The following is a 72,089-nucleotide window of genomic DNA, read 5'->3' on the forward strand; positions in this document are numbered from 1 at the left end:
AATGCCAGATCTTTCTAAGCTTCATTGCACTAGAGCTGCACAGGGACCAACTACAAAAGAATGCATTAAATCTAAGGGTGCTTTTTTCTAGTACTAAGTAACACGAGGCAGCTATTTTTAATTTCTGTGCAGCAGCAAGTGTTGAACAAGCTACATGTGACCTACCTTGCATTTTAAAGAGGAAGGATAAGAAACAAAGTGTGTAGAAGCTGCACCTTGCTAGTTAGCCAGTCCACGAAGCTGGAAATGGAGGTCCCATGGGCTGACTTTGTTCACAGTCTCTCCCATTGTCATCCATAGAAGTTTGTCATCTTTTTAAGGAGGAGTTTCTGTTCCTATCTAGGGGGATATGCACAATGGCAAAGCATAATAGTCCAGGTTTTCCTTCTTTTCCCCTTCTTTTCCCCCAGCTAACTAGAAATTTAAAGGAGGAGGAGAAAAACATAGACGCTCTTCTGGGATGCAAACCAAGGTGTCCACTGGTGTCCTGAAATACCTTCAGGGAAAGTTATCATTTCAGAGTTCACATAGAGATACTCGAGAGACCAGCCGCTCCAAGCTTACTTTTGTTCTTTTTACTGTGCTTTGAAAATGCCACCGAGGAAAACTCTGTGCTGCATAAAACAGCACTGTAGTGAGTCAAGACAGAAAACCACTTATCTTTTGTGTTCACTGATCTATTTTAGAGTTATGTTGACCTTTACAAGAACCTTTATATAATAACACCTCAATTAGAGATACTGGGTCAGAGATAGCACTTTCTAGCAAGAATTGCAGGTGGACAAGGCCTTCAGAAAAGTCATCAGCCATTCAACTGAAATGTCACCATTAGGCCATAGGAAAGAGCTGAATTATGCATTATTATTGGTAACAAAGGCTTTATAGAAAAAAGATGAAGGAAGCAGATCTAAACGTTTCTTCACTTTTAAAAGTGAGATGCTTTTCATGAGAACATTCATTCCCATTAGTCAGCTGGTGGTTGCTTTGATTTCCATCTCCATTTCCAAGCGAACAGTGACAACAACCAACCAACAAACAAATGAACAAAATCCCCAAATAGTTTTATTTTATAAGTTTCAGTCAAGTTAGCTGTATCTACATATGAGGTTAGATCTTTACATAGTGAACAGGCATAGCTGCTTTCTTCTTTCATGGGTTACGTCATCTTTCCTTTCCATGCTTCGTACTCAGCAAACTAATCTTTTCTGTAAGGAGAGATTTAACTAGGTGGCACAGAGCAGGCTATGTTAAAATTCCTGGGTTTGGATCTCTGTGTATGCCCATTACTAAATTTCTAGAAGCCAGCACAATCTGGTCTACTGTCATACTTCACAGCTCAGAAGTCAAAAACTGCCGACCTTTCTTTTTATTTGACTAGCTCAGTTTCTGAAAGGTAACTAAATATTCTTACCTTGATATGTGGAATGGATCTAATTTCATGAATAAGCAGAAAGTAGGAAATATGCCTAGGAGAGAACTTTTAATCAAGTCCATATCCAGCTTCCTATCTCCAGCCAACCTTCTAGATAATGTTAATTTTAACTTGCTCAATTTCTAAATCAGGTACATGGGGGTAGAAGGCCTCAAAAACTGAGGTTGAGAACCTCAAAACTTCAGGTGTCGGTCCTAAATATATCAATAAAGATATATTCTCCAATTATGGAGAATGTTGTTCTATCAATAAAGATGCAATGGGGACAAATTCTTCTTCCTTTTATTGGCCTTCCTTTCTGTGAGTTTGGACATCAATAAGCTTTTTCCTCTACAGATGATTACGTAGTCTTGATTCACACTTTAATTGGGTCCATCCTGCGCAGCAGAGGCAGGCTACCGTCTTCCGAAAAAATTAAGAACCTCCATGTATTTGTATGAGGTGAGATCAGAGTTGGAATACATATACATTGGAATCTTTATTCTGGCAGCTGCCAATTATATATCACTTGACATGGTGACCTTAACTTCCTTTTACTGGAACACATTATGTGTATTTACTAGCAGTACAACACTAAAAGGTTTCTAGGGCAAATGGAAGGGAAGGGTTTGGATGCCTTGACTTTTTACTATTTCCTGCAAAGTGTTTGACAAAACTTGGGAGTGCTACAGCACAAAGATCAGAGGTTGTTTTGAAGCCTTTGCTCTGTCTAAAGAAGAAAAGCAAACCGGACAAAAATCCTTTTGAAACTTCAGCACTGTGCTTCTGCAGACAACAAGACATCCAGTAGATTCAGCAGTCACTGTAGCAGTGCTGGGTGGTGCGCAGAGGAGAAAGGGTCTGACAGCAATATCTTTCATTTTTGGTCAAACTAGCTTTCTGCAGCTGAAGTAGGAGAGAAGACTATGATCACTGAGCTTCAAGCAGCATTAAGTACTAGTAGTGATGTTATCTTTGCAGTGTACTTCAGCTCCTCTGAAGCTGGGAGCCTTCTAGATTCATTGCCTGAGCAGAATAAGGACTTAGGGAGTACACAGAGAGGAAGAGGATCCTGAACTCTGGCTCCTGTGCAACAGTCAACAGAGCCAATGAGACTCTCCAAGATATCTTAATTAATCCTGACATATGCAGTATAAATACATGTATGTACATATATACATATATACACACACACCTATGTGCATATGTGCTGTATGTGCATATATAGGTATGCAGCACCAAATGATTGTCTCAGTTTGTACTGGAATTAAATTCTTCACTTCTGTAAGACACCACTGAGAATTTTTGGGGGGAGGATTTGATTTTTTCTTTGCTTTGCTTGTTTAATCTAAAAGGGACAGAAAAGATAATGAGAATGGAGTTTGTCCTTAAACTTAATTTCTCCAAAGTCACTGAAGTAAAGGAAGGAGTACACTTAAACTTCTTTCTCTCTCCACACTGCAAGCTGTAATTGTTGTGGATCTTTTTAATCACGTTAATTCCTTTGTCTGTACAGAGATTGAAAATTGTTAGCTGATAATTAATATGTCTTTTTACCGTTTAATTAAAAAGTTAACTGCTGTGGTTAAGTGCCAAATAATACCTGAGTACTACACATTTTCCTATCTTCCTTGCAAATCAAAAGCCAGTCAAAAAGTCCAAACCCACAGCACTCCTTGGGCTTTGAAACATTTAGGGAATTTAACTTAAGCTGAGATAAGCTTTCTTTCCACCAAAGCTCAGGACACATTTATGAATTGCATCCCTCAAAATTCTTTGGCTTGACTGAAAAATTCACACTTATATTTGGGTACTTTCTTTTTTTTTTTTTTTTAATGTCTGTTTTGGTTGTGCTTTGTTTTTTTAGGATACAAGATTACTCACGCTGTAAAGTAAGTCATATCATGCAGATCTCTGGATAAAAGTCTCAAATTTTCAAAACTATACTTGATATATTTTTGTGACATGGATCATGGTAAGATTTTGTTGAAACCACTGGCTCCTAGCTCTTGTATGGGAACACAGGTTAGATTGTAACACAGGCCTTAGGGCACAGATTTTCAGAGGTGCTTTGTTCCTGAACTACACACAGCCATTAGATTCTTAATTACAAGGTAAAAATACATACTAATGGGAGTTAAGGCTGTGGAAACTGCTTTTTTTTTTTTTTCCTACTTTTTCAATTATTTAGTTGGGCAAATTAGCTGATCTGTATGAGTGGCCAGTCAGAGAGTGCAGATCTATGCTTGTTAGATGTATTGCCATCAAGAAGACCAAAGCCTATAATTAAGGCATGTTCTCTGTAATGAAGGTCATGTTCTAGATCCCATTCTGTTTTCCAGTATTCAAATATACACATCTTTCTGAAACAAAACCTTCCAATTCAAAATCAGCATCCTTGATTTCAGCTGCAACACAAGCTTCTTTGTCAAAAAGTTTGTGTAAAATTGTTCTATCTCTTTAGAATTTCAAAGAGTAAAAAAAGAGGCACAGGCTTCACATCAGTGTACTGATCTCAAGTCCTTGGAAACTTCAATTTCTGCAGTCAGAATCAAAATGCAAATCTATTCTGGCACCAGTGGAATATAGAACACCTTTCAAGGCACAGTCATATGTTCATTTTGATTTTGGGGGGGGGGATTGATTTGATTTGGATCAAATTTTGATTGAAAATATGTCAGCCTAAGAAGTTATCTTCCCCCGCACTTTCTGTTTCTGTGTCTTCTGGAACAATCCTGCAGCTAGCCATACTTTAATAAAACCACCCAATTTCCTAGACACTTCCAATGGTGGGGTTTAAAGTGAAGGAAGACTTGCACAGTTACTGTTACTGCTAGTGACCAGGATTGATAGTACAATTAGTTTCTTTGTCATGTATATGCAACATACGAATCTCCAATTAGGCTTCGCTCACAATCGAAGAGAAGAGCTGTTATCGGTCTTCTTGCATGGGTGAAACTCCTTGGAAGTCTGTGAGCACTTCTTCTTCAGAAGCCAGCTCAGATGCTCTTCTCCACGTTAATTCTTTCAGATAAGTGGGAGTAAGAAGCAGTGAAATTGTAGTCATATGCCAGCAGACAAGATTGAATGCATAGCAAGTGCAGACATGATGAACAAGAAGGTGGTGTTTTAATAGTCAATTTTCAGAATATAACAACTCTTGAAAATAGAATAGCTTAGAACATTTTCTCTATTTAGAAGTGTCACTGCTTAGCTGTTCACTTAAGTAAAAGCTGAGCTGTGGTGTACCTTTAAGGTAAAAAGTATTACCAGAGGCTGAAAAGCCTTTCAGCTAAGGGGTACCTCAAAATCAAAACCTGGTGCCATCACATAGCAGAAGTGACAAAACATGAATACTAGAGGCATCTTTATTCTAAGTTGCTCCTCAGATGTTCATCTTGCTATTGCATTGCCAGAACACAAGGAATGTCAAACTAAGCTGGCTCATATATTATCATGTCAGAACTCAGTCTGCACCCAGGTTTAGGACAGATCTGTGTGTCTGTATGTGTGTGTGTAGGTTCAAGGGCTATGAAGTTCAGAAGATCCACACTAAAAACAAGGTGAGGCATGTAGCATTTCAACCCTTCGTTTATCTCTGGGTTGCTTTAACTGGCTGTGGAAACTTTCTCCAGGGTATGATAAACAAATCTGGAAGGCTGTGAACAAGGCTTGGGGTGTTAGATGGGAGAGGGGAGTCCTCTGCTCATTGAAAACCTGCTGATGGCATCTTGTGCAGCTTATACTGCAACTGCATGCTGGAATACATGCAAGTAAAGGGGATACTGCATGAAGGGCACTGCCATCACCATCAGCATCATTGCTCTAGAAGAAGAATGCCTTTTTGAAAAAAATAAACTCAGCAGCTGGCTAGGAATTGCCATTTAACACAGCACCCTGAGAAGCGAGGGACTTCCATTCTCCTCCATTTTTTTTCTACCATGAAGATAGGGAAGGCTCTGAGGGCAAGGTGTGTGAGGGGAGGCTGAGGCCCCTCGCTGTGCTCAGCGCAGAGCAGAGGAGCTGAGGGGAGGCCTGATGGCGGCTGCAGCTCCTCACAGGGAGCGGAGGGGCAGCGCTGAGCTCTGCTCTGTGTGACAGCGACAGGGCCCGAGGGGGTTAGGGAAAGGGTCTGCACCAGGCATGGAACAGGCTGCCCAGGGCAGTGAGCGTGGCTCTGAGTGCCAGAGTTCAGAGCCTTGTGCTCTCAGACACAGGGTGTGAATTTTGGGTGGTTCTGTGTGGTTGGACCCAATGATCCTCGCGATTTGCTTCCAACTCAAGATACTCTGATCCTATGATTCTATGAACTGTGTCTCTTCTAGCTAATGTTGCCAGCTAATTCCTCAAAGCACCAGCTCTCATTGTCCCTGCTCCCAGGTCCTCCACTGTTTGGGTGCTGAGGCCCATTGTGCCTCTGGGCTTCCCTGGGTGCAGCTCAGTGTGCTCTGTGGAGTATCTCTCTTGGAGGCTATAAACTCCTCAAGGCAGTCCAGAAAATAAAAACATTGTATGTTCCCCCACTGAGTCTAGTGCAAAGAGCCTTCTCTGTTCACATGCTTCTGTGTGCACTGCAGAGTGCAGCCTGAATTACAGCAGTGAGATTTTCTGCTTGGATACGACACATATATTTTGATGATAAGAGAGACCAGCTCTCGGACAGAAATCCATTTTTATGTCATACCTCACCAGCACACGTTCTTCATGCAGTTACAAAATGAGCATGTACTGCTTGCCATCCAGATGGCTAGCTGGCAACTGCTGCTGGCAGTGGCCATACCTGGGGAGGACATGTGCTGGTGTATGAATATGGCCCACCTCACTGTTGTACTGCTCTTTGCTGGGCTCTCACAGGACTGAATGACCAAATATACAGAGGGAAAGGTAGCTGATCCTATTTGGGCATGATACAAGCAGAGACTGTGCAACGCTCCCAGGATGTTTGTTTTTCCACCAAGGTAAGCAGCAAGAGAATTTCAAATCCAGCCTTATTCTCCTGCAACCAGCAGGGTTCTTAGCAATGTCAGTGGAAGCTGAAAATGTTTTCTTTTAGCTGTCTCTGTCACCTACTGTGCGTTTGTGAGCCCGTTGGTCAGAATTAACCCCTTAAGCTCACAGACCAATGGTATTCTTGTCAGAATATAGCTACTAATGCAATACACCTGACTGCCTTTCACTAGAAAATATTGTCACATAACTCAAAGCTGCTTTAGGGCCTGAACTTCACCATTTTTACTCTGGATACTCACACCATAGTGACACTTCTGAAGCAGCAGAACAAGTTGCTACTCATGCAATAAACTCCCACCTTGCTTATTGCCCACTTGGTATGCTCACAACAAGACCTGAGACAACGTGAGTTTTGTAAAATACCAGGGGAGGTGAAGACAGTATTTTAAAATAGGGTCCTTCCCCTCATTTGCTACAGAAAATAACAGGAAAAACCTATAAATAGATAAATAAATAATAATAATAATAAAATCCTGCAACATTTTGATCCCTAGTCGTAAATCATAGAATCATAGAATGGTTTAGGTTGAAGGGGACCTCAAAGCCCAACTGGTACCATCCACCAGCTCAGGCTGCCCAGGGCCCCATCCAACCTGGCCTTGAGCACCTGCAGGGATGGGGCACCACAGCTTCTCTAGGCAGCTGTGCCAGCGCCTCACTGCCCTCCAAGGAAAGGATTTCTTCCTAACACCTAACCTAAATCTCCCTTCTTTTAGTTTAAAGCCACTCCCCCTCATCCTATGACTATCTACCTCAGTAAAAAGTCACTCCCCCTCCTGCTTGTAGGTTTCCCTTGAATTCTGGAAGATTGCAATGAGGCAAGGCAAAGGGGCCTTCCATAAAGGCACTGCAAAATTCCTTCCACTGCCTCCATCCAGATGAGCCCTGGATGTGGATTTTGACACAGAGGCTGCTGCAGGGTGTGGAAAGGCCAACAATCTTCTTGGGCTCTCCAAAGTGCTACTTTAACTTTTTTTTTTTTCTTTTTAAATCAATTTAAGAGAAATTTGAGGGAGTTAAATGCATCCTCAGAGCAAATTGAATCTATATTTCTTCACAGATACATGAGTCAGAGCATCTGAACGTCTATTGCCAAATATAGGCATTGTGCTACATCAGAAGATGGATGCTGGAGGATAACTGCATAATTTCCGAAGTTTTGTTTTATTATCTTTTCATTTTTGTCAAGCAAATGACTGAGAGCACCCTTTTCCATCCCTCCAGGAAAGCTGCCTGACAAAGAAACGCTGTATGTTTTAAGAGAAAGGGCAGCGAGATTCATGTTGTGACTGGCTGAAGTCTGCCATAGGGATGGCAGTTACGGTGGGTGACACAGTGGCTGTGACACTTCGGTGTCCCATTGGGACCGAGCACGGGATTTCACATTTTCAGGGCACCTCCAGCACGCACCTGGAAAGCTGGCAGAAATGTATGGAGAAATCCACTCTCAGACCTCAGGATGAAAGATCTGCCTCCCAAAGGCACGATGAGGTAGAGGGACGCAGATCCCCCGTTTCCCGTGGACCGGCGTCCACCTTCACTCCCTCTCAGCGCGTCCTCCGCCCTCCGCCATTTTCCCCCTTTTGCCCGTAGCTCCGCAACCGCCCGCCAGGGGGCGCCGCGGCTCCTCGGATGAGGGGCGCGGGGGCTCGGCGAGTTCGAGGGCACTCATTGGCTGCGGTTGGGCGGGCCGGGCGCGGGGCGCCGCTTCTTAAAGGGCTGCGCGGGGCGGCGGGTGTGCGGTGCCGGGCGGGTGCTGCCGTTAGGGGCGCGGGCGGGTGTTTGCGTGCGGGGCTGCCGGGCGAGATGAGCGAGGTGGGTGAGCGGCCGCTGGGCGCGGGAGTTGGGAGGGTAAAGGGGATCCGCTGGTGCTCTTCAGAAAGTGGGAGGCTGGGTGGATGGGACGGGGGATCTGCGGGTGCGGGAGGCATTGAGCGTTAAGTGTAATGTTTGCTTTCCTAAGGTCAGCTGGGGAGGGCAGGGTGCTTCGGCTGAGCTGAGAGGTGTGCGTTGGCTGTGTGCGGGGTCTGAAGCTCGTAGCTTCTGTAAAGCTGCTTTTTAATGAGTCTCTACAGGTGTGTGCGCTCCTTCAAAGCGAGAGGTGTTGCCTTGTTTTGTGCTTTGAAGGACCGTGTGCCCCGGTGGAGGATTGGAGGTTTGAAAACCAGAGTTTAAAGGTGTTTGCAGTGCTTTCCTCTGCACGGAATCATCACAGAACAAATTGTGCAGGAGCCAGATGTGGGAGCTCATGGAGAAAATGACATCTCTGTAGTCTGATGCTAATGTGAACTTCATAAATGCTGACCTGGGAAGGATAATTAAGGAAAAGAATGTGGATAGTTCCATAGGCTAGTAGGATTGCTGCCTGCTTGTAAATAAGTTGTCTTAGGAGAAATGTTCTGAGGGCAAAACAGTATTTTTCTCTTAGGTGTGTACTTAAACAGGATGACTTAAGCAGGATGATGTACTTAAGCAGTCAGTCAAGTGCCAGCCGGAGTCAGCTTGCAGCATCCCAAATTCTCCATTGCACTTTCCCTTGGGGATGAGTAGCGATATCTGTAATTACACCTTACCCAGCACCTATTTCTGGAGGCTATTTCCTGTTGCAAAAGACCTGCCGCTGCTCTAACAAATGGCTATTCCTGTCTTAGCAACATGAGTAGAGCAAAAAGCATTGAATTAGTTCTGACTAGCTGTTGTGCAGATGTTATACTTTGGTGCTCTCTTAAGTAAAAGACTTGAGGTGAAGACCAGAGAGAGAATTGTGAGGAGAAGCTTACATTTTAGTTTGTGGGTCAGGCAAGTGGGGAAAGCAGAGGGAAGCCTCACTGTGCATTCCTGCTGCTTGCAGAGATCTGACAGCCTAAGTGCACTTGCACCATGCTTTCTATGACTTCTCCTTGTTGCTGCCTGCATTTGAATTTACTGGGCAGAGTCCGTGCTGTAGTCTTCTAAAGTAACTACACCTCTGCCACCCGCACTGGGTGCTCCTTTAAGATAGTGTTTTGGGAGAAATTCTCTGGTGAAGAGCAATGGTTGAATGATCCTGCTATACTGACTGCAGCTGTGCAAGGCACTCTTACATTATATTCCTGTGCTAGGTTGTACTTGCTCAGTAATTTCCCTTTCATAGTTTGAAATATTACTGCTTGCTTTGTGCATAGTGTGTCCTGATGAACATTAAGATCACTGCTAATACCACCACAGGGTTCTTTATTCATGATAAATTTCCTGGTGCCTCACAGAGCAGTATTTCTAGCACACCTTCAGAGTTAGGAAGATAACATTTATACGATGCTTAAGTGCAATCACTGTCTTCAGTCTTACTGTCATTCTCCAGATAATACTGGAGCATTTATCACCCACAGCTATACGGAATGAAAGCCAACAGTCAAAAGAATATTCTGTTTCCAAAAGACAGGTAGGAGCAACTGGACCAGCCCAAACCACCCCAGTTCAGAAGACTGCTTAAAAGCAGAGGCAAAAAAAAAATTAGAAAGCAAGCTCCTTAAACATCTGTTTGGATGGGGGTCTTGGTGGATTTCAGTTGTAATGCTGTAACTGATTTTTTTTATTTTCTTTGTCCTAATCTGACAGAGGATCTGAGGACAGTGATTAAAAAAGGCTCATCTTGAGCCCTGAAAAGATTATCTCAAAGTGGTGTTGAGATGGCCGAAAGGTTTCAGCTTATAATTGCTAGTATTTGAGTGCAACTTAAAATGCAGTGGTAGCAAATTCTGAAGAGAGCTTTCAGGTATTTTGGAAGTTATTTGAGACTTTTTACATGGCTTCTTATTTTACTGTCTCAAGCAAAATTAACGTAGTTCCTGCTTATGTGATATACCACTCTCCTGATGGAGAAAGCTGAAGAGGAAGCAGCCATTAATGTGACTATAGTACTCCTTTATTTTCTAGCAGCTAACTTTTTTTCAGTGAGGAAAACTTCTCTGCAGAAAAATCTTCATCTGCAATTAGTCAAAAAATATATTTAAGAGATTCTGATTGCTGTGCAAAGATCTGGCACTGTAACTCCAGGGGATTTAAGGTATAAGGATTTATTAGTTGGATCATGGAAGTGTCCAAACGTATTGCTAATGCTTCTTGGTTTTAGCTGGAGATAGTTCATTATGTACTGAATTGTGTTTTTAGGTGTTGAAGTAACTTTGGAAATCTGTTCTCGAGTAATTGAGGAGCCTTTTCTCTAGGTCTGTAGGTTTATTCCTTCAACTTTAATGAGCCTGGAGAGAATGGCCAAGCTGTTCAGAGTTAGCTACTGTCATACAGCATCTATGAGACAGATGCAACTGTTCTTCCATTAAAGATTTCTTGTCACCTAGGATGAACTGGGGAAAGTCATCTTGGGTGTTGGTTCACAGAAGAATGCCAAATCACTATATACACTCACTAGTGAGCCTTTAAGCTTAAAACTCACCTCAAAGAGTCTGTCAGCTTATCAGTGGAGTAATTATCTGACATGCTGAGTTTGTCAGGCCATGCTGACAGTATTCTTCTGATGTGAAGGCTTGCAAGAAGCGCTTTTAACTTCATACAAATATTTTTACAGCAGTCATTGCCAGTCTTTCCTTCTGTGTTGAATGGCTCTGGTTGTTGTTAGGGATCAGTCTTACTCTTGGAGTCTGACTGTAGAGTGCTTAGGTCTCTTAGCTGGGCTTGGAATACAAATAACCCCAGTTGTTGTTTCTTGAGGAGCAAGCAAGCTCCTTCCTGTTGTCTTATGGCTCTTGAATTTGGCACTGGCTGCTGACTTGTGCCCACCTCTGGGAGAATCATGAAGGGTACATGATTGTGTTACCTGTAATGGGATGTGCAGGGTATTCCTGGTTTATCAGCTCAAATCTGGAGCAGCTCCCAACTACAGCCCAGAGTACTTAATTTGTATAATTTAGAGCTCAGATTATCTTCAGATAGTTACACAGTAGTTGCGTTGGGAAAGATGTTTGCTTTACTAGAAATGTGATATGCCTAACACAGGGGTCAAAGGCTTGTCCTGAAATTTGAGCTTCATCAGTCTTTGGAGTGAGAGGAGATGCCTTTTATAACCAAAGCAATCCAAGTCAGTAATACCATTTAACCTCATGGTGTGGGTATGTTTCCAGTCTACTAGAGCAACATAGGGTGTCTGCTTCCTTACAGGTTGAGGAAGACCCTGGGATGCATTTCCATCACTTCAGTCAAGTACCCTAGCCAGGAGGTTGTTACAGAAGGAGAGGAATGTAGCCAAGAATGGAACTTCTGGTATTAGTGCTGGTTTCTGCCTGAAACTGTAACTGTTTCAGGTAATTAAGTGGGAAAGCTGAAACTCCTTCATGGATTGCTCTCCCAAACTGAGTTTAATATTCCATAGAAACTGGACTAAACTGTTGATACCTCTAGTCTTGAGACTAGATGTATTTAAACACTGAAGTGATGTTTCTAACATCAATAATCCTGATGGCAAGAAATCAGAGATAGTTTTTGTTGGGGGGAAATATGCCATGTTTGTTCACAAAGCTACTGTACTCTTGTGTGGTTCTTGCAATCTAGGTTGTGGAGGGAGGTGGTGCAAGCAGACATCTTGCAGTAGGATGAGGGGGTGGGGATATGATGATGATGACAGTGCCTTTTTTTCAGATACTGCAGTGATCTGAACTACCAGTTTCACTGAGGTTATACCCACAATAGGTACACAACTGCATAGACCTAAAGTGCAACTAGAATGTGGCAGGCTGGAGGAAGAAATCGTGCAGCTGTTGTAGGTTAGGGGTGGGACTGAAGGTGTGTGAACACTTCTATCTCAAATTTACTTATTAGCTGTGTAGTAAATTGCTTCTCAAAAGAGGAGGAAGGAAGGAGAACAAGTTTTTTTTTAGGTTTATCACTTTGCCTATTCTTCCCCTGATGTGGTTTCAGTGGAATCTGGCATCTTCTCAAACAGCACTTATGAATGAAGTTGGAAGCTAATCTCCTTAGTTTGGTGAAGGTGGTACAGTTCAGAAAGAAGCTTGTTTTCTTTCAATGTGTATAATGCTAACAGATCAAAAGAATGCTCTAATAGGAGATAGTTGGCTTCAGAAGTGTGCTTCAAGATGATATCATTTCCTTGTTAAAGAGTAATTTCAAATGAAAACCTCTGTATTTGTAAAACAAGAGAACTGCATCCAGCACTTCAATAGAAAAATTAGGAGTATAATTTCAGGCTCTAAAGGCATGTAACATATTAATAAAACGTCCCTACAATTCTAATGTATTATCAAGATTACGAGGATTATCTTTCCACCATTTCTATGCTGACTTGGTCAGGCTCATGATGAAATAAGGTATATGGTCAATATCTGATGTTATCTGTCTTATTTTCCGAGTCTATGAAATAAAAAGTAGTATGTCAGTGTTTACATGTTTTCTTTTCCTGTAACAACAGCACAAAAGAACTTCTAATAGAGTGGCTGGTCCTAGACAGTGGGTGTGTAAATCATGTGATGCTCATTGCTTGGTTGAAGAGGGCTGAGAGAAGGCTGTGTGCATCAGAAGAAAGCTATGCCTTTCTTCATCCTGTCAGTTGCAGTGGAGCCTTGAAATCACAGGGCCTTGCAACACTTTATTCTCTGTGAGGCATAGGATCCTTTAATAAAGATGAATAACAGCCTCTCTTTTTCTAAGAAAAGGTGTTCTGTTTCTTTTTTCTTAGTTGTTTAGACACTAGTTTAACAAAAATAGACATGCCAAATAAATAGAAACTAGGTGAAATCATAACTAACATTCTTTATCCCTTTGCTTTTCCATCTACTTTTAATAATGGCAATCATTCTTTATTTCTCTTATGGAAACAAATGGAGGAGACAGATCAGATAGGCTACTTGTCTCTTCTTAGGAAAAGAAATGACAGTCTTTGGAATGGGCTCAGAGCAAGCAACTGCAGAAGAGTTGTAATTGTGAAACTTGCTTTTAATGACAGGACTGGGGAGAAGTAACTCAGTTTATCCTTGCTCTCCATGTCTCTTCCCACTTTCCATATAAAAGTGTATGGAATAAGTGTTGCACTGGCTAGTCCTTCAGCTGCTATTTTCTCACCTGATCAATTCATACCAAATGATATGTACTCTTATTTATGAGCGATATGAAACTTGGAAGAAGCACAAGCTTAGTCAGAAATGAAAATTGCCTACATGCCTTGAGTATTATTTGCAGCGAGTTTTCTCTCCTCTTAAAGAGAAAAGTATTACTTTGCAGACATCAATTTTTTTTACCTTATCACCTTAGTATGCAGAGCATGAAACACAACCCAGAGTGGAGGTGTACCTTATACTGTGAGAATGGTGAAGGTAGACTGAATGATGATAGAGTGCTTTTGTTGAAGCTGATAGTTCAACAGAAGACCCAAAAAAGGGATGGGCAGGGAGAGGGAGGAGGGAAGCTATTAAAGGTGGTATCCTTCTGACTTCAAACTTTAAAGATTACCTGAGACTGAGTGTTGTGCTTGCTCATTATATGTTAGGTCTGCGGGTTTGTTGGTTGACATTTAGCTGAACATGAGCCAGCGGTGTGCCCACATGACCAGGAAAGCCAATGGCATCCTGGCTCGTATCAGAAATAGTGTGGTCAACAGGAGCAGGAAGGTGATTGTCCCTTTGTACTCAGTTCTGGTGAGGCTGCACCTTGAGTGCTGTGTTCAGTTTTTTGCCCCCTACTACAAGAAAGACATTGAGGCCCTGGAGCGTGTCCAGGGAAGGGCAATGAAGCTGTGAGGAATCTGAAGCACAATTCTCGTGGGGAGTGGCTGAGGGAAATGGGATTGTTGCCTCTGGAGAAGAGGAGGCTCAAGGGCGACATTATTGCTTTCTACAACTTCCTGAAGGGAGGTTGTAGCGAGGTGGGAATCGTTGTCTTCTACCAAGTAGTGAGCTAGAGGGAATGGTCTTAAGTTGTTCCAGGGAAATTCAGGTTGAATGTTAGGAAAAAGTCTTCTCTGAAAGAGTGGTTAGGTACTGGAACAGACTGCCTAGGGAGATGGTGATGTCAACAGCCCTGGAGGTGTTCAAGAAGCATTTAGATGCTGTACTGAGAGACATGGTTTGTGTGGATGATGTGGATGTGTGATATATGGATGGTTGGACTGGATGATCTTGGAGGTCTTTTCCAACCTTGGTGATTCTGTGATTCCTTAATGGGTAGAGAGGGAGTACTAGCTATGGTGGGATGTGTGCTAATGTTTATTTAGTGTCACAAACAGGGTCTTGGTGTCCAAGGGCCTGGCAGGAGGTGAACTGTTTTGTCACCAGCTTTATTTGTTGCTCTTTGGCTAGCTCATTTGATTCTAGTTACCCAATAGTGCCAGCAGGACTAGAGAAGCTACTGTAGAATAACCAGATAAATGGGTGTCCTGGTTTCAGTTGGAACAGAGTCTATTTTCTTCATTGTGTCTAGTATGATGCATGTCTTGGCTATAGGAGAAAAACAGTGTTAATACACCAATGTTTTAGGTTTTGCTGAGCAGTGCTATATGGAGCCAACAGGTACACAAGGAGCTGGGGAGAGACAGAACCAGGACAGCTAACTGAAAATGGCTTTAAGGAATGTTCTGTGTCATAGAATCAGAGAATGGCTTGGGTTGAAAGGGATCCCAAGGATCAAGCTCCAACCCCCCTGCCACATGCAGGGCCACAACCTCCATATCTGATATTAGACTAGGCTGCCCAGGGCCCCATCCAACTTGGCCTTGAACATGTCCAGGGATGGGGAATCCACAGCCTGTTTGGGCAGCCTGTGCCAACACCTCACCACTCTCTGAGCAAAGAACTCCTCCCTGACATCCATCCTCAACTTAAAACTATTTCCCCTTGTCCTACCATTATCTACCCTTTCAAAGAGCTGACTCCCCTCCTGTTTGTAGGCTCCCTTTAGTTACTCGAAGGCTGCAATGAGGTCACCCTGCAGCCTTCTCATGTAATGTCATGCAAAATTATAAAACTGGGAAGTTGACTGGGTGGGCTGTTTCTGCTCAGGCACTGACTGGGCATTATTCAGTGGGTGGTGAGTGACTGTGTTGTGCATTTCTTGTTTTGTTTAAAAGAAATACATGTTTTATAAGATAATCACTATTTCTCTTCATTTTGTCTTATTAAATAATCTTTATGTCAACTTGTGAGTCTTACATTTTTCTGAATTTTCCCCCATTTTACTTGAGGGCTGGGAGACTAAATGAATGGCTGTGTGGTGCTTTACCACCTGCTGATTTAAACCACAACAACGGGAACCAAATGTTTAAGATCTAATGATTTAAACTCAAAGGCTGTATGCTGCTGCACCTGAATGGGGAAAATGTGTGTTGGTTCACAGCACAAAATGACTATACTAAAAATGGAGAAGAGTGAAGAACTGCAGGGAGCCTGGCTACTTGTTTTGCTCTGATGTAGAAGGATTTGTGGAGATTTCAGGTGTGTTGTGTCATCCTCAGAAAAGATGCAGTTCAGAAATGCCCAAGCAAGCACTGATCAGGCTTATGTCCCTGGAAGTAGGACAACTCTCAGTGTAATATTATGCTATAGGTTTTTAATCTTGTCAAGAGTTAGTAGGCTCTTCTTTCCAAGTGAATTGGTGGCTCTTTCCAAGCTGAATCTATTAGCATGCATGATATTAAGGAAGAAAGTGCTTTATGAGTGTGTTTTTACAGATACAGGAATACTCTCCCACAAAAAGGTTGGCTTTAGTGAAGTAGTGTTTCTGAGCCAGATTCATTCAGCTGAGTCATTTCTGGCAAGTCGTACTACCTGACATGCTGCTTTGCCTTTAAGTCTCTGTGAAGAACTTGTGTGCATTTCAGTAAAGCCCTGAATATTCACTAGAATGAAGTTGGATTAGTGGGAGGAAAGAGTGCCCTCTTCTATGAGAACAAGGGAACTGGGCTTTGGATATGCAAGATAGACTTCCCTTCAAAAGGAACTAAACAATGCATCAGATGGGTGGGTGCAGGCATCCTAAAGTAACTGTAATGTAATGGTTGGTAGTGGAGAATAGTTGGCCTGAGATGAACTGAAGCTAAAAATGACAACATCTGAAGTGCTCAAGTCCCAAGTCTTGAGTGAGGCAGCAGGGGAGAGGTGCTTAGGCAGAAAAATAATTCTAATTAAAAAAAAAACACAAGCATGTCTTTCATTTGATTTCTAGTGCTTCTTAGTCTCTAGTAACAGTGTTCCATGTAATGGGACTACTGTCTTTTTTTTAAAAAAAAAAAAACTTTTTCAAATCTCAAGGACTAAATACTAAGTATTCTGGTTGTTGAATTCCTAAGCACAGTTTCAAAATTAGTTTGAAATACCCTGAACAATATCTTTTACTGGAACTTGAGAGATACTGTGTGGTGTTCTGGAATGAAATCTGAGCAGCACTGAAAACCAATTCCTAAAGTTCCAAACATATTTTAGTGGAATGTGAGGGGATACAGAAGATGGAAACTGCTCCAAAATAGGAGCATCAACTTGATTGGAATGAGGAGGAAAAGCAGACTAGGCAAATGAAGGTAGCTGGGCAAACAGGTTTCTGCAGATTACATGGTGAAAAAATACGAGGTGAGGCTTCATAGCTGCTTCATACGTATCACTACTCCACTCAGATCTGACAGATGCATACTCATCACTTAAAGAGAGAACAAGCACATTGTTGGCTTGGCACACATTTAAACTACATGTGCCAGCACACGTGTGCTGCAGTTTAAGCAGGTCAGCCAAATGCCTAAGGCAGGCTGACTTCATGCCAGTTTTAATTGGCCAGTCAGACTTGGCTAGCTATCACTTCAGCTCGTTTCCCAAGCTATGGCACAGCATTAGCATCCAAGCCAAGCTGAATGCATCTCTACAGAAAGATTACGGGAGACCCTCAACTTGCTTTACAAGGATTTTGTTCTGAGTTCTGCCTTGTGTTCCTTGCTTTGAATAGAAGCTCGGTGCATTTTCACCCTGGAGCTGGTTAAAGGGATGGATCTGCATATGTAGAAACAATTAGCTAAGGATCTAGCATTACTCTTGTAAATTGTGGGGAAAAAATGAGAGTTACAAATCCAAATTCTAACAATATCTTTTGTGGTCATATCATATAAGCCTTTAAAATTAATAGATGTTTTCATCAGACTGCAACATGTCAGGCAGCGCACAGCTGGATCTAAGTGAATGTTGTAATCTGCTTTCTGTGTGAAACTCAGGTCTGGTGGGATATTAACAAAATGACTACGTGGCTTTATTTTCTGGAGGAACACATTGAGGTCCTTTTTTAATGACTTTATGTAATGGGTTGTCATTAACCACATCTGAGTAAGATGACAATATCTTGCTAATGTGGAGTGGAGAAAATGTGAATTCTCACTGAACTTGAATTGGAAAGGATAGTTCTGTGGAGGAGTATCTGAGACAACAGTGAGGGAGCTTTTCTTGAATTTGTTTGACCAGTTTTGCAGAACTGCATACAAGCCAGCGGTGTGTGATTGCAGCCCAGAAAGCAAACAGTATCCTGGGGTGCACCATAAGAGAGGTGGGCAGCAGGGAGAGGGAGGGGATTGTCCCCCTCTGCTCTGCCCTCATGAGGCCCCATCTGGAATACTCTGTCCAGGCCTGTGGTCCCCAGCACAAGAAAAACATGAAGCTTTTGGAAAGGGTCCAGAGGAGAGCAGAAAGATGATGGGAGGGCTGGAGCACCTTGGCCATGAAAGAAGTCTGAGAGGAATTAGACTTCTTCAACCTGGAGAAGAGAAGGCTCTGGGGAGACCTTGTTATGGCCATCCAGTACACAAAGGAAAACTACAGGAAAGATCAGGAGAGGCTCTCTTCCAGGGAGTGTAGTGGTAGGACAAGGTGTAACGGCTTTGAACACAAAGAGGGGAGATGTATATTAGATAATGAGAAGAAGTTCTTCGCTGTAAGTGTGGTGAGGTGCCGGCATGGGCTGTCCAGAGAAGCTGTGGATGTCCCATCCCTGGAGGGGACAGGGCCAGATTGGATAGGGCTCTGGGCATTCTGGCCTGGTAGGAGGTGTCCATACTCATGGCAGGAAGGTTGGAACTAGTTTGTCTTTAAGGTCTCTAGAATCCCAAATCAGTCTGTGGTTCTGTGATTTCCTGAGAACTTGTTCCAAGGCTAGGGCATTGCAGCAACTGAAAAATATTTAGTCCTAGGTCAGGTGAACCTGGTGAGTATGTTCTTGGAGTCAGGGATGTTGGGAACTACCTACAGCTACACTGAAACTTGTTTTCCTAATTTCTCTGCTGCTATTAACATCAAAGCTGATAGTAGCATTAATTTCACTGAGCAGCTGCAAGGTCCAGAGAACTTCAGACTTGTGGAAATCTGTATTTTTCAGCCAGCTCTTGGATGAAGCCAGTGATCTATCTTTTTTTCCTCTGCATTCTATGTGAGCATGTATGAGTGCTGTCCCTGAAGCTTGGCAATCAGTGTGACCTTGTGCATCACCCCATCCATTTTCCTTCTGAGTGTTGTGGGGTTATTTCTAATCGCTTGGCTGCTGCTTGGATGCACAGTGCCAAGGCAGCTTTGTTAGGAACTGCATTGCACTGGAAACAAAGCTGCTCCCCCAAAGTCTCAGTGGGTCGCTTTCAATGCAGATCTGAACAGTGAGGGACAAATTTCTGTCAAGTACAGCCCAATTTCAAGGCAGCTTCAGCTGCCAATTCAGAGTTCCCTGCGTAGGGATGTCCTGGTGGCGCAGAGCCAAAGATAACGGGTCTGCATCATCTCTTTGTGCAGCCCCTGGGTAGGGTGCGCTGCCAAGGCTGCAGTGTGCTCTCAGTCCAGTGATTTCCCCTGCTGCTGGAACAGCCCCTCAGAAGCTGCTGTCAAAACTGCAAATGGCTCTCGGGCTGCTTGCGGTTGCTGTCTGTGACCACACGGCCTGCCTGGAGGGGTGAGGAGCAAAGTGATGCATAAAAATCCATGCTGCTTCCTCATGCTGTTGTCTTGAAAATCAGAAGGCTTTTCCCTATGGTGGAGGCAGGAAGTTGCTTTATATAGTGACTTGAAACTGCTGTAATCAATAACTTCTCAAAACCTGTCTGGGCAGTTCTAGCAGGCTGTAGTAATGTCTGTTTACCCCAGAAATAAGTAAGAATGTGGGAAGAAAATGAGAAGGAATTTTGTTTGAGTTCTACAGCTGGAAAAAAAAAAAGCTAACAGAAAAAACACACCCAAACTTCTGCAGTCTGGGAAGATGCACAGTCTGTTTTAATAATGATAAAGTCGATATGATCAGATATGAAGCAATTTGTCAGTGCAGACTTCTGCCATCAATAACCAAGCTGTCCCTTGAAGACAGCCTCTAACTCAATTACAGCTGGGTTTGTATCTTGGCAAATTAAATTACCCTCAATTTCAGCAGAGTTTGGAGGAATTAAATATAAAGTAAATATTTGTTTAAGAAAACCAACACCATCCATAATCAGCTATATCATGCCTGAGCAAAGAGCCTGACCCCTTAATTGGCTTAGTACATTCTTCCCATCCAAGACTGCTAATATTAAAGGGTACTCAGGATGCCCTCTGTATTCAACACTTTGCCCAGGTCCCCAAGGTTCTGATTAGCTCCTCATCAATTGCCACAGCTGCCATTAACTGTGCCTGCACAGCTGGCCAGGGCTTATAATGGAGGTATGCTGTTTGTGTGTGGCTGTCTCCTGTGTCACTGAGCTGCTTTGGTAGTGCCTGGTTGCCTGGTGTTTCTTTGAGATTGTGCAGCATCACAGGGAGATACAGATTCATGTTGAACTGGCAACTGATTAAATGTTTTGAGATCTGTTTAGTAAACAGTATTTTGAATCGGGGCAATAGGATATTTACTTTAAAATTTAAAAAAAATGTAATGATTCCAAATAACTTCTTTTGAGAACACTATGGCTTCCAGATTCTTTTTATCAAGAACTTTTGGTCCATCTGCAGTTTAAGCTTTTTAAGAGAAAGCCAGTTCAGAATAAAATTAGCTGTTGAAATCATTGGGAGATGCAAGGAAATCTTTCTTCTTAGGAGTGCTGTGCAGCATTGCTGGAACAGATCACCCAAAGGATGTGATGGGGCATCCACAACCTGGACTGGATCATACTAGGAATGGGTGTTCTGAAGGTTGGTTTTCTGTCCCAAACTGCCTTTTCTGGAACTGTGGTGCCAAATTTAATGCTACCAGTAGATAAGAACAAATAGGATTAAAAAAGGAAGAGACCATCTGAAGAATTCCAGTCATTTTTCATTTATACTTCACAGTTTAATCAATCTATTTTTATGTAATTTAAATGTTCCTTTTGGGTCACCTTAATATTTCCTATTTATCAATTTGCAGTGTAGTTTGTGGATACAGGCATTACCATCCTTCTCCAAATGAGAGCTGAGGTATTTTTTTTGTTAGTTGGCGTTTGAAGGCTTATTCTATAGTTAATTTTACCCTGTTTATCTTGTGCTTAACAGAACTTAACGTGCAGTTTAGAGATCTTACAGTACCGCAGTAAGATTCCAACTCTCATTCAAGCAACTAATGCTGCTGAAGTAAACACAAGTACTTGTTCACATGCAAGTTCTTCTGTAAATAAGCCTTGCAGGATCAAACCCTGTTTCCTGCAGGAAAAAAAAAAAATGAAGGATTACTTCTCAAGGCTGGCATGGTAATTAACAGGATTTGGGAAATACATTCTTGCAGCTGCTTTCAAAATTAACTTCAAAGATTCCATTAATCCCTGCCTCAGAAAAAAAAAAAAAAGTGATTACAAATGTCTTCGGAGAAATATTTACTTAATAATGTTTTAATTCAGAATATGCTAATAACCTAAATATTAAGCAAGCTACCGTTTGTGCTAATTATGTTGATTATGTTTGGTGTTGGTGTAAATATTCTGTTTAGAACACTGCATTGAATTTGAATACAAAATCAGCAGGTTTTCAGTGTGTTGATTTATAAATTTGCAGCACTGCTTTGGTGAAAGTGGGGCATAGTTCTCCTCTGTGCTATTAGAATCTATAAATACAGCACTGTAAGTGGGTTTCTGCATCTCAGACGGTGATTCTCTCTGCTCCTTATTAGCTGCCTCCCTCTTCAGCCTGGAAGCATACTGGGTGCTAGTGCTGAGGATTCACCTCAAACCCAAAAGCTCTGTCTGGTCAAAAGTGAGCTAGCTGCACTTTGCTGATTGAGGCAAGTGCCTGAACTCTGCGAACACCCCCGTGATTAAGGCACTCTGTCCATTGGGTGAACTAAGCATTTTATGTAGACTTATTCTTAAGTAGTTTAAATGACTAAAAGGTGCAAGGATGTGAATGCTGAGATTCAAGTTCTATCATTTATAGAAAGATGCAAGGAATTTGCACAGGTAGATGTTTCTGGAGGTGCTATATTTCGGCAGCTTGGTTCCACCAAGCTGTGACTTCTTGCCTTTTGAAGCTAGGCATGCCTCTGGGCAAAGGGGGAGGAGAACAGAACAGTCCTCAAATGCCACCACAATTTGAATCACATCTGTTCATCTCAGCCCAGTTCTGGGATTTTAATGTATAAAAATAGCCATAGGAGATCCTTTAAAATTAATGACAATCAATAATACAACACTGCTTGACCCATGAAGATAATTACAAAAATAGTCAGAGTGCCAGGGATTGTTTAATTTTGACAGCCAATATTGAAAGATGAATCCTGGCACTCTTGCTCTGGCAATATTATGCTGCCCTGGCAACTCAGGATGGCCAGAGAATAGAAAATTCCCACTGTGCAAAGGGACATAAAGAAAGTGCTACTTAGGTTTCTACTCTTTCACAAAGATCTGAGATCCCAGGGTGACAGAAGGCAGGAAAAGGTGGTAGTCTCCAAAAAGTCACTTCTACCAGAAACTTAGTCATATAAATGAATGCTTTGTACTGAAGTATACATTTTTAAATGTTTTCCATTCCTGTTGAGCACTCAAAGATCTGATCTGTGACTTCATGCAAAGATGTGCAAGAAGTCAGCAAATACATCAGACTCACGGATATATTCAAAGTATTGGCTAGATGCTCTGTGTTTGTTGCTGTTACCTTAAATGCAGATGTCAGAGGACAATTTTATCTCATAAATATTCAGTCTGTGATATGAGGAAAAAAGTGGGGAAACTTGTAAAGGTGGCAAAATAAACCAATGAGAAGAGTTTACTTTTAACAGTTTTCATAGTGATATTCAAGCTTCTCTGGGACTCTTCAGTTCTGACTGTAAGTGTTCTTTATGTAATTAGTGGGGTTTAACATTAATCTGAATCACAAACTGGTGTTGGAAACTTAAAATTGGAGTGAATGTGTGACAGTTTGTGCATGGCTCTCCTGTCATACACCAGGACACATCTTATTGTTCTCCATCTTCATGCATTTTGATATACAATTCCCAGGAATCTCCAGCAAAGAAGGATTTCACCAACTTACACTGAAATTCCAAATTCAACAGAGTATATCCACTTGTTCCAGGTCATAGCTGTTTGCTTTTTGCCCATACTTAAATTTTGGGTCTTCATCTAGTTTCTGATCTAAATTAAATTTTTGCTAGAGCTTGAAGGAGGAGCTGTTGCACAATAACCATTGATTTCAGTCAGTTCCAAATGTCACCTCATCACAGAACTGTTTTCCTGTGCCATGCATGTGTATGTAATGATCAACCAGCAACAGTAAATGGTTTCCTCAGCGTCCACTACCTATTTGTTTCTTTTTAATTGAATATTTGACCTTTGTTTTCAATAGCAAATTCATACCAAGTATAAAAAAGCACGGAAAACATCATTTTCTTGTAATCAGTAATTGCATGTAGTGCACTTAGGCAGGAAGTATATGAAAGATGAGGCTATATGAAGGATGTAGCTTTGTGTGTTTTCTGTCTTTATTTATATCTAATTTATTGCCTTTAGTGTGTAGGAGTGGACATGCAATTGTGATGTCCTCAGAATTCCACCTAGGGAAAGAAGATAAAAAGCACTATGAAGTAACGATGCAGCAATAGCTGTATAAGTGTGCTTTGGGATCTTCCTGCACCTATAAGCAAAGTGAGTGAGTTCAATTGCGGCTTATTTCATTAGTCTAAACCTCTCTGGTACCTTCAGAGATCAACAGACATTAAGTAAAAATCAGCCTAGAGCTTTGTTTCCTTCTTTGTTCCTGAATGACGTCCACACTGCCTGCGCAGATTCGAGATACTGAACAGGAAATACTTAGTTCTGTAATCAGTGGGCATCAATTTAGTGCATTTCCAGGTTGTTCTGCTGCAAACTAGGAAAACTACAAGCTGTACTTGGAGAACTTGGGAAATCCTTAAGTGAATATTTACAACATTTTTATTTGAAGAAAAGTTATAAACTTATAAGTTACTAAAATATATTTTTCACTACTTTTCTCTTTCTGGTGCTAAAGCAGCTGTTTTTGTTAATGAAATGAAATATTCAGATACATCTTATAAACTTAACAGAAAATTCTGTATAGAGAACAGATATCAGTGGTAGCAGCACAGATTAAAATCTCTCTTGGCATACAGCTGGCTGACCCATGACACAGATGTATTTTATGCTGCATTGTACCAACATGTATTTCCTTCTGTCGCACACCTAATGCCTTTTGTGTTAGAGGCAGACCTGGTAGCAAAATGAGGCTTAAGAAAAGCCTAGGATTTGTGCAGATTTCCCTGCTGTTATCCAGTTGATGAGAACAGAGCATACTAATGATACACAAAATATGTCAGTGAAATAGTTGTTTTAAAAAAAAATCTGATTCAAGGCCACACCAGCCATTTCTGATATTAACTTTACAGAAACTTTCCAATGTTTCTGTTTTTTTTCTTTTATTCTTGAGAGCTCTTTTTTTTTTCTTTACGGTAGAAACAATATACTTTTAAACATCTGCAACCCCTGCTTCACTAGGATGCAGCATGCTATACCACATGGGCCCTGCACTCAAGTGAAAGATAAAACCATTTGACCCAATTGTCAGAGCTTCCTGACAGTCTCACCTCCTGATATTGGGCTTTCCATAGCTCCTCAAAAGTAATTCCTCTGCCCCAAGAAACTTCATAACCACTGCCTGGATACCATCCCTAATGCTGAGGTGCAACTTTGAAGTGTTGCTGAAAGGGTCCCGAAATCTGAATATAAGAGGGAATGTAACAAAAAGCAAAAATTAGGTTTGGGATTGCAGGATAGGTTAGGAGAATGAATAGAAAACCTCACTGCAGTAATTTAATGTTCTTATTGAGAAATCCTCCTGGCTGAAAACTCACTTTTTGCCCTTAGTTTGTACACCTGGAGACTAATTCTGTAGATTTTACACTACATTAGTGAGCTGCACTGTATGGCACTAAGAATTTAACAGGGAAGTAAACCTATTCTTCTCCTATATTCTTCTCCTACTGTGGTTCCTGGCAGTAGCCCTTTTTCCTTCATCTTCTGACAAATTGGGATTGACTTTGATTTTTGGAGACATTTTTAATGATGTGCCTTTGATGTTGAGCAAAACCACTGAGTTAAAATTAATATAGCCCCAAGCAGTCATAAACTATGTTTCCTCCTGCGCAACATAGCAACAAAACTGTTTATCCTGTTTTACTGGATAATCATTATGGCTTTAGACTCATGTTCCTTTTGGCTCAGTTGTTTCCTCTTCAATACCCAATGGACAGTTTATTCAGTGCTTCTGTCCTAGTCCTTGCCTTACAGAATCTGGGGAACTTCAGAAGCTTTGAGTGATGAGAGATGGCTATGAGTTACAGGAAGCAAAAGGATTAGACTACTTTTAGCTTTTAAAATGTGGTCAGCAACTTGGGGATTGTTTGTTTAAAAACAAAGCTCAGAAATTAGTACTATTTTTTTTCCTATTTCAATGTTATTAATTTAATTTGTTTGCCTTGAGGACAGTATCTGTTATACCAGATTTTGAAGGGCTTTAATCCATTGCTTCTTGAAGATACTCCTCCTCATGTTCAGTCCTTTGTTTGGAATGACATTGGAAACCTAAGCCTTGTTTGCAGCCAATGTGGTAGCATTGTGAAAGGTGAAGAAAGAAGCAAGAAGCTAATGCTAATAATATCAGCACCTTGAAAATGTGCTTTTTTTAATAGGTCCAGTGAATGTATTGAAGTAAAATACTTAGGGCTTTGCAAGTGGATGGATGTGTTGTATATGTTTTTTTTTTTTTTTGTAACAAGAAACTGATTTTCTCCTTCAAATCCATTAGTCTTATTTGGAATACAGCACAGTGCTTTTAGATGAAATTATGTATGCAGCAGAGAAGGAAGGGCTATCAGAAGCTTGTTTAAGAGGCTTTCAACCTTTATTCTATGTCTAATGGTCCCCAAACAAGCTTTGTGTATTTTAGCCTGATTTTTAACTTAGAAAACAATTTTGACCTCATGAACAGAAAAAGTCTTCAGTGACTGAAGCTGAGATTTCATTTATTTTCTTTATCAGAAATTTCCCCTCTCCCAAAGGGGAAATCCTGAGACATGAAATGCGTGCTTCCCTATTCCAGCACTGCAGCAGCAGCAGACCAAACCTGACAGGTATAGCCTGGGGAGGAAAGAGAAGCCTTCATAACAGCTAGGCAGCACAGTCTGAAATACTCAGAAAGAACATCTTAAAAAAAAAAAAAAAGCATTTAAAATTAAATTTTATAAAAAGTAATATAGTTACTGGATTTTTACTTTATAGAAATTGGTATTTTATTTTTTGGGGAGGTCCTGGTAAATTTACACTGAAATCTTGTTTCAAATAAAGATGAAAATTGAAATATTGAAGTATTAACAAAGCTTAATTTAAAGGCATATATGTTAATGTCTTTGGCAAAACTGGCTTCTGGGTGGATTTAGTGACTTATGGCTGTTGTGAACTTATTTTTTTTTATCTGAAAGTATAAAAGCCCTTTAGGATCCTTTTTTTTTTTTTGGCATTATTAGCCAGGTTTTCTTTCCTGTTGTAGACAGTGAAGCTCCAGGGAGAAACAAAAATATATTTCCATTGCATGGGATGGTAGCTACAGACTCAAAGTCGTTTTCTGTAGGGATTCTGTGTCTCATTGCACAGTGTAAGATGAGGCAAAGGCAGCAGAACAGAGTCATGCACTGAAGTCTGCCACAGGGAGGAAGATGAGAAACCTCACCATGGGCATGTGGATGCACGATAGACCATATGCAGCTTTTTTGCTGTCCTCCTGAGGGGTTTGAAGAACTTCTTTCTCCCCCTGGCTTTCTATAATGAGAGCTAAGAGTAAACATGAAGGTTTTGTACTTACATCATGAATACCCTGAGAATGCACACACAGTGGGAGATGAAGGACAGAAACTAGAGAAGTTTTTAATCAGCTGCTCTGCAGTAAATACCTGAGGATAAGTATGCCTGTATGATTTTTCACAATAGAATGAGTATGATTGTCCATTTTTTAGTGCAAAACATGTGGTTTGCTATGCTGCTGCAGTTGTTAACTTTCCTGATGCATGAAGATATGTTACCTCTGAATGCAACTAGATTTATTCACTGTAAACTTCATACTCCTGGTTTTTCACATGGACAGCTCTAGAGGATGGATTTTTTTAATCTGTTTCAGTAATATGTATAAGTATGAATAATTTTGCATAAGGAATGCAAATTTTACCAAACAAGTTTATTAAGCACCTTAATTCCACCTGTGAGATGCTCCCTCTGAGGGATGCAGTATAGGGTTTGTTGTTTTTTTTTTTTGAGTAGCCATTCCTAAGCTAGTAAGTTATATAAGTGTAACCACGCTAATACAGCTTTGCCGTGGTGAATATCTGTTTGGGCTGCACTGGCATTTGCTATAAGTCACTTAGTATTTATTCACAGTATTTTGCATGGAATGTCATGAAGGTGTTCTTACAACTAAGTGAGTTGAAGTGGGAAGTTCCATCTGGTCAGGCTTTCCATTCTGTCCTCAAACACAATGTCAAAAGAATTCCACAAATGGAGGCATGGCAGAGACCTGAGGGAATGTCCTACTGTAGCTCATACCTTTGCACTGTTTTAACCTGACTACACATAGCTCATCACTAACAAGTGATAACAGTGTACAATTACATGCATATTTACATACCTGTGCCTAGATGGTACCAAGTGTTCCTATTCTGGCTGCTGGTTTTTCTAAACAGCATCGTAAGAGGGTGAGTGACTATCCAAGAGATTGGAGGGAAATCTAGCTGTAACTGCTAGCAGTTCCAAGATGACAATCCAAGTTTGTTCTAACTGCTTTTTCTTTCCCTCTTTTACCAGAGACAAGGAACCGGAGCTACAAATGGAAAAGACAAGACATCTGGTGAGAATGGTAAGTGTAAGCTATATTTCTTGATGGAGAATATTGAGCCAATTAAATAGATGTGGATATTTACTGTAGTGACAGATGTCAGACAGCATCAGTCTTTTTCTTCCTCTGACCTTTTGCATGTTTTTGAAAAACTCTAAGGGCTTCATGGGATTGTGTCATTGGTGTCCTCTGTATTTTCAAACCATGTATTTAAGTAGAGATCTGCTCCTGAGTTCACACTACGTAAATCAAAAAGAAATCACAGATGCAAATAAAGCTAGGACAAGATAGTGTTTGGTATGTGAGAAAAGAAGAGAAGAGAGAAGATCAAATGTTATAAGTAGTTGCTACATGAATAAGGTGTACAAAGACTTGTCCATAAACATAATTTTTGTGGTCTGATTAATTCCACCTAACTTTAGGCTGATAACTGAGGTACTAAAGTTAGAAGCCACTTGCACAGAGCGCATCTGAGAGTTAATAGAGAGGGGATGTGATTTGGCAAATCATAGAGAGTGATCACACAGCAAATGAGATCCTGACTTTGTCATTCCACATAGTTGGATGAATCTGAATGCATGTTCCACTGTTGAAAGGGGCAAGTTATGTTTTTGGCCCTTAACAGAGGGGTAAGCAGAAACTAATTTCTACTCCATGAATGGTACAAAAAATTCTATCTGGAAAATGTTTTCTTTTCCTTTTTTTTTGCTTTTAAAAAAAGAAAGAAGAAAACCAACTGAATTTTCAGTAAAAACATTTGGTATTTACTTGAACTTATTTTATTTCCTATAGGAGGCAGAAGCACATTGCATACCAGTGATCACGCAATTAAAATCCTGTTACCATCAGCAATATTTTTCAGAGGAAAACATTTTGATCATCTTTAATTATAGACTCACCCGAATATAAGACAACATCATTTTGTAGACTTTCGTGAACAGGGGAGTGATTGAGCTAAAAAAAAAATATGCTGTTTGCTCTGTTTGATCATCTAGCTCTAATCAAAAGATGTTCTGGTAGTTCATCTTCTTCAGTGAGAAGCAAGAAGAATGTAAGTGTCTTCTTTGAAAAATTGAGGGTTTTATTGGGATGAGATATTTGAGTAGTTATTTTAGATGTGCATTCTGGCCTTTGTGTTGGCCTGCCCAGAAATGTGGAGCCCTCTGAGGCAACATATCCTAAAACACTGAGTCCTTTTTCTGCTTAGTTTTTGTGTTACAGTGAGGTGACTTTCCCATAAGAGTTGTTTGCATAATACTACAGTAAATGAAATCAGTAGATGATGTTCCCAATATGATAAAACACAAATTAAAGGATGGAAAAAAAAGAAATAAATATTTTGGCTTGTTATACTGTTGAATTAGTGGGAACAAATGCACCCTGACAGCAAAGCCATTTGCATCCTGAAGTTAACAGGAAAGGAAGGCAAGCAAAATTACGCCAACCATTCGGGCAGCATGGAAAGCATGTTTTTCTCTTTACTGTTAAAGCCCATTATGAACTGAGCTAATTTACTATGAATTTCTTAATAAAAAATAATTTCATAATATCGTTCTGCTGACAAATTCAGCTGAGATTTACTTATTCTGCAGCCTTTTTAGGGGCAAATTTCTTTTTCTCCTCGAGGAGAATTTTGACTGGCTTGCGTTATTAATTCAAATATACAATTCTGCTTAGTTGTAGCGTAGTTTTATGCATGGTATAAACAGGCAAATGCTTACTTCATTTTGGTTAGATAACGTCAATTACTTTTGTAATGAAATTATAACCAAAAAAACCTGTCACCTACATAAAAGAGAGCAGCAGCAGGGGAGATGGAACACTCCCTTTTTTCTCCCAAATCCACATACTTGCAAGAGAATGAAGTAGAATTGAACTTTCAACCCGAGACTGAATTCTAAATCAAAGAAGCAGAAAAAGTCTGTCTGTCTGCACGTTATTAGCTGTATGTAGTTAGAATTTGAGCAAAAGTGATTTATTCTTCTGGACACTGGGTGTGCTGTAAAACCTACTTACAAAATGTAGTGTACTGTGTATTGCAGAAGTCTGCAAAATGTGCATGTCTTGAATTTGTACTGTGGCTGTTCTTATCAGCCACTTCTTCAGATGGTCATTTCCCTGGCAAAATAACTTTCCCTCTTGTTGGAATGGGAAGTAGAGAGGAAGAAACAAAAACACCTTTCATTTTAGTGTAAAATACAGAGTCATATTATGAAAACTGAGAAATTGAACTGGCCTGGTCACTGTCCTTGCTTGTGATTACAAATACAGGAAAAACAGCTGAGAACTAGCCCTGACAACTAATAATGATGCTCAGATCTTGTTACAGCTTTGATTCACTTAATGGAGAAACCGATGTGGGTAAAGTTGTCTGTGGAGGGTGAATTTTGAGTCCATCTCTAGGCTGAGTTAAAACTGGAGAAACTAAAGTCAATGTCTATGACAACAGTACTCTCCCTCTTTGAAGATATATATGGGGTTGCTGTCACTGTAAAGCATTTAAGGAAACTAAATATCTGAAGACTCCTTTTATAGTAGTGGTAGGTTTGATTAATTGTTAATCAAAAAAGTTGTTAATGAATGTGTGTTGTTTGATCTTTGGGCAGTGATACCGTATACTTAGTCATATTTAGTCACCCCAGCAACAGCTTCTCTTAGTCTTGTTAAAAATCTCTGCTGGAGGTTTTTACAATAAAACACAAAATACAGGCACAGTCCCATCTTCCACTGAGTTGATGCAGCCTTGTTTTAGCAGCCTTACTCACTGGCACAAGGGGATGTGCAATGGGAAAGACAGCTTCAGAAAAACTGTGAGGAGCAGTGATGTGCGGCAGTAATGTGCGACAGTGTGTGTCAGAGCTTGCAATAATGGGAGAAGAAAATCCTGTGGCCAACCTGTACTAGTTATGTTGATAAATGGAGTGTATGGGACCTTCATTCATCAGCAGTATCTCCCTGCAGCTGCCTTGAATTTTCCTGCAGACTGCTAAGTGTTTGTGTCCTTTTTCACTTTCAGAGTACTGGACATTAGCAGACCTCCACTATATTTTTATAGCATACACCACTATATCCTCCTGGCTTTATGCAGCAACAAGCCAGTAATTCTTGAAGGTGTATCTGTATTATAAATGCTGAATAATTGCTTGGGTTGGAACAAGTTCTACTGATGTTGAAGGTTAACGGCAAAACTCTCTGTGACCACACAGGATGACATTTATCTGATTTGACCTTTTCAACAAGTTGTAGTTTGGTCTTGATCATGACCTGTAAAAGGGCAGATAACAATTCATCTCTTTCTAAAGAATAACAACTATTGCATTACAGTGTGTTATCATGGTATATCAGTGGCTTGGAAAAGGCTAGTGAAGTCATTCTAAGAGTACCCAACAACTTCAGTGGTCACTGAATGTTGCAAGGTGTACCATGCAATCTACTCTTTACAGACTAGCATATTTAACAGGCTAGCAGCTACATCAGAACCAACAATTATTTTCTTTAGGTTTACAATACTCCTTTTTCCTATTAATAGATCTCATTCTCTCTTCTGTACCTAACATGTGATTTTTGTTGATATTTGTAATCATTATCTCAGGATATTATGTCTATCATTCAGCAATATGAATATTAACAGTAATAAATTCCATTTTTTTTCACATGATGAATTCTGTAAATGCCCAGCTCTAAGTAAAAAGAAAATGAACACTTTTGAATTAAGTTGCATGTCATGGTGAAGTCAGCCTCTGCAGTAAGGATAAGATAGTTGTACTGAGAAACTGAATCCATTTTTTTCAGTTTCTATTCTGTTCTCAAGCATTTATCCTGAGAGTTCACAATATTTGCTTTGGGTGGTTAGAAAACTGTAAATGGATAGAGACTCTGGGTTTCTTCATCTCTCTTGCGTACACCATGGGTTGGCTCCGCACAGGAGCTTATCTAAAATGGAGGCATCTGAAAGGACTTAAATCTGAATACTTCTAGAAAAAAAAGAACAATAACTGTAAAGAGTGGTGCATGTTGGGATGGAGCTCTCATTAGTAAGTTTTCATTTTTTTGCATCTTGTAATGCGGTCCATTCACCAACTTCAGCTGCTCAAGGAATTTGGTAAATTACACACTCTGTGCCTACTGCATTCAGAGGAGAATGCTAGGTCCAGTGGGTAAATAATCATCTTCATAGTAAATAATGATCTTCATGTGGAGTGCTTGGATCAACAGTGCATTATTTCCTGGCTAGAATTCAGGATCGTTATTATAGTAGACTTTAATATAAATATTTGTTTGAGAACTCAAAATTAATTTTCCACTAATATTCTCCAATGACTATTTAAAAATATACTGGTTTTGGGAACATCCCAACAAATGAACTTGTGGAGAAAGATTTCAAAAAAGAAGGGAAAACATAAGGCTGATTTGTGTAAATATTTAAATATGCTCATGGAATGTGGGTCCACCCAGATCCAGAGGTCACATTCTTCACTCACAGGGAAGGATAGTGATTGAGCTGTAGCGTTGTAATGCCTTGTGCATTTTGTTTTTCCCACGGAACATAGCTTGTGAGGCAAAAGATGAAGCAGGTCTCTCTTTGATCATCCTCACAGCACTAATCAGAAGTTGAGAAGGGTACCATTGTCTGGAACTATGTGTAGTACTGAATTTTCTTGGGTATTCTGTTGAGTGCTGGGAGGAAATGGTCTTGCCGCTTTAACTTTCCTCACTGTGGTATTCTGCTAAAATACTCTCGTCCCTTGAAAGCAGAGCCTCACAGAAGATTATCTCCTAGTCAGGAAATGTCTCCCTCCCCCATTTCATTCAATCTATGCCCAAAACCAATTTTTGTTCCATCTCATAAAACCCACCTGATTCTGGTGTGGATTTAGGAAGTGAAAGATTCAATGTGAGCTGGCAATGTGTGCTTGCAGCCCAGAAGGCCAACTATATCCTGGGTTACATCAAGAGAAGTGTGACGAACCAACAGAGTGAGGAAGGTGATTCTGCTCCTCTACTCTGCTTTTGTGAGATCCCACCATCCACGGCATCCAGTTCTGGAGTATCCAATACAAGAAAGACTTCGAGCTGTTGGAGCAGGTTCAGAGGAGGCCACAAAGATGATCAGAGGGCTGGAAAACTTCCCCTATAAGGACAAGCTGAGGATCTTCAGCCTGGAGAAGGGAAGGCTTTGAGGAGACATTATAGTGGCCTTCAGTACCTGAAAGGGGCCTACATGAAAGCTGGGGAGGGATTTTTCATAATGGCAGATAGTGACAGGGCGAGGGGAAATGGTTTTAAACTGGCAGAGGGTAGATTTAGACTAGAAATTCGGAATAAATTCTTTAGTGAGAGAGTGGTGAGACACTGGAACAGGTTGCCCAGTGAGGTTGTGGATGCCCCCTCACTGGAAGCACTCAAGGCCAAGTTGCATGGGGCTTAGAGCAACCTTGTATAGAGGGAGGTGTCCCTGCCTATAGCAGGGGGGTTGGAACTAGATGATCTTAAAGGTCCTTTCCAACCCAAACCATTCTATGGTAAGTGTGAAGTGAGAATTTTTTTGCTGTACGTCAGCCCCCAATTCTCAGAATAGAAAGTCTGTGTTTCAGTAACATTCCTAGATGTCTGTGCTCCCATCAAATAATGTAACACCTTCATAAAGCCTAAATACAAAAGTGTTTGAACCCTTTGCATAGTTACATAAGTTGTATTTTGTCATGTACAGATTGCTCAGGCTCAGACAAGGGTGTAAAAATCCTGTGTGAACTCAGTGCTGTTATCTGCAGCTGAGAGAATTTCAAATGACAACTGGGAGAAAGCAAGTAATTCTGGATGAGTAGCTATGCTGTTGAGATGGGTTTTATGGTAAAAAAAAAATGTACAGGCAACCTAATCCACTGAATTTTAGGCACTTTCCTGGGGACACTCACACAAAGTTTAGCCAGAACCAAACCAAGTATGTCCCAGGTCCTCTTCTGGCCTGTATCTCTTCCTTTGCCCTTCTGATCTGTGTATCAAGGAGTCCAGCAGTCTCCTCAGAATGCCAGCATGTCTCAGCTGAAGACAGATTAATAATAAGGCTCTCAGATTGTTCACAGATCTTCCCTAGAGAGGATGCTGAAAGGAAGAAAGGGGAATTATACATGAACTTCATTTCCTCTCCTAGGTGAATTTCCATTTCTTGAGGCCAGGAATAGGTTTAAGTTCTCTCCAGAGAAATGCGGTGTGCAGAAGAGTGCTAACAAGGATAGTTCACCAAAAATTTTCTTATCAGCAACTTCTGATGTTTTTCTCACTACAAAAACTTTCAAAGCAACAACTTACATGTTTTTGATAAACTGAACACCTTCTTTACTGTAGCTTCATCTACCCCCACGTCTGCACACATAGTGGCATGGTGGCCATCTGGTTTCTGGAGAAAGCTGTCTGTTAGAGTTTAAAGGAGAGAATATACCTGACTGAAACTTTAAATAATAGTTTTGAGTGCCCAGATGCTGTTTGTATTCTTCTGTTATCTGACACACCTGGTGTGATATTGTGTATTACTGCTGGATTTCATCTGGTGAGGAAGACCTTTCGTTTTAAAATGTTTAGTCAGAAGCATCTTAAAGCGTCTTATTAAAAGTTTCAGTGATGAACAGAGCTAGCAGTGCTCATGTAGTCCTGGCCAATGTCCTGTCTTCAGACTTCCCTGGAAGTTTTCATTTTGTGTATTGTTTGCAACTACCCTCATGACTTCCAAATAAGTCCATCCCTAGATGCAAAGAATACTACATTATGCACATGCAGTGTTTCCATGTGTTGATTCCTGATGTTATGCAGCTTTTCTGGTGTGTCATGTTGTTGTTGTTGTTTTTTTCTTAAAATAGCTGCACTTAAGAGGAAAACAATGGTTTCCTATCTGATAAAAGAGTACCAGGAAAGCAAATCATACGCAGAAGTTTCCAAGGGAAAAAAAACAAACAAAAACCACCACCACCACCAAAAAAAAAACACAAAAAACAAAAAACAAAGCGAAACAGCACAACTCTAAGGAACTGTTTCAACTTTTTGAAGTGCTTTAAAGGACTGAAAAATATGACTTAAAAATATTTTTCTCCCTGTTTTTTTTTTTTTTCCCTCCCTTAAAGGCCCCTTAAATAGCACCTTTGAGTTGGAAAAACCCTCACACTTAATGTTCCTGCCACAAATGAATCTGTCTAGGTACTTATATGGTCCTCACCACTGTAGTAACTGAATGCTTTCCAAGTATTTAAAAATAGAGATAACAATAACAATCCCTGCCTCGTTTCATCTCTTTCTTTCCAGCTTGCTACAAGAATAACTTGATTAATTTATGAGATCTTTGTTGTGTACACAGTGCCTGCATACAAGCTGGGATACGTGTGTGTATATGCCTGCTTACATGCGGTATTTTCAAACTGCATGCATACAAATTCAACTCAATTTCTGAAACATGAAGAAGTGAACATGTATATAAGTGTACATACTTACCTATGGCCACTAATATGGTCTGCTCCTTTGCACAACTTTTGCAAGAGGTACAACTTTTGCAAGAGGTAGCAGTTAGTAGGGCTGCAGCCATCTTAAGCACTGCGATTAGAAATAGCCCGAGGAAATAATTATAAATTATGCTTAATGATGTTTCAGTTGTTAATAGATGATCTTGGTCCTGTTGCATGAGCTGTTATGCATACACTTCAAGAAAGTTTATACTGTCAATAAACCATGCTTGTTTTGAACATAGAGGAGTAGAGAAATTACCTGAAAGAAAGGAGCCTTAACAGAGCTGTTAAGTCCCAACCTGAGCCTCTACAAGATCCCTGCAAGGTTATTGGCATATTCATTTGTCTTTTGGTTTTTTTTTTTTTTTTGTGTGTGTGTGTGTGTGGTTTTTGTTTGTTTGCTTTGTTTGTTTGTTTGGTGGGGGGATATTTGCACTGAATGTGCCCTTGTCTTCTAACTTGTTCCATTGTTTTTTTTTCTGACTTCTAGTTTCTTCCCTTTGCTGATGGCCACAACTTTCCTCTTTTGTAAGGTTTGCCTGCTGCTTTGCCATAGCAATGATCAGAGAATCACAGAATGGTTTGGGTTGGAAGGAACCTTTACGATCATCTAGTTCCAGCTCCCTTTAATAGGCAGGAATATCTTCCCCTAGACCACGTTTCTCAAATCCCCATCCAGCCTGGCCTTGAATGCTTCCAGGGAGGGGGCATTCACAACCTCAATGGGCAACCCGTTCCAGTGTCTCACCACCCTCACAGTAAATGAATTCTTCCTAATATCTAGTCTAAATCTACTAGTGTCCTGTCACTACCTGCACTTATGAAAAATACCTCCCCAGCTTTCCTGTAGGCCCCCTCCAGGTATTGAAGGCTGCTACAAGGTCTCCTTAGAGCCTTCTTTTCTCCAGGCTGAAGATCTCCAGCTCTCTCAGCCTGTTCTTGTAGGAGAGGTACTCCAGCCCTCTGATCATGATGACTACGTGGCTTTGATCTTGCAGCATTTTGGATCCAGGCATTTGGGAGGTGTCCAATTTTTTTGCATTTCAGTGAACATTTGGGCACCTGGAAGGTGGTCCAATCTCTCATCCTTTCTGAGAAGCCCGTATGTAAAGATTAGGGATGGGGGAAGCAGTTGTAAATTAAGGAAAACAAATGCTGATCTGGTGGAGCTGGTGGATTTTGCCATTCACATGACTCAAAAATATGCTGGAGTTTCTATCAAGTTGATGAGGAAAGGCAGAATGAAATTATGCCTTTGACCGTATTTCTTCTGGAGATCAGTTTGTAATTATCAGTGCTCTGCCTGTCTGTGCACCAGGGTAAACAAGACCTTTTTCCACGACTGGTACATGGCTGACATGCGCAGGCTTGCTTCCACAAATGTGTACTCATCTGAAACAATGCTGTCATCAGTACTCTGAGAAGAACATTCAGTTCTGCTTTGCTGCTGATAGGAACCCAAATGAAGAACCCAGGTCAGCTAGTTTCTAGATAGACCTAGTAAAACTAATAATGGTACCTCTGAAATGAATCTGTCCATATATCATCATGGATAGTTTGCCAATAGTATATAAGCATTAGAGTCAGTGGTGCAAGAAGTGGTGTATTGACACTAGAAATCCTTGGAGCTAGACTGATACAAATTACAGATGTCTCTTTCCATGTCCACAGACTCTAACAACAGGTGATTAAAAGGCCACAAGAGGTGGATGTAGCTTAGTAGCATGATTTTTCTAATTTAGTGGAAGTGAAAAATGAAAGGGGAGCACAGTCAGTGCACAGCAGAGGTTACCAGAGTTTACTGTTACAAAAACATTACTTTAACTACACATTATCTGCTTTGCTTCATATATAGGCTTTTGTTCTGTTGTTTTTCTTTTCCAGAAGACTTGGTTTTCTAGATGAAATGAAAAATCTTTTCCACTTATGAATTCCTTGTCCATTAGTAAGTCACTAAAAAATCCTTTTTTTTTTTTTTTTTTTTTCTGATGGTTTTCAGGCTTTTAATTTGTAGCACAGAGCCCTTAATACACTTAGCTTGATACTCCAAAATTAGCTTGCAATTTGGTATTATCAGGCTACCTTCTGCAAACAACTAGCATTTAGAACAGCAGGAGTGTTATAGACATGATTAAAGTTTGGTCCTTAGCTGAACATCCTTATAGGATCAAGGTAGTTAAGTCTGCAGAAAGGAACTGGATGCTACAATGTAAATCAGCGCACCTCCAGTCCTGACACTCAGAATTGGATTCTAGGACATTATATAAAGTGCCTAGGCTCCACATACATTGCAAGAGAAAGTTTCTCATCCAATTATATCTCAGGTTCCTAGGCTGAACAGGAGCCATTAAAATCAGTGACAGTAAATTCTGCTCCTCTTTAGAAGTTTGGGGTGGAAATCCTCTTTTCTGGTGGTAAATGTGTATGTGTGAGACACCTGATGCTTTATTTATCTCTCTATTGACAATTCTTCTGTGACGTGATAGGACATGCAGAGATGGGATTCAGAAAAGCCAAAGTGCAGATAGAACTGAAATTGGCAAGGAATGTGAAAAAATAACAGAAGGGATTCTTTGGATACATTGGGCAGAAGAGAGAGGAAAGGGAGAGTGTACTCCTTTTGATAAATAAGAAGGGAACATTGGCTTCAACAGACAGGGAGGAGGTTGAGGTATTCAATAAATTCTTTGCATCTGTCTTCACTGGCAGTCAGACTTCCCACTTCTCTCATGTGCCTGAATCTCTAGGTGGGGATTAGGTGGGCAAAATCCCCCCCCCACTGTAAGAGCAGAGCAAGTCTGAGACTACCTTATGAGGCTGGTCGTGTACAAGTCTATGGGACCAAATGACATGCATCCCAAGGTCCTGAGGAAACTGGCTGATGTGGTTGATGAGCCACTCTATCGTATTTGAAAAGTCATAGTTGACAGGAGAAGTCTGTGGTCGCTGGAGAAAGGGAAGCATCTCTCCAGTTCCTGGGCAGCCTGATCTGGTGGGTGGTAGCCCTGCCAATGGCAGGGAAGTTTGAACTAGATGATTTGTAAGGTCTCTTCCAACCTAAGCCATTCAGTGATGCTTATTAGAATGAGCTTCTCTAGAAAGCTAGGTGTTTGGTGATCTCAATCTGATTTAGCAATAAAATAGCTTCTGACTTGCTCAACCCTGTCAAGGCTTAGGAATCTGTGGGTGTAATGGAAATGCTAAGTAACAGCCTGAAGCAGTGATTGAGCACCTGGTGGGAAGGCAGGGATAACCCAGGGGAGCTCAGGTGCATGCAATGTACCTGGAAGGGTTGGAGCCAGCATCCATCCCTCTCATCCCTCTTTTAATGGTTGGCAGTGGAAGTGAGACTATTTGCTGGAGATCCCTGTTTATGGCCTTCTGAAGGTGAGCAGCTATTTTCCTTTGTTTCTGCATCCACGGCTGCTGCACTTGGGCTTATCCTCTCTTGCTGCAGCCTAAAGTTCTGCTACCCTGCTGTCTTTGCTGTGTTTTCCATCACATTATAGCATTACGGGGGGTAATATTACAGAGTCTGTATGTCTCTGAAATCAAATAGATACTCCATGGGATTTTTCAGTATATCAGCTTTGGATGTGGGCATCTAATTTCTCCTCAATTCTACCTCAAACAACTCTGTTCTTATTTAGATCTGGCCAAACTTAGCTTCGTTGTGCAACCTTTTCCAGCCATTTTCTGTATGGAAGTCTAGCATCCAAATATTTCCTGGTTTGAGGAGGTCTTCATTAGATAGGATACTAGATTTGAAAGCATTTGCATTGGTCAAGCACACTCAGTTCATTTTTTCCTCAGTCTGCACTCGGTTAGGAATAGGAAGGACTGAGAAAAATAGATGTCTTCCAAGGAGGAATTTTCAAGAAAAGAAGAAACTTTAATAATGTCAGATATGGAAAAGACATTTCAAGAGTCACAGTGGAAAATAGGGCAGGGTGTTTTGGCAACTTGTGGGAGATACTGTCAGTATTGCAGAGACTGGAACTCTGCTCTCAGCATTTCTAGGGTCTCACAGCAGTATTATTTAACAGCAGTTGATGAATGAGTATTCTAACTGTATTTTGAGTATATCATTTTTCATTCGAATTTATACTGAAAAAACCCTGAGACTGCTGGTTGACTCTAGGTAGAAAAGCATTAATTATTTGTTAGGTATTAGTGAAACACTGTCACTCCACAGCGACCAATTTACCAGCTCCTCTAAATGCTGCCAATAAAGAATGGACGTGTACAAATGTATTCATTAGCACAAACTAATTAAAATCCAGGCTAATAGCCAGAAAAAAATACTTCATTGTAAGATTTTTGAATTCATTGTCTGTATTAATCTAACACTAACTGTCTTGGCTCCACAGTTTCTAATCTTAGTTAGAAATCTCATGCAAAGAACCCAACCAATGGACAAGAGTTAGCCTTTTGGATTGATTATGACTTTTTAACCCTACTTCTAATTTTATGGCTATTTCAGAGGTGCTCCTTCCTGAGAATATATTGCAGCAACTCTTTCAGACACAAAGTGTAGGATAGCGTCCCTTGTCTGAACATCTTTAGTTTGATTGCACTGTGGTGATGCATTAACTCCTGATGCAGTGTGACTTTTTTCTTCTGTAGTTCACAGTTTAGGTTAGCCTCAATCAGTTCTTTTACTTTTGTATGTTTTTTTGTTTTTTAGAACTTGTTCTGTTCATTCTGCCTATTTTACATCTGCACTGTTTTCTCCAGCCAGACAGCACTGCTCTGTCCTTTTCAGTATTCTTAAAATAATTTAATTCTCATTAAAATTGGCAGTGCCTTCCATTATTATTTTTCTGACTTTATCAATTTAGAGATTGTAAATGTATAATTCAGACCAAAGGGTGCTAGATACGAAGAGGGCATTAAGTCCATTCCCCTCACCCCTCCATTCTTTCCACCGCACACAGCAGTATGTGCCTTGCTTTAGTTACAGTCCATAAGCTGCTAATTTCGTCATATCCCTCTCATAGAGTGGGAAGCAAATTGGAGGGGAAGGATCACTTGTATCTATTGCAATTACATCAGTCTTTCCCCATTTCAATGTGAAGGCATAGGGCTGGGCAGTACGTGACCTGGAGATTGAAACCTTCACTGCTCTGCCTGCACAATATCACCACAGTATGTGGAAAATGACTTAATTTCAATATTTTATTTTCAAGCCAAATGACAGAGTTTCTGAAACTTGTACTTCCCATTGAGATCAGGTGAAGGAATGTCTGATACAGCTCTGCAGCTCTGCAGCTATAGATGCTGCAGAGAATTTCTGGCTACATTTAAGAATGGAAGTAAAAAGTAAGTATGGTGAAAATTCTCCACTGAGTTCTCTGATCAGTAGCAGATGCAGTACAACTAAACAGAAGAATAGGAGGGGAGAGGTTAAACACAGGCTGAAGATAGGTTTAGTCTTCTGGCCTTAAGTTTCAGTGGATTAATGCTCAGGGCAGTGTAGAATATCAGGTGTGGTACCTTTGAGAAAAGATGATGTTGCTGCTCCTGTGTAATAGCAGAGCTCTAGTTATGTTTGGGCAGCATGATGGGAGTGCATTTGTCCCCATACTGGTTTATACAGCAAAGATGAGAACCTGATATCCAGATCCAAATATCCCACTTGTCTCTCTGATAACCAGCGGCCGGAGCCTACAAAGAGAAGGAAGTTGAGACAGATCCTGAGGCAGCTGGATTCAAAGCTGTTTGGCATCTCGAAGCAGCTACCTCTTGGTCTAGCAGTCAGCAGGCTAATTGCTGGCAGACAGCACGAAGCACGGGTAGAGTATGATCTCATCTAATGATTTTGTTCGTAAAGCAGATAGCAGTATTTTTCACTAGCAAAAATTTCTTTGTGACCTTTACGAAGAATCTATTTTTAACTAAACCTTGAAATCTCTTGTGAGGTCTGCCTTTAGGAGACAAAGATGTGTTCTGCTGCCTAGAAGTTGGAAAAAACCAACACTCCGATCTTCTGCTATTCGAGAGGGTAGGAAGGCAGATGGAAGATGTGTGATTTGGGACCTCTTTGTCAGTGAGTGACAGATGCTGTCAATGGAGGGCACAGACATGGGCTTTGCCAGTCAGTCATGAGCCATCATTCTGTCAATAAGCACCATTTTGTCCCATCTCAGATGAACTTAAGACTTTGGCTTAAATTCCTTTTTCTTTCAAAACCAGGAGAAAGAAATAGCTCTACTAGACTCCAGCACAAAGAGCTCTAGAGGTTAAGGATCTATGGACAGTATTGCATATCTGCAGCAAAACGGTAGATAAACCCAGTGGAACCAGCTACATGGCTTAAAGCTTCCTGTGTACAGAAGTCTGATGTACCTTGCCTGCCTGACTATTGGGCCTCTTTCAAACTGTGGCCCATACCCAATGCCATAGAAAAGCATCACAACTGTTTTTGAAGTATTTATGGTTTTTGAATGAGGGATTAAGCAAGAGATTGATTCATAAGATGGATTCTACTGGGGTCTTTAAGCTAAAAGCCATCCCATTATGGAAGAGCCTCAAAAAGAAGCTGTAATTTTTTACTATTTTCTCCATACCTGCCATGCCACAGGTAGACCTTGCAAATAATCTAGCCTCAGATGAGGCAAAACTAGTGTAGAATTCTGGTCTTTGTTCATCTTTTTAAGATTATTTATGCTAACACTAGCTTTTTCATTATTATGTGGTAGACTGGTTGAAAAGCAGAATGAGTTAGAACGAGAAAACTTTATTTCCTTCATTCTTTTTCCTCAATAGAAAGTGCTGCATGCCCAACCAGTTAAGATAGCTACATCAAGTAGTTTCTAGTGCTTCTTTGTAGCTTCTCCTCAATAAATGTTTGTGTGAGCTTCTAACTCCTACTGCCTTTGGTTCTAAGTTTCAGTTTTTAATGAACTGAAGTGTAAGGACATCCATAACTACTGTTATTTCTGGACTGTGCACCGTGCAAGATCATTGAGAAGCTATTTCACAAACAGATCCGAATTTACTCTAAACTTGATATGAAAGCATTCTATAACTACTGGAATTTTGACTTCACACAGTTCACAATAATTTCCTACGCCTGTAAGTAGTTTTCTGCAGGAAGTACTATCATGAAGCATATTTAGGGGCATATCTCTTGACTGAACTTTCAGGATATAAACTTGCAAGTAATTAACCTGAGCTGAGATAGAGCAGCTGCTTCTACTCTGCTGTGTGTTTGTGAGGTTCTTGGCAAAGCAGCAAGAGGCAGAGTACAGCTTCTACTTTTGTTCAGCACAACTTAACATTTCAGTGTAATTACTGAGTTAGAGAATGATCAGCTAGTTGTCAGCCTCCTTTTCAGGTGTTGGCCATACCTTTTGTTGTTGTAGGTTATGCTGCCTGGATGTGACAAAGGAGTTGATAAACTTGACCAAGCATGCTAGAAAGTAGAACAATGAAAAACAATGTAGATTTTCCATTCAGGTAGTTCAAGAAAAGATGTTTTGTTTCTCCCTCACTAATAGTTTCCTTGAGAGGAAAGATTGATTGATTTGGAAAAAAAAAGTACTCTGGTAATTTCTAGAAGACTGTGCGTAGATTGAGGTAGGCAACAGAAAATAGAGAATCAGGCATTCAATTGTTGCAAATTGCCATAGCTGTGCTGTCTTCAGTGCTTACACAAGGCCCTAGAGGCTTTCACTATCCTGAAGCTTTTTACCAAGCCCTGTCTAGTGACAGTAGGTAGTTTTCTGCCAGTGTGACCTCTCATTATCCTTATTCTCATGGATGACATGAATGTGTCCATGAGAGTGGGGTAAAGAATGTGATGCAGTGGAATGCCCTGGTGTAATTCCAAGATACTGGCCCTCCTGCCAGGCAAGTCATACTGCTATGATAGGTCAAGTTACTTGTTCCTTACTTTCTTTCCATCTCCATAAAAGCTGAAGTTCCCTTTCATCTCTTCTGTGAGCTGTTTCTTTTCTGGTGGGCTTTCTTACTGTCTCTTTCATGCTGTGTTTCTGTCTTGTTGCTAATTCTTTCTCCTCCCCAGAGAATTTCATGTCTCCTCAGGACAGATAGGTCAAGCACTACTTCTTCTTCTAACTGCCTCTGCTTATTTTCTCAGGCAAACTTTGTTTGCATCTATGTTCAAGAATATATGTTCATCAGAAGAGGATATCTGACTAATGCTCTAATTTTTGGAGTCATGATTAACCCTTAGCTGAAGTCTCTAGTTTCTGCATGGTCTCAAAAACAGTTACTGTTTTCCAAACTAGATATGACCAGGGCTCAGGTGAGTAGACAGCAAAGAAACACTAGGAAGAAGAGCACCACATTTAAGAAGATAAATAAAATAAAATAAAATAAAAATAGTGTGATTAGAGATGAGCACTTTCAGTTGTCCTTTTTTTTTCTTCCTTGTCAGCTTGAGAATAAGAGAGGGAGTAAACACTGAGTTTCCCGAGGAAAAGAGAATAAAAATATTTCATTTGTTATCTTTACATTCAGGTCTGAAATTCAAGCAGTAACGAAAACTGGTGGATTTTAGTTAGGAGGAATGGAGACTGGTATTGGGGTGTACTGTATACTTTGCATCTGTATATGTCAACACTTGTAGTTTCAGCTGGTGACTTATGTCCTAGCTTAGATCTGTTATTGCATTAACTCAGCTTGTGTTCTCTGATGCAGATGAAAGACATGAAATTTTGTCATTCTTTTAGATGTTAACATTGTTAAGCTCATGTTGCTTGTAATCCTCAGAAACAGAGGAAGGAAAAAAGCCTATATAGATTATAAAAATATGGGCTGGAGTAATGATCTGAGGTTGGTCAATTGTGTGTGTCAGCTAAGATGGTGTTTCAGATTGGTTTTATTGACAAGCTGACATGTCTGTAAATCCAAGTAGAACTCAAAGTGTCTGTCAAAGCTTAAATTCAGGTAAGGGAAAATGTTTTTTTATATGTTTCAAATAAGCAACAGAATTAAGCGTGAAAGAAATCCTCAATCACAGAACATGTGAAGGAGAGCTTTGATTAGCTTTTGTGTTCTGTGTAATCATTATAAATAACAAACAAACAAAATTTTTGAGCCTAAAACTTTGAGGAATTACTGGCAACCCTCAAAACACCAACACAAGAATATCCATATTCCTTTTTTGACCCCTCTTCAAGATTTTGTCTATCTATATCTTCATTTCATTTATTTACAGTCTTTACTCGCATTATGTATACTTATTTTGTTTGCTGTTGTCTGGATTGGTGGCGAGGCTGAATCACTGAGCTACTGAATTCTGCTGGTTATCAGATCCCTTTTCAGCTGTATAAAGCCTTGCCAAAATTCAACTGCTTCAGCTGAAATTTGCCATGTTAGTTGCTTGCTGTCAAGCAGAATTTATTTTGGAAGGGTTCAGCAAAGTCATCTCAGTTGTTTCCAAAAATGAGTCTTGAACAAAATACTAGCACGTCTACCAATTAAAAATAATTTCAGGATGCCTCTATTTGGATTGCTCTGAAGTGTTATCATTTTGAACAGGAACTTGAGATTTACCATTTGAGATGTGGCTTTTCTATATTCAAACTTTGCCAAGTTGTAAATGTTTGGAAAGATGAGCCTTACATTTGCATGCATTCAGTGAAGCAGTTAATTTTTTTTAAATCACTGAGCAAGGTAGTAGGCACCAAGACAAATAACCAATGCTGTCTTTGTGGGACGTGAGGAACTTAGTTTTTTTCTAATTGCTTCTGCTTGCTACAGTTTGGCCAGGAAATGGAGCTGTGAGCATGGTGTATTCTGTATTACCGAAGTACCACAGTTACTTAGGAGAAAGTGTACCTTCTGTCTTGAATCCAGAGTGGACAAAAAATACTGCTCTGAGGTCAAAGGATGGAATGTTGGAGTTCAGAAATTCCTGTCAGGAAACTACCGCCTAAGAATATTTAGAGAAGGATTAGTAGTTGTGAATGGAAACGGATTAGAAGGGAGGAATGTGAAAAGGCACGTGGTAACTGGAAGAGACCAAGAGCCAGTTAGTGTGGGAAAGGGTTGGGATGGAGTTCTGAGGTTAGGGATACCCTGGTACCCTGTGGACTAGGACTAACCAGAATAAAAAAAGAAAAAAAGCAGCATTGAGGTCTACTGGGGAACCTCATCTACTTAGTATGATGAGGATCTCAGCTGAGGAAGAGATGAAGTTAGGCCAGAGTTCTACAGAGAAGGTAGAACAGAAAAGGCCACTACATCTGAAGACATGAATGAGCAATAAGTCCCTGCTCCTGATTGCCCATACCTTCCATCTTTTAATTGTTCCTTTTCTGTCAGCAATGTAAAACCCACGAGCAAAATATGTATCTTGTCTCATTTCCTACTGATTTTGATTGAGGACAACAGCCTGCTACTGCTATCAATTATTTAACCAAAACAAGAGGTCTGTGTGGTGGATCTAGCAGTTTCAAATAGTTGTGTTGAAGAGCCATATGGGTGTCCATATGTTGCAGCAGAATATATATATTTTTTTATTTGAATCTAGGAAACATAACATGCTCCTAAGACTACAAAGGTTGCAAAGTCAAGAATTTGAAACAGAATTTTTTGAAATTAGAGTTGTCTGCACAAAATTAACAGAATTAATTGCACTGTACTTTGTCATACACTGACTTTTTTGTGCTTAACTTTGCAATATTAATATCTTTTCAAGATAGCTCTATGTATGCGATAAACATGCAACTTAAGCAGGAGAGAAACCTTTATTCCCTGGCCTCAGTTTGATTTTTCATGTCAATTAGACTATCTGGCAGTGGGTTTAATAACTCTAATTGCAATTGCAGCACTTTGCTAAATCAATGAGCGCCCTTCCTGATAAAATTGTTTTTAAGTAGCAGTTGTTAAGATGCCTCAGGTGAAAACTTACTGAGGTAGAAAGAAAGGTAGGTGGAATAGGAAGCCTTCGTGGCTTCTAATCTCACCTCAGTAAAATTGTCAGTTTCTGAAATTCTTTTTGCGTTTTCCTTTTAATTTGAGACGTTTTATAGTCAATAGCAAACTCCTCCATCATTTTACAAATTGCAGGGGTGCCTTGTGAATTTACAAGGGTATGAAACATGTAGCATACATTTACAGCAAAGAATTTCTTTTTGAACCTTGCTGAGGCTTACTGTCTAGCACTTCTCAGTTCAGTGCCTGGAAGTTTTTCTTTTTAAATTATACTTGAGATATGGGGTTGCATTCCCATCCAATATGTAAACATCTTTATTAAAAAGGGGAAGAAAAAAAAAAAAAGCACAAAATCACAGTGTTCTCCTCAAATGAATGAACATAAGCAGTAACCACATCCCAAAATCTCTGTGCAGACTAATGTCCTTTCTCCCTTTTGTCTCACTGTAAGTCTTTTCAGCATAAGGCAGAGATCTGTCTGCATATGGAACAAAGACAGGAATCACATTTCCTGTGTCCTTGACTATGTTTTGAGGCTGTGTATATATATTCCATAAAGGTGAAAAGGGCAATGCCAAGGGGACTCTAGTAGGGTGGTTGTGCTTGAATGTGTTTGCTGGGATTTCTGAGGAAAATGAGGTGCTGCTGAACCAGAATGGGAATGAGAAAAGAGAGGGTGGTCTGTTCTGAAGAAGGAGACGGGGAGTATTTCAGGTGACAGAAGTCTTGTTCTATAGCTTTGAAGGCTGAAAAGCAGTCTCAGTTGTGGGCTGGTACTTCCTTGCCACCAGTTTATTGCCAGCTCAGGAATGCACGTACAACCTTTCTTTGTGTCCTCGATGTACTGTATTGGTTTGCAAAGTGTACCATCTGTCAGGAAAATGAGACCATTTTCTCCTCTCTGCTCCACAATCTTCTGATATATACGAAATGTTAGCAGTACAGTCCTGTGATTTTATTTTTTTTTTATTGGAAAACCTTGCTTGCTTCTACCGATATCTGGAGGGGGAAAAAAAAAAAAAAGATTTCTATACATGGTCTGCAGAAGGTGGACATTCTTTTTCCTTGCTACACACCAGAGAATAAGCCTGCTGCAATCTAGACTTAATGATCTACACTGTAGTCAGGTGCTTGTCAGAACCTATAACTACATATTCATGGGAGAGCAGTCCCTCTACCCTTTTTTCTGAAATAGGATCTGGTTACAAAATGATGTTGCTGACTCAGTGCCTAGAACCTAGGAGGTTTGGAATGTCACTTTTTCATGAGATGGTCAAAGGAAAAAAAGTTCAAGCAGGGTTTGAAGTACTCTCTGGTGCCTGACCTTGATCATTAATCTCTGCTACTTTGAAAAAGCTTGGAAAATTACATTACTCTCTGCCGTCAGTCCTCACTCAATAAATACAGGCACTAAAGTCAGGAACGAGAAATCCCACAGAGCTTTGGTATTGACTTGTTAGAATTCCAGGCTTCAGCCTTGCAGTACAGTAACTGCCTATAAGTAATGAGCAAGCTGCTGAGAAGGACAACTTGCCCTTCTGGATATGTTCCCGACTCTTTCAGAAAATCTATTCATTGCCGTTTTTCACTCTGTTATGCCAAACAGTAAATTGTCCTATGTGCCAATAAGGGCTTCTCTATTACTCCATGAGAGGAAATTTGTGGGAGAGCTGAGCTGCGTTCATGTTCTGTCTCAGAGCTAATAGACTTATTATTAACATTAGCATCAGTTTCTACAGCAGGAAAAAAAGACTACAGTGTGTGATATTTGTGTATTTTTTTCCATTAAGGAGTGATGAAACACTAATTTGTGTTATTTGGCATTTAAAGAAGTGTATCCTTCTGTAAAATCCAGTTTCTCAGCTGAATCAGCCAGGACTTCAGTGCTGAAGCCATGCCTCCTCCTCACCCATAGGTGCTGCATGGGACCCAGGAACAAAGGAGAGAGGATTTGTGCTGGGGAACTGTACTGAGAGTTGTTCACTATGTTATATGTTTGCTTCAAGAGCTTACAGTCCCTTGTCAGTGAGGACAAGGGTGCCTCGGCTCAGATCAGCAGTGAGAAGCACCATTTGCAGTGCCTTCAAGACATTACTTGTTTTTCCCAGCACATCTGACTCAGCCATTTTATTTTTCCTTTTTGTGATCTCAGTCAAGAAGTCAAGTGATGGCTGCCTTTGACACCCGATAAGTACAACAAAGTTCCTTTTGAGTATCTCCACTTTTCAGCAGAACAGCCACAGCCATCACCTGTCTTATTATTGGCTAAATGGCACAGCACAGATTTGGTGTTTGCAGTAGTTTGCAAAATTCAATTATAGTCCTCACAGTAACTGTTGTTTGTCTGCTTATTCAAATAAAGTATTCGATATTGCTTGTTGTGGTGTTAACTGTAATCCCTTTTAGGGAAATAGAAGTCTTACTGAGGTACACTCAAAAAAAGGCTTATATAAATGAAACAGTTTCTCCTTAGCATGCAGAAATATGTGCATACACAAAAACTTACTATCCTTGAAATAAATGGAAATTACGGAAAGAGGTGCTGATATGTTTTTTTTGTCCGTTCAACTGTTTATCTTGAGAAATGTATGCAGACTGTTCAGTCAGCTCCTGAGGGAACATAAGAGGATCCAGATCAGCTGCACAACTGGCAGCTTCACTGGCAATCTCAGCAGAAGGAACAAATGTTCATTTTGACCCTTTGTTGAAGGTGAGCTGTTCTCTTCCTCACTAGCAATGGGATGGAAGCACACAGATGGAGTAGTATGAGAAGGCATGCACTACTTCTCTTTATTTTGTCTTCCTTCCCAAAGCAAATTAGGTTTCTCAGCTGCTGGAGTGTCAGCACAGTACCATTTGTTCAGTTTACATAATTTATGTGATGGGAAGAAATTTCGCATGAAGTAGCAAATAAGTTTGTCTATATGAAACTCCTCACTGTGGTTCAGGTGTCTCTCAGAGTCAGGGAATGTGATCCATTAGATTAAGCATCAATATCGACATTTGAGCTCATCACCATGAACTCCCCTTGCTAGAAAACTAGATAATATAAGAAGGGAAATTGAGGATGAGATTGATGCTACCCTAAAATGGATGCCTGAAGTAGGTCAGAAGGATGGCACCCTCAGAGTGCTTGTTTTTCTCCACTGGGCAGTGGGTTTCTTTGTAAGGTGAGTTTCTGTTAAGTTCTGATCTAAGCAACTACAACTCAGGTTAGCTGCATTGTGCTCAGGAATTGGAGAGAGTTTTTTATCTAGAATCCATTCTGTAACCGTTCAGCCTAATGAATTTCTGCATGATGTGTAACAAAGCTTTCCAAATGGCTGTTGGGCAAGACAGCCCATAATATACTGACAACACTCTGCAGCATATAATTCCTTCTGATCCTTTTAGAGCCATATTGGTACAGTATCTGTTTGTTTCCCCTTACTACTATTTCTGTTTTACATTCTCTTGAGTTGCCCCTCTTCTTTAGAAATGTAGGCAGACCAGCCTGCAGGGGAAATAAAAATATAATGCGGTTTTCTGTGTTCAGTGGAGACGTAGTAAACTGAAATTAACAATTCTGTTCAGATAACAGCCCAAGCAAAAGCAAACAGTGGAAATTTCCTAGTGCGCTCCTGCAATGGAATTACTTTGCTTTGTCTTGGAAAACTACATCTGAGAGCAGAGGATTTCAGGAGTCAGAGAAATTTAAATTCTCTGATTTCAATACTTAAAAAAACTTAATGAAAGACTTTTACTATGTGGTGCGTTCAGCAAAAGACTACCTGGGGCTGGACTGCATCAGTTCAGTACTGTAGTGGTTGCACTTGTGGATGCTGGAACTGAAGTTACGAAGCCAAGTGATGCAGGAGTGTTCAAAATCTACTGGTGGGTAATGGTGAGTGTCAGCAGAAGCCCAAGTTTTGTGATGAATTGGTGTCTATCAGGATACACTGTGCTCTTTGCTCAGACTGTGACCTTGGAGCTACTTCAGGGGACTAGGGTTTACATCATTTGCATCTCTGGGGCTCTACTGATGAGATATGTTTGGTTTTATGGAGGAGTGACAAAATCTTTCACCAAATACATTCCTAAAAAGCCCGAATAACATTGTTCAGCTCTGTCTGTGGGCTGGATTAGGTATCCCAAGATCCATTTTGTTCTGTCTTCAAAGGACATCAACTGCCTTCAGGTCATTTTTATGACCAGGTAGCTGCAGGACTTTGAGAGTAGCCCAGCTGATTCCTCAGGCACTCCCAAGTTGACATGTAATGCAGAATGTTAATAGCGTACAGATTATTAAATCAGTGGCTTTTTCATGATGGGGTTCTGCCAAAGTGGTTATCCTATTACCAACACACAGAAGTGCCTGTATTTATCCAAATAGAAGTTGCTATGTTTGGACATAATTTATTTCTTTTGCATTTAATCTATGCAGTAAAGTAAATGCTTTTTACAGACAATCTAATTAATAAGGCATTTATAGATACCATGTGATAAGATGGGATATGGAGGTACTGAAATGACTCCTTAACTGTACAATGCTGAATGACAAAGCTCAGGGTTCTTATTACCTTATGCTGTCCACTGCTGAGTGTGCAGTTAAAGGCTTTTAAAAGTGGTGATGGATTTTACAAGAGGTGAGCCTTTTCTTTATCGTGATTTTTCCAAGCTCTCACATAATAGCTTTCATAGAATCACAGAAGGGTTTGGGTTGAAAGGGAGCTCAAAGCCCATGCACCCCAACCCCTGCCATGAGCAGGGCTGCCCCCCACCAGCTCAGGCTGCCCAGGGCTCCGTCCAACCTGGCCTTGAGAGCGTGCAGAGATGGGACACCACAGCTTCTCTGGGCAGCCTGTTTTCATAAAAGTTGCTCTGAAAAATTAAAATAGAGCTCTCATTAATTGCTAACAGAGTTCTGCTGGTGTACAGTGATACCTAGAAAATCACCCTAATTTTGCTTTGAAGATAAACAGAGCAAAATTGACCTCTTCCTTCATTTTTTCTTGTGTGAAGAGAAACATGTTCTAACTCTGTATCATGGTTCTTTTGATTGACTCTTCTCCTCTTTCTGATTGACAGGTTTTCTTCTGTAACCTGTGCCATCTCCCCCAGCTCATCTTACTTTGGCAGTACATGAATTTGAGCCCCCTTTTTTTGCTACTTCTGTGTGGCGTATTGTGATCGCTGCAATTTCTGTGAGCTTAATCCTTAGCTAACCTTATAAACTGGAAAGAGAGAGAAATGATAAAGAATAACATTCCTGGAAAGTGCCACTGCTATGCAACACGAGGGAAGCAGTATCACATTTGAGGATGAACAGCCTTTTTTTTGCATTTTCTTTGCAAGGGCTCTCAGGTACAGTTGGTATTCACATAATTAATAGCATCTGCCAACTCATTTTGAATTGGTTCCCAGTGGTCTAGAGCTACAAAGCATTTTGAAGGGCTGGAGGCTACATCTCTATTAGAATATAAAATGGGATAGTGTCTTTTCTCTGACTTGGATGCAAAGTGGCATAGTATGGCTTGCACTAGTAGGGTTAAACTTTCCATCCTGCAAAAAAAAACCTGGGCCAACATCTTCCTTGCCCACAGAGAAGAGCTGCTGGCCATGCCATCTGACCACAGTAGCCAGGCAGTACCTGGCAGAGGGCCGTTTGGCACAACTCCAGCCGTGCCAGTTGCGCCACTGTTTCATGCTGTAGAGAAGCTGTGAACAGTGACTAAACCCTATTGTTGCCCTGTGAATTTTGCTGGTGCAGCCACAGCCTGGGTAGCAGCCTTCAGGCTGTTCTCCAGCCTCTATTTTAAACGTTTGCAGCTGAGGACACTTTTGCAAAGGTCATAGAACTGAGGAGTGGTGGAGGGGAGAGAATTTATTATTCTGCATTCAGAAGTGCCTACCACATTAGGGTTCCCATCTATGACTTGGAGTGCCTGAATGCTACCATAATAGGAAAGTAACTAATCATATATTAATCAAGCAGTTGACTAGAGAGGCAAGAGGGTGGTTTGCTTCACGCGCTGCTGAAATGCAGCTCTTTCCACAGCAAAGCTGTTTAAAGGCACAGTGTTAGCAAAGATAGGAGAACTGGAAATTGCACAGGAAATTAAAAACACATCATAACAATTCCCATTTAAAACTTGGCTGGAGCATTGGGGATTGCACTCATGCAGACACTTGCATGACTTTAGACTGAGATTGTGAGGAGGGTAATGGCTCGCTTTCTTAAGGGTGGTACTTGGGGCAGATCGTAGGGATCCCTGCTGATAGGGCATCATTCTGCAGTGATGTACGGTCATGTCTGCGCCCTCTCTTTGTCCCCAGCACCACTTCCTTTTAAATGCCAGAGACTTCTGTTGGCTTTGGAAGTCAGTCTAGCGTTCCTCAGGTGCAGGTTTAGCTAGCAGGAGTTGAGATTATACAGCTGAAATGGCCATTTTCATTTGCTCTGTAGTTAAACTTCCACAGTTTAGTCTCCCCATGGAGATATGAATTATGCCTTGTAGTTTCTTAGCCAGAATAGCTTGTAGTTCCCCATTAACACGTACATACATATCTATGCATCAGTTATGCATTTATAAGGCATTTGAAAGGTCTTTAATTGATACATAAATTATTTTGGAGATGAGGAATGATTGCTTAAATAATATTTGCATTTAAAGAAAAACAATATTTATTTCTGTATTACTTGTTGAGCAAAATCAATCTACCAGTATTTGGCTATGAATTGGTTGAAAATACAATTTTTGTAAGTTGAATTTTATTACAATTTGCTTTGTCTTCATTATATTTTACCACAATGTGTGTATAGTTTTGTCCTACTTCATTGAATAACAGAAAAAAATATTTCTGCTCTTCTACATTGTTACAACTAGGAAAAAAAAGATTAATCAGACTCATACTGAACTAATATTTTCAAATTCATAGGAGAACCACCACTATTTTGTACAGCAAAACTAGTTTTTTGAATTAGAGCTAACAACACTGCATTATGACAGCAGAGGTCAATTTAAACAAGAAAAGATTTTGATTCTCTCTAATGAGGTCATCTTTTTTATAACAGATTGTAATTTATAGTGTAGTAGGAAGATGTTAATTCTTTTCTAGCATGTTTTCAGTAATATCAAGGGGATAGTTAGTGTGGTTCAGATAAAAATAGCTGTTATGTTTAATCTGATCACTAATGATAACCTTTATTTTACTTCACACCGTGCTTCTGAAGTCACAGGAGCTTACTGTGCTCCAAGGGCTGCTCTTCAGTTTCAGAAATTATTGCTGTATGGACACTGCACTTTCCCAGTGCCTCCCATCTTCAAATAACTGGTCATGGAAAAATTAACACCTTTGTATAAGCCCATAACTTCCCCCACCATTGAAAGCCTCTTTGCTGATACAGACAGAGCAGATAGCTTTTGACTTCGGAAAGTGGCTCTTGAATGTCTGAGTTCGTTATGAAATGCAGAAACAAGAACAAATGTAATGATGCATTCCTTGTAACAAAATGTGTGCATCACCCTGCAGCATTTTTAATAAGTAGGAAGGAAAAGTATTGTGCTGTTCTTAAGCTAATTTCTGTCCATAATAAGTATAGTATCTGAACCTTTGAGTTGGATTATCTCTATGAGTCAGTTAGTAGTGCGCTGTTGATATTTGACTTTTTTTTCAGCAGAAGAATGCTTTAGAAAATAAATAAGTAAAATGAGGCAATGTCAGCTACCTTCCTTTCTTCTCCTTGGGCTTGGGCAACATCCACTCCTTCAGCATTCCCATCTGTTCACATGCCTTGTGAAGTGAGAGCCTCCTTGGGAGCAACTGGGTGACCAAAACAAAGCCTCAGAGCCAACTGCAGGGTTATGTAGCCTCAGTAACTGGCTGGAGATATTTTAGTGTTGAGAAATAGATTGTTTCCTTTTTTCAGTCATAAGATCAGTTTGAGTGTTATTTTTCCTCATGTTGTAGAGGAAAAAAAGACAAGGTTGAGTCCCCTAGCTCTTCCTCCTTTTTGTCCTTCCTCAAGAAGGCAAAACCTTGTCTTTCACTTCCTCACCCCTCAATTGAAAACAGAGAAGAAAGAATGGTTGTGCCTTCTCTTGGCTTTTAAATTGCCAGTTATATGGACTAAAATGTGGCTGTCCCTACACCTAAGCACCCATGTGTTTTCTCTGTCTGTTTGCTTTGTGCAGTCTAGTCAGAAAAAAATAACTTTTCTTATAACGTAAAGATAAAGGTAATGCTCCACATGAATGTCAACATCTGTGAGATTTCTGCCCATTTTTGTCCTCCTTAATTAGAGACTGTTCTGCCTCATTGGACAGACTGGTGTAATAGCTTGAGATCAGGGTGGCATAAACACTGTCACAGCTTGAACAATCTTTTGAACGGTAGGAGGTAATGATCCTGCCTAAGGCAAAATACTGCTTCAAGCATGTCGTGGGGCACTGTGATTCTGTCCCACGTTTCATTTAGCCTTTTTCTAAATGCTGCAGTTTACCCTGTGAAAAAATGCAGTATTTTTCTGAGTACATTCCATCTTCAGTATAGTCCCATAATTCCTATTGAATGTGGGCTGGGTGAGCAGAGGTGGAGGATAGCACTTAAAGACATGAAATGACACTTAGAGACTCCAGCCCATACAATTTTTCATGCTGAGTATTTTTCCAGATAGTGACAAGCAAACTCTACTTCATCTGATGAATGGAGAAATTCTGACGATGAAGAGTGAGTCTTCTTTTCCTCCAAATCCAGCTAATCAGCTTTTGTCTGTCAATGAACACATCTAGAAAACATTAGTCTATTACCTCTTTGTTCAAGGCCACAGAGGATTTCTTTTTAGGTTTTTGGCCCATAGTGAATAAACAATGTTCTCTTTTTCCAGCATTGTTGTAATTCAATTTTTCTTTATACTAAAAAAGTAAATGAAAGAAATTGCTGAAGGCATATTTGTGAATAATTACACTTGCACCACATTTCTCTAAAGTTGTCTGCTGGGTAGATTTGAACGTGTAAAATTTTATTGTTTTCCTTGTTACAGACAGTTTCATTATCCATCCAGTGTTTGCAATGGCTCATGAGGCACTGCAGCAGATTACAGAGATAACTTTCTAATGTTTCATCTGGAAATTGAATAAGTAGAACTTTTTCAATTGCAGCAATGTGAAATGAGCTTTCAGGATTTTAGATTTGGAAAACAGCTAATTAGATGCAGTTTCAGGCTCTCCTGCTGGGAAGACTATTGATATACGAAAGTAAAGTTTGACTGTGCAAGTTGTCTCAGTCTTTAGGACTATGAAATTAGTCTGTAGTGCCAAACTGGTCATGGGCATGAGGATGATGGGACTCAACAAGAAGTCAGTGTTGTACTCCATGGAGTTCATTCTGTCACAGCTCAGATTTCCCTAAGATGATACATAGCTATGATTGGTGTTTTCCACCTCCCCTGTTGGTGGTGATCCTAGCTGGTTAAACAAGCTGGCACTCTTGGTGACTCTACTGATTCAGATTTCCGAGCCCCTCAAAATCATGAGTCCTTTTTGAATTGAGGTCTACTGACACAGACCCATCATGTTGGCCAGTGAAAGAAGACCAGAGATCTTTGATATTCATGTGGAAAAACATGCACCCAAATTAGTCTAAAAAATGTAGATACCAACAAAACTGTGTGTGTGACAAGGAGGTGAGGTAGTTCAGAACTAGACTCAAAGTCCATGTGTAAACTGTGCAAGAGCTTGCTGGCCTGCTGACAAAGAAAATTGTCTGTGTTTGCAGATCACTTCCAAAGTAGTTATTGCTTGTGAAAGAAAAGCTAGGCATGGGAGTCAGTGAACAAAAGAAGGACATTTGCATGGACTTGCATTCACTTTACTGATTTGAGCATTCAAGCTTATTAACCTGCATGTTTGAAATGTGTGAGCAGAATTAATGGATAAAGATAATTAATGGCTTAGGTACATACATTGTAGGAAGGGTACAAAAAAGCTTTGTCACTCTTACTGGTGCTGTAAGGTCATCTTTATCTATGCAAGTCCTCTATGTAGGTTGGGTTTTCATTGTGATTAAGTGGGTCTGTTTTTAACTCATACTTTTAACATTAACTAACCAGTGAAACAAAAGCAGTGGTCATAGTGGGGTGTGATATTTTTCCAATCATTAGGTTACTTTTAGTAAAGCAACATAATCTAAAATCTAAAAAAATATTTTTCCTTTAACGTAGACAAAGCTGAAGGAGGTACACCATTACATTCTGCTCCAGATCAACAATCCATCTGTTGAAGTGTCTGTGTTTTGACAGACATCAATAGAAACTGTTTGGGGGAGAATTGCAAGACAATCTAATTCCCAGCTTTTATAGAATACCCCATTTAGCTCTTTTCAGTTTAACACAAGGCTTACACAGACATTTGTTTAAAGAATTGTATTTCTATATATATTCATGTATACTCTCTGTGAATTCAAATGTGGATATACACATACATGAAAAATAGAAAGATGAGGATGGATATAGGGAGAAAGAAAACACAGATATGTCATGCATTTATCTGTAGATAATACACATGCTTCATTATAATGTACATTAATCATTTGTGTATTTCTATACCACTCATAAACAAGCAATAGAAGTCTTAGTTACACTTTAAAATATCTTTTATTTTGAACGCTTTTGATTTTCAAGTCTAAATCATGTCTGAAAACAGATGGTCCATACATTTCTATTGATTGAAAAATAGAGGTGCAGAAAGAATTCATTAGGAATTTTAGTTTTCGTTTCAACAAAAATGGATCCAAAAATAGAAGTAAAATGGATCTTCAGGTATGCTGAATTGTTGTAGCACAGTTGATTTTAATGCAGTAATAATAATTAATACCAGGCAAGTTTAATTAAAAGTTCTAGTGAATAAATACTTTTTTTTCTGAGACTATAACTATTACTAAGAATGCTGAGTCACTACTGCAAGCTAACATTCTAAGATTGTTGCAGGACATAAATTGTACAAGCCAGATTTCATCAAGTGTTACCAAGGGTGTCAACTCTTCCACTAGAAGTGAATTCAGGCAACCTGGCAGGATTACAGAAATGCTGTTCACCACTGAAGAGAAAAAAAATTGTATGGCCAAAGCTCAATTAAGTTGAAGCTGGCCAGTACTGTGGGACAGTACAAAAAGGGCATTTTAGAATATGCTTGCAGCAGATGGAGGATCAAAGATAACATTGGTCTGTTACTTGATTAGGATGGTTGTCTCACAAAAAAGAACATAGATAAAGCAGAGATATTTGATGCTTTTTTGCCTGTCTTCAATGCTGATGATGGTCTCTGGGGGTCACAGAGTTGGAGGACCATCACTGCAGTAATGATACAAAACTCCCAATCAACCCTGAACCTGTGCAGAATTTGCTGCTACAGGTGAATGCACAGAAGTCTATGTGGCCCAATGGGATTCATCCCAGGGAGCACAAAAAGCTGACTGATGTCATTGTGAGACCTCTCTCAATTATTTTTCGGTGGTCTTGGGAATCTGGAGCGGTCCCAGTTAACTGGTTGCTGGCAAACATTGACTTTTCAAGAAGGGCTGGAAAGAAGACTCTGGTAATTACAGGCCCATTAGTCCATTTTGGTGCCTGGTAAAATTGTGGAGATTATTCTGGGAGTTACAGAAAAACACTTGAAAGACAGTGTGGTCACAGGTAACAGCCAACATGGGTTCACCAGGGGAAAATACTGTTTAACAAACTTAATTTCCTTTTGCTGCAAGGTTACCCATGTAGTTGACCAACAGAAGCCAGTTGATGTTATCTTTTTGGATTTCAGCCAAGATTTTGATACTGTTTCTCAGTATCCTTCTGGACAACATGTCCCAGCATACGGCCAGACAGAACTATAATGTAATGGGTGAGCAGTTCACTGATGGTTTGGGCTCAGAGGGCTATAGTAAATGAGCTGGCAGCCAGTCACCATGGGTATTCTGTGGGGATCCATTTTAGGACCAGGTCCTTCAATGTCTTCATTAATAACTTGGATACTGGTCTGGAAGGTATATTAAATAAGTTTGTAAATGCCACTAAATTGAAGGGGAGGCCTGATGGCGGCTGCAGCTCCTCACAGGGAGCAGAGGGGCAGCGCTGAGCTGTGCTCTCTTTGACAGCAACAGCACTTAGTTTCATTGATTTCAGAGCTTATTAACTGTTTATTTCATTACTAGTGTAAAATTTTTGCTAAAAATATATCAAGAATATTTCTCTGTAAGTGATATCCTCTTCAGAATAACGTTAACAGGATCCTACTAATGGAGGATACATTTTGACGTATGGACAAGTAAATCAGTTTTCATTTTCTTATTGCTGATTTCACAAAGTCACAGTGGGACTGAGCCACAGCGATGTGAGTTCAGCAAACAACTTTAATAGAGCAGAGAATCTCAGTGGTATGTTGAGGCTGGTGGAGTGAGTATGTGTTCTCACTTTGTTAGTCCAGGCAGATTAGAGCTATTGTTGCAAAGAGGACAGAAGTTTTCCTATAGCTGCACTTTTAAGCTGTGAGTGGATGAAACAAAATTCAGCAAAGTCAGCTGGGCTGTGTGGAGACCTAATATAATTGAACTGAAGCTGAAGAATGGGCATAAAGGAAGGCAAGGAACCAAGGATCGGGGCTGAAAGACAATTACTGAGCCTGTGAAGAGTGACAGTGGCAAAAAGAGAGATTGAACATAAATGATTCAGCAGGGAAGAGCAGTATGTGCTGGAAGGGATGAGGCAGGAAACAAGTGAAAAGAATGGAAATTAGACTTAGGAAGTAATATCTCTTCCTCTTAACACCAGTGATGGGATAGGAATAAAGATCCTGTTCCTATTTTAAAATATTTTAAGGTGCCATTGTCCTAAAGTAAACATGGGGATGTAACTTCTGCCTCATGGAAGCACAGGAGTATCTCCCAGCCCCTCACTGTTTATTACTCAGGCAGAAGAGGACTTTGTCATATGTCAGGTTGTTGTGTAATGAATTCTGAGCACCACTTGGATGTCACTTGTCAGTGACTTAGCTATAAACAGGTTCTCACAGCTGCTGCTGTTTTGGGGGAGGGGTGGGTTTGATCAGCTGTATTAGCCAAAACTGGTCCCAGAGGTTTTTTTTTTTTTAATATGCTCCTCATCATCGTGGCTGCGTTTGTGGAGGAGAGAGGGACGTGATGTTCTATGTGTGCTGTCCAATGTTTGTGTCTATGTGAAAAATATATTGATGTTTTGTTTTGCTTTCTTTGGCAGATGGACAAAAGAAAGTTCAAGAGGAATTTGACATAGATATGGATGCACCAGAGACAGAGCGGGCGGCGGTGGCAATACAGTCCCAGTTCAGGAAATTCCAGAAGAAAAAAGCGGGGTCCCAGTCCTAGCAGCTACCTCATAGCTGAAAGCAAAGTAACCCTGAAATGATTTATCAAGAAAATGAGAAATATCACAAAGATGCATGTACAGAAATGATCAATATTTAAAGCCCTATTGGCAGAAAATAAACCATAAGCTTGTGTGTGACTTCATCCCAGGTGTTTCACACCCATTATCCTCTGTAACTCACCATTTTACTTGATGTTGTAATAAAAAGTTAGGGTGAAGTAATTAAAGTGTCTGCCTTCATCTGTCTTTTCATATAAATCTAGCAAGCGCAGCGTTACAAATGAACCCAGCCCAGATGCCTATTTTCCTCTCCACTTAAAGCTTGGAGACATAACGGCACCGTATGTTACAAGGATTTTGCTGAGGGATGAAAGCATGTGCCTCAGCCCTGTTTGCCTCATTTGGAGAATTCCAGCTGCCGACCAAATGTAACAATAAAATCCTTTTCTCATAATAAGCTTAAAGTAAAAAGTTGCAGACAGAAGCTGACAGGAGGATAAGAGGTGTAGGAAGCCAGAGACATTTATTTTTGCCTTGCAGTTATGCCAGTAAAGTGGCTTAAGTGGGGAAATTGTCATTGTCCTTCCTGTTTGAATGATAAAGTCCAGCTTGGACCACGTTGACTGTTATGGAGGAAAAAAGGAAAATCCAATTTCAGACGTCTTTGGAAGTTGTGGTTTTTTTATTTCTAAAAATAGAAGCTGATCCTCTGTACTCTGTTCACTCTCCATCTAGTCAGTAACAATTTCTGTGCCATTTCTCTTATTTCCTTTTGTTTGCAGTGTTTGATGAGTAAAGCATAACAGACTCCCTGTTTCCATCCACACTATTTGTAATGTAAAGCGATTTTGCATGAAACCCTGTATCACTGTATTAGCCCAGTTTTTTATTAATAGAAAACAGCCACAATGATGTTTCTTATATTAGGACATTTATTTTCTCCCTACTGTAGAAGGGCAGCAGAACAACTCCAGGCTAAACCTGAGTAGAAATCTTGCCTGGCTTCACAGTTGATCAGAAATTAGCAGCCTATATAGGACACAGGGAAGGTTCAGAAATGGTCTTCGTGGTTTCTTGTAGTCAGAAAACTGAGCTATTTAGATGGAGCAAACAGGGTATTCACTGCACAGAGACATGCCCCAAATCCTACCCTCTTCTCACTTTCAGCAGCAGGTGTAAAGGTCCCAGTAGGCATCTTCATCCCTGGGGAAATTAGAGACAGAAGTGTTTTCAGAAGGATTGGTGTTTGCAGCAATTCTCCAAGAAAGCAGCATGATTCTCACCTCCAGGCTGACAGAGGTAGGTGTGCTGAGAGGTCTGCCTACTCTTAGCTAAATAGCCTGGAACTGAGGCTGCTTCAGGTGTGAGAGATTTAGGTTTAATTTCCAGCTCTGCGTAGTGACATTTGCAGTCTAGTCTCCCACCTGCCACCACCTGACAGAGGACAGAGCGTCAGGCCTCTCACATAAACTGGAAGCTACCACAGAGGGATAGGAATGGAGGGAAAGTGAAGATCTTATGGTGCTGGCAATCACCTCCCATGCGAACACCTTGGAGCAGTGATACCGAAAAGATTCAAAGCTGTGAGTGAAAGCCAGGCTGCAAGACTGCAGCAGGAAAGCCCACAGACTTATACGGGTTAAGGCACTTAAAGCACTTGGCAGCAATTTAGTGAGAAGCTAAAATGTGATAACAGGCAGTAGAAACTCTGGTACCATGCTTATTAGGAGGAGCCCTCAGAGATATTGGGTAGAGGAAGTCTTATGGATCCTGTGGGCAATGCAGAAGTGATGTGCAGAGGCAGTGTGTGAGGTGTTCAATAAACACAGCAAGACTGGGCACGAATTGACAGGATGTTTTTAGATCTTAGTTCAGGGATAAGCCCCTAAATACTGCCTGGATGCTGCCTTAGGCACCTTTGTCAGACCCTGGCTGTGTGCGTGATATACTACTGCACATAACTAGTAAAGTCAGAGTTCTTTGAGCCACAGCTGAGTGCTTCCACTCCAGGAGAAGCATCGATTCTCCGTATTTAGGAATTCCACAGGTGAACCTCAGACAACTCTGCTGCTGTGCTCAAAGTGTAGCTTATGGAGGCTACAGATCCCCCCCGCCCCTTATTCACAGAGACTGCTCATCATCTAATAATCACCTTAGTATAATAATTGAAAAATTGTACTGGGTTTGGATTGTGTTGGTGTCATTTTGTTTAGATGAACATATGTCTGTAATAAGGGACTACGTTTGCGTTCCGCATTATGTCATGTGAAATAGCATGAGCTCTGTAATAGCTATTTAATTGAATAAAAACTCTGGGTAAGCACTAGGCTTTTATATTTGATCTGACATTCCTTGGACTTAAATTTCCTACACAACAGGAATAATCATATGGTGGGGACACAATGAAAGCAATTACTTTATTGGAGCACAGCAACGAGGGCTGTTAGTAAATGAATTATGTCTCTTTCAGTAGCAGGGCTATTCTTTAATACAAAGTTTAGAGTGCATCTTATAAATACAGTCTTAATGTACAGTGAAATGTAATGAGGAAATAGTAAGCTCATACAATATTGTTTTTAATGGTGGCTGCCCTTGTCAGACAGTGCCCTTTTTATGAGACTCCTTGCATCACATATTCAGTTCATATTCCCAAAAGAAGAAAGGTTTCTCGCTCCCAAGTCTTTCTTTTCATCCTTTGTGTATAGCCAAGATGGCAATTTTTAATTTCCTTTCTTATCTCTAACTCATACTTTTCTAAGACCTACCTGGGTATTACGGAGATGAGGGAAGGAGTTTGTTCCAACCAAGAGTTTCACTAAGATAGGAAAAAGAGGACACTTACACATTGCAGGCATTAATTTGAGTCTTTAACTTCCAGACATTCACCAAGCTTTCTAGTTCACTGACACTATGTAGTTGGGAGTTACCAAGTCATGAAAAGCAAGATTTAAATTAGGTGGGTATCTGTGCTGAAATCCCATCACTTCCTGTGGGTAACACGAAAGATCATTCAGAACAGCATGTATTACAGAAAACAGGGTTATGACTCTCAACACGTACACCCACACCCTCCCCACACACATCTGTTTCTGCTCCAAATTACGTATCAGATTGTCCCAAAAGAAAATAACCTATGCTTGAATAATCAGAACAATTACCCAAGCATTCGATAACTTGTTCACATCGTTGCCTGGACCATGAAAGCAACCTATAAAGCTGAACAACAAAGGAGTCTATTAGAAGCAGAGAAACACCATCGGAAGGAACAAGAATGCTGAAATGAAAAAAACTAAAGGACATGAATCCTATCAAATTAAATGCAGACAGATGAGCCAAAAACCAGCCTGCATCTTGCAGTTATAACTTTCTTTGAACTCTTCGCAGACTACTAGCCTACTGGAGGACTGTGGGGATGTGGGGAACCTGAGGTCTTGCAGAAAGTAGAAGTTCATCTTGCATTGACACTAACAGCGGAGGCTCCCAAAATAGGATTTTTTCTTTTTTTAATAATGTATCAACCTGAGGAATTCACTGTCAAACTAAAATGTTAGGAGGACAGAGCTTGTAGTAAACTGACAGAATGAATAATAACAGACTGCTGGGAACAGGTGAGATTCACCTGCATCTTCTAGAGAAACTCATAAAGAGCAGCTATTTTGGGTAACCTTTGCCTCACACTGGCCTCACTTCCAGGGAAATAAGCTGTGGCAAATTAACAACAGATTTTAGAAGGGGTTCTAGGAAGGTTTGGGGATTTTACAAAAACTGTATTTATTAGGTAAGTGTAGAGAAACTGTGGTATGCCACCATATAACCTTAATACACTAACACCATCCTGAGAACAGCAGTAATTCATAAATTGTGGTGGCTGCAGTAAACAAGAAAGGTGGGTGGTGGTAACCTAGGCGCACCTGGATTTTCAAAAAGTTCAGACAAGGTGTCTTGGGAAAGTCTCTTAAAGAAATGAAAGAGTCCTGGAGTACATGGTAGGATTGTCCTGCAGAGAAATAACTGGCTAAGGGACAGGAGGTGAAAGAATGAGATGTCCGGCTCTCACAGAGTTGTGGTGTTGTCAGTGGGACTCCCAACAGCATCATATGTTTTGGAACACCCTTAGAAATCACTTGGGAAAAAAAAAAAAAAAAAAAAGAGAGACTAAAGGCAAGGTAACACATTTTTACATCAATCCTTTCTACATTAAAAATCTCATTTCTTGCTCCCTGTTTTACAGAATGCTTGCTGAGAGCCATGACAAAAGAAAGGTCATGTCAGGACCATGAGGGCACAATTAGCACTGGTTGCCCCTTCCCAAGGCCCAGCATCAGGCCCTGGGACCATCTGCTCCTGCCTCATGAGGCCACAGCAGGGGTGGACTCCTGCTCCCCACAGCCCTGCCATGAGCCCTTGGCCCACCAGAAGGTCACAGGCCCTGTGGAAATAAGTGCACTTCCATCCTGCCTTTTTTGTGCCCTCCGTCACCCAAGTGGCTTACAATGTGGAACAAAGCAAGCCAGGGCCAGCCTTTGCAGCTGTACAGTAGGGCAGAGGAGTCCCCACGCAGCAGCCACCTCTCTGGAGATGGTATGACCCTGCTGAGTTGTGGGTGCTGTATCTTATGCCTTAGTGATTGCAAAGATCAACTCCAAGCAGGTCTGGGCAGTGTATGAGTTCCTCACTGGGTAGGACAGCATTTCCACAAAGCCTTCTTGTCGGATGTTAGCAGCTGCTGAGAAATCCGTTTCAGCCAACAAGCAATACCTCAGCTTGTACAACAGCCTTCTAGAAATTGTTCTAAAGCATAGTGACCATACGCAGCTGTGCAAATGTGCAAGTAAAAGCATTTACAGCAGTATGAAAAAGAGAAGGAAGGGTGGCAGGGAATGACTGGGAAAGAAGAGCATGTTTGGGAAAGGAGAAAAAAAGACATCTCTGCTGAAATGCTCTGAGTCATCTGAAGGTGTTTTCTATTCAGCTCAGGTAATTTTTTGTTGTTTCATTCTTATCTGCAGCCTGCTCTCTGCCAACTTCTCCCCAGCGTGTAACACATTCTGTCACAGCCATGTCACTGTGCTTAGCACTGACTGCAGAGCTGGTGTGATGGGGCAGTGGAATTCAAGTACCCTCAAAATCAGGAGTTTGGGGGCCACTGAACAGACACCATGTCCTTGTCCCTCATAGCAAACCCTCACATTTGATTTTATTCCAGGGGTAACGCTGTAAAGAAGCAAAGCCACTTCAAGGCAAAGTTGCCATCACAGTTGCCATCAAAAGATATGTATGCACTCCAGTGAATCTTATCTTCATGTAGCATTTCCCAAGCACTTGTCCAAAGTCCACAAAGGAAAAGTGCAACAGAATGGAGGCATTCCCAAGCAAGGCTAAAAGCATTCCTTGCAGTCATGGTCCCTGCTTGGCTACCTCAGAAAACCAGCTGGAGCATGTCAAAATTCATTGGTCATGAAAGCCAACGCTTGAGGGGTATGTGTGGAGGAAGGAGGAAATGGTACTCAGCCAGGCCATATAATGGCCCACAACAGGCACGTGGCAATGGTGAATGTCTTGTTCTAGGTGGTGGTGTTCTTACGTAGACAGAACTTGATGCATCTGGGAAGCATCTTAGATGCACTCTGCTACCTTCAGTTATTACCTGCCAGATCCCATTTTAGAGCTGGCAGCTGTCTGTGGAAATTTCTGGAATAAAGTCATGGCCGGAACAGCTGTATCACCACTGAAGACCACTTAAGCTAGGTTGCTTGATATTTCCTTAAAGCTCATAAGCCAGCAGATGCTTTGCAGCAAGGAGAAGCTCGCTAAGGTGTATGCTGACAGAAAAGTTTGCTGTGAAGGCTAAAAGACATTCAGGCACCAGTGTCATCTCAGTGCCATAACTGTAGGACAGTGCAGTCATTCCTCTATACCCATTATCAACAATTTACCACTCAAAAATTTGGACCCTTTAAAGTTCCCTTAAGTTTCCCTGAAGAACACCTTAAGTTCCCTTTAAGGACCCTTGAAGTTCTTTACTATGAGAGTGGTGAGGTGCTGGCACAGGCTGCCCAGAGAGTTTGTGGATGCCCCATCCCTGGATGTGTTCAGGGCCAGGTTGGATGGGGCCCTGGGCAGCCTGGTCTAGTATTAAATGTGGAGGTTGGTGGCCCTGCATGTGGCAGGGGGGTTGGAGCTTGATGACCCTTGAGGTCCCTTGCAATGCATGCCATTCCGTGATTCTATGACCTGATCTAAAATCTTCTTGAATGTGGTAATCACAAGCCCCAGGTCTCAGGAGAGGTCTGGAGTGGTCCATTATTTAGTTGCCTCAGTAAGGATTGGATTAATCTACAAATGGATTAATCTAAGTGCTTTTTTTTTTTTTCTTTATATCAACTTTAAGCTGCACACTATACACATGTTCAAAGTATGATGGAGAAAACCAGGATAACATGTGCTTACTGTGGTAAAATTAATATTAGATACCTATTCACTATAAATATTCAAACACATATATCCTTTCCCATCTGCAATCAACATAATTGTCCTGTGTTGTTTTATACAATAAAGACCATCTTCAGAGTGTAAAGGTAAAAACAGTAGCCATGCCACTTCTAATATATTAAGATCTAGTTATGAATGGGTTATTTAGTCCAACTCCTAAATTGTGAGAGCCCTTTTTTTTTTTTAATTATCCCTGAACTCTCCCTGCCAGATGGTCTCCTGCCTTTCAGTATCTGTAGCAGTGGTGATTCTAAAACCTTCCTTGACAGCTTGTTCTGCGGCTGAACTTTTCTTAAAGCTTTTGAGTTTTGTTTATACTTAACCAAAATCTTCCCTCCTGCCACTTCAGTTGTTCCAAATCACCGATAGCCAATTGTAGGCCTCCTTTTTTTTAAACTCTTAAATCATTTTTGTTATTCTCCTTTGAACTCTGCCAATTTATCTGTGTGCCTGAAGTGAAATGCAGCCATCCAAATTAGACTTCACCGACGTCAAGCACAACAGAATAATTATCTTGACTATTTTACAAGCGACAGTCCCCTTACCACAAATCTACATGGCTCTTGGCATTTCCTGTGACAGCATGATTTCGTTGGCTTAGAGCCAAAACCTCATTTCCCAGGAATCTGGAGCCTCTCTGTTATCTCTCTGTCTAGTCTTTCCCTTCCCTTATATGAATATCCCATTTTTTAAAGAGACTATACTGACTGTAAAACACCTTTAACTTTATGGCCCCACTGCACCTGTGCAATATGAGAACGATACAGAAATTCATGTAGATGTCCTTATGCAAATTGGGCAGGAACTGTAACTGGTTCAGACTTTTTTGTGCTTCTCCCTTTCCCATTAATAAATCATTACAATCAGGTGCAAAGACTTCAATAATCTCTAAATCTATCTTTTTTTGGAAGCTTAGAAAAGGTTTAAATGAATTCCTATTTTATTCTAAAAAGTTAGCTTGCCTTTACTTGCAATGTCCAATTATTTGATAAGAAAAGTCTGAATATCTTATCTAAAAATAGGCCTTGAAATAAGCCTGAGGACTCTTGCCCCTTCTCAGTGCATTATGTTTTAATGCAAAGTTAAACTGATGCTATTACTCACATTTGGTAGTAGCTTCCACCATAAATATTCCCACTGAAGACTTAAGGACTAATGTGACAGAGGGAAGGAGCATGAGGAGATGACACTTTGCCACATCAAGAACACAAAGCACAGTGACTTTCTGAACTTAGTCTGCAACTTCAGCAAAGTGATATCGCCCTTTTTCTTCTTGGGAGCAACATCCACATTTAATATATACTGGGTGACATAAAAATAACCTGCAGTATAGTGGCAATAATGAAACACTGTGATGATAATAATAATTACAGCGCAGGGAACACTGACATGTCTGCATAACTCTGTGACATTTCTCCTAAAATGCATTAAAATGGCTCATACCATACGCACATGCTTTGTGCAGCATGGGCTTAACTATAATCCTCCTCCGGGTGTAGCCAAACCCAGTTGTGGTGATGGCATTAAGCTGGCTTCTTTTGGCACCAGAGGCCTTGATGGTCACATCTGAAGAGCACTGGCTCCCATCGAACCAGACAAGGGAAATGTGTTTGGTGTCCACTTACATATCATTTGGAGGTATAGGGTCAGCTTTGTAGGAATACGAAATTTTTTGTTATTTTATCTGAGATTTTCAAAGAATTACATGAAACTTCTCACAATCCTGCACAGCCTTGAGGTAGGACTAGCTTGAAGGATAATTTGATACCTGACTAGCACACATCTGCTTGCTTGGCTGGAAAGGTATCTAAACCAAGCAGGAAAACCTTACTGCCAAAACAACAGGCAGCTCAGAAACAAGCACCACCACTAAACCTTTTGTTTGAGCTGCCACTGGGTGGTGGAATCAATACACCTCCTTAAAGCCCTGAGTGGTTCCAACAGCAATCACTGCTTCTTGAGCTACAGTGGTCGAAGAAGAAGAAGAAGTGGATGCAGTGGTGGGAGACAGTAGCAAAGCACGGTGACAGGGTTGAAAGGAGGTGGGTTTTATAGTGGAAAGGGATATGGAAAAGGTGAAGGGAACATTAATAATGACAGTGCAGTAAGGAAGAGGCAGAGTGTGGGTAGAGAGTTAGAGAAGAAGGGTAGGTGGAGGGGGAACAGTGGCAGGGAAGGGAGCAAGCTGCCTGATGTTGAAGAGCTTGAGTATTTCATTCCCCACTCACTCTTTTGCTCATATAATGAATTACTTTGATATTTCCCATTCAGTTATGTAAAACTAAAGGGTGTAGTGTTGTCTTCAGGGGATACCTGAGCATCGACACTGAGGCACTGCAATATGTTTCAAGTTATGCAAGGCAATTGGCAGGCTTATAGGAATCACAGCTGTGCTATGTAAGTTCTGTCTTAGAGTTAAAAATAAAAACATCAGTGTTTGATCAGCCATCCTGCAGCTTGCCCTCCAAACTTTCCTCTGACATATGGTACGTACAGTCCCAAGAGAATCTGTGAAACATCTCTTGCACCAAGGATTTAAAAGGGAATTGAGAGACATTGTATTTGAAGAAATTAAAATTGTTGTTTAAGAGGGAAAGGTAATTCTTTTTCTCCACTAGAATTCTTCTGTTGTCAATATTCCCCTGATAATAGAGGTTTTTATTCTGCAATGGATAGGTTAAGACAATCAATTGTTTTCAGCTGACAAATGAAAAGGGATAAAGCACAATTTGGAGGTAAGTAAACACAGAAGTCACTTTCCCCTCAGCATTAACTCACGTCTCTATGGACATTAGACCTGTGTTTATTGAAAGACATGTTATTGCTTTGGATGCTGGGATTTCAGTAGAACAGAACACAAACTCCAGCTTATTGACATCTGCTGCATAGCAAAAAGATGATCAGCTCCTCCGTTTATGTGGATGCACACAAGGAGAAAACATTCATTACGCATCATATTCCATTTACTTTTATACAGAAGTAGTAAAAGCTATTTTTATAGTTAAATAAACACTTTTCCATACAGGTAACTGTTTTCTTAGCATGACAGACGTACCTACATATTCTTCACTGTTATGTATGTATGTGACTTAGTGCCTTTTATATGAATTAAAAGTCCATTATCCTGAATCTGTGCTGTGCATTGCAATTGAAACCCTGCAAGCTCTGCTGTCAATAAGAATAATTAAATAAGCAATATTCAATAGTATTTATAACTGCTGAGGCTTCAAGGTTAAGGCTAGAAACAAAGAAAACTGGAAAAAAAAAAAAAAAAAAAAAAGTAAGGGAAATCCTGAAAGCATCCAGTGAGAAGAAGAATTCTCTTGAGTAACATTTTTGCCTGCATAGAAGCAGACTTTGATGAAACGCACAAAATACTGAATGTCACTTTTTCATATGCACAGCATCCCTTCAGTGCCAATGCACAGTCAGAGCTCCAGCTCAAACATACCAGAAGTGTGCAGCTGGCATACAGAAAAGTAGGAAAACTGGAGAACAACCCTGACCTCCACTGCATGACCTGAACTTACACTGTGTCTGCCCTTGAGTTGCATTTGCACTGTGAGCCACCGTGCTGCACACTCAGTGTGGAGCAGGGAGCTGGGCTGAGAGTTACAGCACAAGGGAGGATATGAGATAGAAGTGTTGGATCAGCCAATACAGACCCTATCAACGGTCCCTTCTTGCTCTTGGATACAACAGCACAGGTGGACAGCCCATGTGCAGATGGGCCCCATTCAACCAAGGGCTCCTCATCCTCCCTGGAGAAGCAGCTTTGGTGAGGTGTTCCCACCCAACAAGGCTTGACTGATAACAAAACAGATGGCAAAATGTGTGTGTGGGGAATGGATTGCTTCATTGAAATGGATATTCATCAGAAAACCTTGAAGATATCACCCAACATCCTTTGCAACTCCCAGAGCAGCAGCCAGCTTACCAATTCTGGCAAGTCCTAATTCTCTGCCTTGGAAATAGCTGACAATACATAGGTGATGGATTTAATGCTTGCAGAATGCCACTGAAAAGAAAATGCTTTATATCTTGAGAATACAAAATCACATCGTCAAGGGAGACACAGTTACACAGAAATTTGATATCTCAGCTATTGCAAAACTTTTGGGGACTGCCTGAACCACTGTAGCTCGTACAGGCATGCATTTGTGTTGCTTTTCCTTTGCCCTAGCAACCAAATTTCATTCCCTCTGGATTTCCCTGCTATTTCTTGCTAAAATGTTCTCAGATGAACAGCTCTTCCCTTGATACACTACCCATAAGTCTTGCTTGGGTTGCTGGAATCAACATTATTATTTTTAGAAAATAGGCTGAGGACTCTGATGCAAATCAGTGTTTACTTTTGTTTGCATGCTTTAGGCTATGCTATTCCCTCTTGTGAATCCATTTTCCTGTGCTCTGTCAGCAGTAATATTTGCTACGTGAGATGATTAGTCCAGGTAAATTAACTCCCTTCATTTGCCTCTTCTCAGACATAAACTTACCTGTTGATTTACACCTGTTGTCTGCTCTTAGCAGCTATGGGCACCTGCATTATTGACCATAAGACAAATATGATTCTAAACGTTATTTTCCAGTTTGATAGCAGCTGAAAGAACAGCCATTTTTTGTTGTTGTTTTTTTTTTTGTTTTCTCCTTATACTATAAGTCAGGTTAAAATAAAAGCAAGGCCTGTCTCAAGCTTATGTAAAACTAGTTAGGAATTCGAACAGTATTATTTTTTATGTTATTAAATTTACTGTAGTTTCAGGGGTTGACATTCACAAAAGCAACCATTTGAAGTCACTGGCACTTATGCACTTTAATCTCCTGGGTGCTTTTGAAGATCTTTCGCAGACTGTATAAATGTGCTATATTCAGTTGCAACAATTTTGTGATGGATGAAGTTTCTGTCAAGCAGGGAGGCTGAACACCACCTCTCTTCGCACTCCATTTCAGTGTTATTACCAAGCTCTCAACTAGAGCAAAATCAATCTGATTTAATTTGCATCAGCTCCCAGTTATTAGCCACCCATTTATAAGCCTGACTGCAGTGCCGTCTGATTGCTTTCTTGATACCTCCGTTGCATCAAAAATGAAAACCATTTTTCTCTTGCTGTATACCTGCACCTACTAGCAGCTGTGTAAGATGTACCTGCAGTAAACATCGGAGAAAGAACTATTACTGTAGATCAGATATTTTCCTCACAGCTGTTGGAATTAATCTCAGACCTGCTCTTTCCCTTGAGATCTCCCAACTTGCGAGACCAGGCAGGGCTCCACCACATTATTTGCAGCATGGTTCAATGGATTCCAGGGCAAGAAGCCTAGCTCCAGAAATCATACAGTCACAGAAAGAACCTCCATTTGCCAGTTCACACAGTTTCAAAGAAATTCTTAAAATGCGAATGGAGTACAACCAAAGCAATGGTGCCTGTAATTCCTGGCAGGTGCAAATAGCATTGCTGAGGTACAGCTACTAAGCACTTCTTGCTGGGATTGCAAAGTGCAAGAATATGGGATGTCTGCATTTATCAGGGAAAGAGTGCAGCAGCCTGGTAATCCTCATGCCTGTATAAGTGTGCTCCTCTCATCTCTTTGCTGCTGTCTCTGCTGTGTTTGAAATGGCTCCTCCAGTACTGATTAGTAAAAAGCTCTAAGCCGAATTTGGTTAACCATGCATGGGTCATCACCTCTCCCAATTCATTCTGCCCGTGACGTTTGTTTGTTTGTTAAATTTTCACTGCCTGCTTTAGATTCTTCTTTGTTGATGTCATTAAACAAAACATTTTAGTAATGAAATAGTACTTCCTAATATTTACATATACATATGTAATGCTGTAGCACTATAATGTGATGGAAAGTACAGCAATAATAGCAGTGGCACAATCCTAGGCTACAGCAAATGAGAACAAGCCCAAATGCAGCAGCCTCAGAAACAAAGGAAGAAAAGCTGCTTATCCTTAGAAAGGTTCAGGTAGGCAGGGATCTCCAGTGAGATACCCACACCTCCACTGCCAACCCTTACATAAGGTTTGGGAAGGTGGATCTATCCCTTCCAGTCACTCACTGCATGCGCCTGAGCTCTCCTGGGTTGGCCCTGCCTTCCTACCAGGTGCTCAGTCACTGGT

At 40.6% G+C, this 72,089-nt stretch overlaps 1 protein-coding gene across 1 annotated transcript; it reads left to right on the plus strand.

Moving 5' to 3' along the window:
* The first annotated feature begins 8,108 nt into the window (after positions 1-8,108).
* PCP4 (Purkinje cell protein 4) lies at positions 8,109-59,709 on the plus strand. Its single transcript, XM_031612573.2, has 3 exons — positions 8,109-8,236; positions 27,672-27,723; positions 59,347-59,709. Exons 1-3 carry the CDS (start codon positions 8,228-8,230, stop codon positions 59,472-59,474), a joined length of 189 nt encoding a protein of 62 aa, XP_031468433.1. The 5' UTR covers positions 8,109-8,227; the 3' UTR covers positions 59,475-59,709.
* Positions 59,710-72,089: the final 12,380 nt, after the last annotated feature.

The sequence above is a fragment of the Phasianus colchicus genome, chromosome 1 (genome assembly GCF_987193195.1).
Source record: "Phasianus colchicus chromosome 1, bPhaCol1.hap1.1, whole genome shotgun sequence".
Lineage (NCBI taxonomy): Eukaryota > Metazoa > Chordata > Aves > Galliformes > Phasianidae > Phasianus > Phasianus colchicus.

What these genes read in the sequence shown, in the direction of transcription:
- PCP4 (XM_031612573.2), top strand. An exon ending in CAAGACATCTGGTGAGAATG is followed by an intron (nt 27,724 to 59,346) that starts GTAAGTGTAAGC and finishes TTTCTTTGGCAG; the next exon opens with ATGGACAAAAGAAAGTTCAA.